The sequence below is a fragment of the Urocampus carinirostris genome, chromosome 16, assembly GCF_059441175.1.
Source record: "Urocampus carinirostris isolate Australia breed hairy pipefish chromosome 16, RoL_Ucar_1.0, whole genome shotgun sequence".
In the NCBI taxonomy this organism is placed as follows: domain Eukaryota; kingdom Metazoa; phylum Chordata; class Actinopteri; order Syngnathiformes; family Syngnathidae; genus Urocampus; species Urocampus carinirostris.
In genome coordinates this window covers 34,463,915-34,536,003 of record NC_142364.1, presented here as the reverse complement: position 1 = coordinate 34,536,003, position 72,089 = coordinate 34,463,915, and the positions used below count along the sequence as shown (strand labels likewise).

Genomic DNA, 72,089 nt, shown 5'->3' with positions numbered 1-72,089 from the left:
ATTGGGATTGTGGACGTGTTCAGGGTGACACAACACACTCTTTTGTCCAACAGCAGGGCCCGACCGCTTTTCACTCGTTTACCCCTGCCGCATCATACAGGTGCCCTGCCCACAACAACGTCCAAACATCCCACTATCCTTTCACACCACCTATCCACTCATTCTTATCACCAACAAGTGCTCTAGCTTCCACTACATTTAGACCTCTTTCCTCCAGTGCACTCATAACACCATCCATCCACGTCAATCGTGGCTTTCCTCTTTGGCTCCTTCCATTTACCTCTGCTCTGTAGATCCTCTTCAACATTTGCTCCTCATCCATCCTCTCCATGTGTCCAAACCAACCGAGTACTCTCTCATCAACACGCTTGCTCAGTTCCACGACTACTCCAGTTCGGTCTCTCACAATTTCATTTCTCAATCTATCCAATCTTGTCACTCCTAACATAGTCCTCAAACAGCGGTTTCCAACATGGCGGCGCGTGTTTACGTTGCGGCTGATTGTTACCCGGTTATCCTACTATTTACCACTGTCCTCCTGCTTTCCTTTTTGGATACATGCGTGGCCAATAAGACCTACAGTCGGGAGGAGCTCATCCGACTAGGTGGGTGTCTAAATTTCGACTTTTCGGGCACTTTTTATACCACCCACGACATCCCAAATGAGCTCCAAAGGGACTCGGGTTCGCCCTGCTTTCCCGCTCCACCGAAGAAAAAGAAGAAAAATCGGAGACGAAGACGGCGAAAAGATAGAAAACAGAAGCGAGGATGTCGTGCAGGGAAGCGTGTGAAGTTGATGGAGCAACGACATGAAGATCTGTCTAATCCAACCATCATTTCTTCGTCGATTCTACGAGTAAACCGACACCCGAAGCCCAACGCACACAACCGGCATCTCGTGACAATCTCTACAAAGGCTACAGCTAAGTCAAATGATTCAAAGCTAAAATTTGGTCTTTTGAATGTTAGATCGCTCGCTCCTAAAGCTTTACTTGTAGATAATATTATTCGTGATTATAAACTTAACTGTATTGGTCTCTGTGAAACGTGGTTACGCCTGGATGAGTATTTAGCTCTAAATTATGCTTCTCCCCCAGATTACGAGAGCAGCCATATAGCACGCACGTTGAAAAAGGGTGGCGGTGTCGCGCTAATCTCTGAAAAATCGCTCAAATTTAATCCACGTACCTCTAATAATTACAAAACGTTTGAGGCTCTTGTGATGCGGTCCCCTCTATTGTCAATTGACGTAATAACTATCTATCGCGCACCAGGACCATACACAACTTTCTTAGACGAATTCGCCGAACTTCTGTCTGAACTAGTAACCTACGCAGACAAAATTATTATTATGGGGGACTTTAACATTCATATGAACTCTCCACTCAGTTCACTCACTGTTGCATTTCAGTCTATAATTGATGCTTTTGGTTTTAATCAACTGGTTGATTTGCCAACCCATAAAGATGGAAACACGCTCGACTTGGTTCTGACTCGAGGAGTTTCAACCTCAAACATGGCGGTGCTATCGTGTACTACAGTTATCTCGGATCATTATTTAGTTACATTTGAGGTGCTAGCTAAATGTAGTACCAAAAAAACTGAAGGATTCACCGGACGCAATATAAGCACAGGCACAGTTTCTGAGCTCTCCGATATTCTTCCAGGAGCAATTGCGTCCTTTCCTTCCTACATAGGCTCCATCGAACCACTCCTAAATGAATTTAACGCTACCCTGGCCAATGCCCTGGATTTAGTTGCGCCCATCCGGCATAAATTACGACCTAAAAGACGCACACCTTGGTTTAATGATGAAACTAGATCCCTTAAACGAGAATGCAGGAAATCTGAAAGAAAATGGCGCGCTACCAAGCTTGAAGTTTTCCATCAAATCTGGTGTGATAGTTTGTTGAAGTATAAAGCGGCCCTGGCCTCTGCAAAATCAGCCTACCTTTCGAAAGTGATTGCGTCACAAAAGAACAATCCCAAGGCCCTTTTCGACACTGTAGCATCGCTAACAAGGCAACAGACTATCCCAGATAGCTCCACCCATTCTGCCCACGACATAATGGTCTTCTTTACTAAGAAGATCCAGAGCATACAGGAAGAAATTGCTAAAGACAATATTAATTAAACACATACTAAAGCACTCAAATCCCTAGATGCACGACATGGTGGCTGTCCAGGGACTTGGTCCCGTTTTAGTGAACTGTCACTCGAAAATCTTAAACAGATGGTGAATACTGCCAAACCGACGACTTGCCAGTTCGACCCACTTCCAGGTTCACTTATTAAAGGTCTCTTTGGCGTTCTTGCACCTTCAGTTCTAAATATTTTAAACATATCACTCGCCTCTGGTGTAGTTCCAGCTGCTTTTAAGTCCGCTGTCATTAAACCCACACTGAAACGACCCAACCTAGATCCAGAAAACTTATGTAATTATAGACCTGTGTCAAACCTACCGTTTCTTTCTAAAATACTTGAAAAAGTAGTGGCACAGCAGCTGAATGATTTCATGTCCGATAACAATCTCTTTGAATCGATGCAATCAGGATTCAGGGCTAACCACTCTACTGAGACAGCTCTGATAAAGGTAACCAATGATCTCCTACGGGCAATGGACTCGGGCGCATCATCACTTTTGCTGCTGCTGGACCTTAGTGCTGCATTTGACACAGTGGACCAAATTATCTTGCTAGAACGGTTGGAAAAATGGATTGGTCTCTCAGGAAGCGTCCTATTATGGTTCAGATCTTACCTCTCAGATAGGACACACTGCGTTAAATATGGCGAATTGACATCTGAGCCATTTAGTGTAACTTGTGGTGTTCCGCAGGGTTCAGTGCTTGGCCCCCTTCTCTTCAGCATTTATATGCTTCCACTAGGTGATATTATTCGCAAGTATAACATCAGTTTCCATTGTTACGCAGATGACACTCAACTCTATCTCCGATGGAGGAATCTACCACACTAAACTGTGGAACTTTGGAGGCCTGCCTCACTGAGATAAAAGAGTGGATGTCACTCAATTTCCTGCGTCTTAACCCTGAAAAGACTGAAATGTTAGTAATTGGTCCTTCTAAGTCCCGTGACTTATTCTCTAAAACCGCAGTGAACTTGGACAATTGCCACATCACACAGAGTGACTCACTTAAAAATTTAGGTGTCATTTTCGACCCTGATCTGTCCTTTCAAACACATGTGAAGAAAATTACTAGAACCGCTTTCTTCCATCTCCGTAACATTGCTAAAATTTGTCCTATACTTTCTCAGTCGGATGCGGAAATTATAATTCATGCATTTGTTACCTCCCGTCTCGATTACTGTAATGCACTACTCTCTGGTCTCCCGAAGTCTAGAATCAAGTCTCTTCAGCTGGTACAAAATGCTGCAGCGAGGCTTTTAACAAGGACAAAAAAGTATGATCACATCACCCCAATTTTGGCTAACCTGCATTGGCTCCCTGTTAGCCTAAGATGCGATTTTAAGGTTCTCCTACTACTATACAAAATCATACATGGACTTTCCCCCTCGTATCTTTCAGATCTGATCTGCCCTTATGTCCCGGCCCGAAGCCTTCGTTCCGAGAGCGCCGGTCTCCTGGTGATCCCAAGAGCCAAGAAGTGTTCCGCTGGTTCGAGAGCGTTCTCCATCCGGGCACCGGTGTTGTGGAATGCTCTTCCCCCTGAGATCCGATCTGCAACCTCGGTGGAAATGTTTAAATCTAGGCTTAAAACTCACTTCTACTCTATAGCATACGAGTAACCTAATCTTCTTATATGTAATAACTTGTGAAGCCCTTAGAGACTAATTGTGATTAAGGGCTATACAAATAAAAATGACTTGACTTGACTTGACTTGACTTCATCTCAAAAACATTCAATTTCCTTCTTAAATCTGCGTTCAGGCTAGAAATAGAGATCTGTACCTGGTGATAATCTGGTTGTTAGGCTGGCCTCGAGCCAGCTAACTGGAGAAAAAAATCAACATAGTAACTGAGTCCAGCTAAATTTAACCTGCTTTCATGCAAGCGACTTGAGGTTTAATTCAGCCAAGAAAACAAACATACCCCAGCTTATTCCCTTATCTTGTTTTTTTGCAATACCCCCCAGCTTTGCAACCCTGGCCTAACGTTTCATGTGTCATGATGACATCGTTTTAATCCGTCAGTATATTTCCAGTTTTGTCTTTTGGCCCAAAACTGAAGTAAATGGTAAATGGTCTGGATTTATAAAGCCTTTTTCAAGTCACTGAAGCTGCACTAATAGTTTAATGTGGCCTAAAAAAACATTTTATTCAAGTATTTACAATTAAATGTGACAATATTTTACTTATACACTCTCTAATACACATTATTCCGTGGTTTACATACATTTACTGTTAGAAATGTTGTATACCTGATGTGTAAATTAACAAGAACTGATGTGTTACTGCAGTGAGACCATACCGGTGGAGTACCTGGGAGGGAAACCGCTGTGTATGAATCAGTATTATGAAGTGTTGTCGTCGTGCCGTATCCCTGATGTGAAGAGGGATTCTGTGGTGAACCACGCCAAAAGTTCCAGTCCCCCTAAACACATCACTGTTGTCAATAATTTCCAGGTGAGGAGCCAAAATATGGTTGAGGGTTACCTGGCTTCAGTGGATTTAAGTGACATTTTTGGGCAAAATGTCAATGACATAAATAAGGAGTTCTAGGAAAATATGTTAAAATAGACAACGTGTAATATTTTGCAAGCTCTTAGTTTTTATTTAGCTACCAGTAGCAGCAAGATGGAAAACAAATATGTCAGGTTTACATGAATAGTTGATGTATTTTTAGCTTATTGTTCAAATAAAGTTTTTTTTTTTCACGAATAATGCTTTTTCACCACTAGTAGACATTAAATAATACACACTGTCCCTCTAAATATTATCCATCTTATTTTACAAATCATTTAAGATTTCAAATACCTATGTATTTTATTTTCTCTCTTTTATTTATTGAAAAAAAGATCTGTTCTTTCTTTATTGAGTTTATACAATATTTTTTTACTATATTTATCCTTGAACTCTATACAGCTCAAAAAGGCCAATTATACATTTAACACAAAATTATTTTAAAGCGTGATCAATTACAAAACTATAAAATAAGCAAAATCTTTTCTTTTTTTTCCGATTCCATCATTGTTATACTACCAGACCAAAAGTTATTGTTTTCAGTTTTTGTTTTCTCAAACTTGTTTTTATTTTCCCCAAAAAAGAAAAATGATAATATTAATTGGTGGGCACAGTTCATAGAATATAGTTATATCTCAAGGTCTGTGACTAGATGTCTAAAGGTTTGAGTGTCTCTTTTCCGTACTTCCCAAAACTAACGGCCTTCCTCATTTTGCCATGCTGTGATGAGTCAAATTTGTACTTTGAAAAATCTGCAGAAGATCTCCCCACTGAATATACAGTGATACCTCTACATATGAGACTTATTCGTTCCCAGATTGGTCGTATCTCGAGCAAATTTTTATGATACTAAATAAATAAAAAACAGTTAATCCGTCCCTGGCCTCCCAAAAGCATCCAAGTTAACCTAGCTATTACTCCTTCTCGTTTATTTGCCAAGCCTTTTTGAGGTTTCTGGTGTTCATAGCAGCAAGATGGTGAACAGTTCTCACTTGGTGAGCCTCCTGTTATGTTAAATACATTTCTCAACTTGCAAGTATTTAGAAAAATGCAGGTCTGTATGATAGTTTTTGCCCATTATGTAAATCAACATTGTATTTTAATATGTCACCTTCTTTTTTTTTAGCACTAAGAGGCACTAAATAATAAACACTGCTCCGTTAAATGCAACGAAATCCTTGTTTTATTTTCAGGGAAATCGTCCAATTTTATTACATCAGAATGATGAGTGCAATGTGCAAGATCTATTACCAAACATGTTTAAATTGTGTTTTAATGTGGTCCTGTTTTGTATTTTGATACGTAACAGTTTCTTTTCTGTCACTTGAAATGTAGTTCTTTGTGCTGGATGTGTACAACAGTGATGGGACACCGCTAACAGCTGAACAGCTCAGCGTCCAGCTGGAACGGATCTGCAGTTCCTCCCAAAAGACAAACGTAGATCCGGTGGGCATTCTCACCACCCAACATCGTGACACCTGGGGCAAAAGCTATCTTGAGCTTACCAAGGGTGATAGTCAAATGTTATCATGTTACGTCCTCCCCCTCTGAATATCATGACTAATTTGTTCATTCAGATAGGACCAACAAAGAATCAGTGTCGGCCATCCAAAGAAGCATTTTTACACTGTGCTTGGATGGGCCAATGCCTCAAGTGGAGGAGGAAGCTTATCGCAGCTGTGCAGCGGTGCAAATGCTACACGGAGGAGGGAGTCTGTGGAACAGCGGTAATCGCTGGTTTGACAAAACACTACAGGTGACAAGAAACTCTCAAATGAAGCCTTGAGTCCAGTAAAGGCTCTCCTTATTGAAGTGTATTAGATGTTAAGTAGGATTTTTTTTTTTTTTTCAGTTTATTGTTGGAGAAGATGGAACATGTGGTGCCAACTATGAGCATGCCCCAGCAGAGGGTCCACCCATTGTGGCGCTGATTGACCATGTTGTGGAATACACGTAAGCAGTTGTCTACAATTGTTAGGGATGTACTGGCACCAGAAATTTTCGGGGGAAAATGATAGGTGCATTCACGGTTTTGGTCGACAGGAAAATAAAAACAAAAGAACGTGTAGAAAAATAGAGTTCGCCTTCCCCCAGGTCAGTTTTGTGCACAACGCAGATTCTTTTCATTTTTCAAATGTATAGTTTTTAGCATGTGTTAAGAAGGAAGAAATGTTTGGAATTCTCATTGCGCTCATTGTAATTACCTCGGAATTCCAGAAGAGAACGTCAAGTGTCCACTCTATTGACCCTCCGCACACACGTGACCTAACCAAACGGCGGTATCATGACAGGCGGCAGTAAACTGTAGTAACAGTGGATGAGGCTAGTAAACAACAACAAAAAGCTATACTATTTAACACTATTGGCAATGACTCGTCAAACGAATAAAATCCAGCAGTAGAAATAAGGTGGGTCACGTTTTTAGAAAGTACAAAGAGCCGTATTTAGAGAAACTGAGGATACTATTAGCAGGGCGAGCTACCATCATACCGTTTTCCTTCTTACAAATTCATAAATCTAACCAAATCGTCCAGTTTGTCTGACTTCAGTTCACACAATCTTTTCCCTATATTGTAAGTGGAGCAACCCATACACAGGCTGATCTAACAGCTTGTAAAAGTCTGGATGCTTACCAGTTCTTAATGGTGTTGAGGCAAAAATTGTCCCCCCTCGCGCATACGTAACTAAAATGACTTTGTATCCAAATTTGGGGAATTTGTAATGAAACTGTAAACACGGGCCATTTGCACCTTATATAGAAATCACTTTTTAGCATTTACCTTGGTGAAATTACGCTTTTATCTTCTGAACATTTGTCTCCCGTTTCATCCATTGATAATTTGACAGCTCATTTTGGTGTAATAAGCTTTATTGTAGACCACCTAACCTGTAATGTGATATTCGTAAGATTACTGTTTTGAATTACTGGTTTACCGCAATAAAAGCAGTTTGTTTACGTAGTAAGAAATGGCAACGGTAAAACACTAACTCTTCGGTAGCTATTTTGAGTGTCTTTGACGTGACTCCTACATATTCAACATAAAATTGCTTGGAAATACATCTAATGTACCTTGTAAAAAATGGTCAATGCGAATCCTGAAATCATTTGAGGTCTGCCACCAGTCCCTCCGTTCAATTGCAGATAAATTATTAAAAAGGACACAATAAAACGCTGAATCGGGCTTAGAACCTTGCCTACTCGTACTGCCCACAGCAATAAATCACCATCGTAAAAAGTCGTGGTTATATTCTTCTGTCGTTATTAATATTTGTTTCTCGTCAAATGGTTAATCAAGTGTGGTCAGCTAGAGTGCTTTTTTCCCTCCGTCACGGCTCTCGCTCTTCTTGGGAAGAAAACTTGACTTCACGTTTGAAAGGGTAGCTCTCTCCAACAGGGGCAATGAGAGAAGGGTGAATGTCTGTCCATCAGGGGTTATTGGTACTGCAATAAATAAGGGGCACTGCTCCTTCTTTTTGACATCCTTTTGGTAGTTCGCTTGGGTACTTAGATAATCCCAGAACTCTCTGCTCTTCTTTTTGGTATCCTATCTGTAGTTAGAGAGGGTTGGGGGTTTGGGGTGTATGTGTGCGCCTGAGTAGTAAGAGCATAACTACACACTAATGAAGGTAGAAGAATGCGAATGCTGTCAAAACGGTACTGCAGCCAAGCTTCACCATCAAGACATATTTTTCCAAAGTGTGTCTGGAAGGAAGGTAGTGTGTTGGAGAGTGATTTACACACGTGCTGGCTGTTTTGATTTACCAGAGGATGAAAATGGTGAAAAAAAGAAAAAGACTGTTCCAAATACAGTACAAATGCCAACACAAACCCCCAAAAAGATTTAAAAATTAGAGTATATTCGAGCTCCTCTAGAAGAGACACGTTCATGCATGCGGCAGACAGGCAGCTTGACAGAGGCTGCAATAATTTCAGCCAGAAGATGGCATCAACAAGTAGAATATGTTTGAAGTTACGAACACCACTTTGAACAATAAACCCAACCAAACACACATTTATCTGAGAAAAGTTTGATTAATCAAAACATTTATTTAAATGCAAATTTATCACTCACAGGTCATGCACAAAACATGTGACTCAGAGCTTGTCTTAATTAACTAGTTAGTGAAAATTGTTTGATAATCAGTACAAAATTTAAAATCAATTCATTAATTCCTACCACTGATTACACAATTTAGAAATTTCTAAAACTCTTCTCTTTTGCCCAGCTGTACGCTTGATTAAACTTACCCCTGTGGTTTGCATCATTTGTCAACAGGAGGAGGCCCTCCGATTCTGTCCACTCTCCAATAACGCCTTTGCCAATGCCAAAAAAGCTGTGCTTTAACGTCACACCAGAGATCAAGAAGTACATTGAAGAAGCCAAAAAGAGCATGAATACGTGAGAACTGCTTTTTATCCCCTCACTCACTGTTCAATAACGATTAAATTGCTACGACATCCTCTTGGACCAACGACAATGTCAATATTCTCATCACAGGCTTGCCGATGACCTCGATATGAAGGTTTTTGTGTTCAGCCACTTTGGAAAAAATGTTGCAAAAACCCACAAGATGAGTCCTGATGCGTTTATACAGGTGTCATTACAACTGGCTTATTACAGGTTAGGTAGACGCAAGGCTTGACTTCAATTCTTATCACTTTTAATCTTTTAGTTCAGTTGAAGCATATAGTGATTTGTATATCCAGTAATATTATTATGTCTTTTTTTTCCCCTTGCAGAATGTATAGACATTGTTGTGCGACTTATGAAAGTGCCTCCCTGCGCATGTTCAAGCTTGGGCGCACTGATACGATCAGATCAGCATCGAACGCCTCTTCTGACTTTGTCAAGGCTTTTGATGATCCAAACAAACAGGTAGGATATGCTTCTTTTTTAAACTTTATTCTAGGACATTGTTTATTATTTAGCACATCCTTGTGGTAATACAATACGGATTAATTAAAAAAAAACAAAATACATGAAATATCTTACTAATGTGCATTTTCAAAGACTCGTATGTAGGTCAACTTTTTTATTTATTTTACTTAACATAAGGCTCACCTAATGGGAGCAGACATGATTGTGCGCCATCTCTTTACTGCTACAAGTACCCCAAGAAAATCAAAAACTTGTGAAAGCCTGAGCAAAAAAAAAAATTCAAAGGAAAATGGTGCACTTTGGTCACTTTGAGTCTCCGTAGTTTATAATCTTCCTTGTGATTTGTAGCGCTCGTTCTAGGTTGCAAAACACAATACAATGACACAGTGGCTAATTAACACAGCTATGAACGGAAATCGTTTACCTCATACAAAAATGCAACAATAGAATTGTTTTTTGTTTTGTTTTTTTAAGCACAGAAGGTAAGAAGACCATTTTTTTATCTCATCTCATCTCATTAGCCTTACCGCTTATCCTCATTAGGGTCGCGAGGGGGCTGGAGCCCATCCCAGCCATCTCCGGGCAGTGGGCAGGGGACACCCTGAACTGGTTGCCAGCCAATCGCAGGGCACACAGGGACAGACAACTCATTCGCTCATTCACACCTAGGGACAATTTGGACCGGCCAATTCACCTGAAATGTATGTTTTTGGAACGTGGGAGGAAACCGGAGTGCTCGGAGGAAACCCACGCAAGCACGGGGAGAACATACAAACTCCGCACAGGAAGTCTGGAGCTGGATTTGAACCCACGACAGGTTCCCATGACATGAACTGTGCCGCACAAGCGCTAACCACTGCGCCGCCGTGCTTACCCATTTTTTTATATTGGGATTATTAAGATTTTTGATTCCATAATTTAACTGATGGCATGTGATAACGTCCGTAAAGACGTACTGCAAGGCCATTATCGCATTAGATATTGTTTTGAAATCCACTGCGTGGATTATATTGGTCAGGTTTAAAGTTGTGTCACACAGATAACATAAAAACATTTATTATAAATGTACTACAAAATATAGCAACGTCTCTTGCAGCACAAATACCATATGTGTGGCCATGCATTGAGGCATTCTCGTTTGAATAATTTACTGTTTAAATGTACTTTTTTATGCAGAACACAGAAAAGGTGGCTCTCTTAGAGAAAGCTGTAAAAGCACACAGGTCATATACAAACATGGTGAGTGATCCTGTTGTATTCTTGGTTTCTGTATAAATGTATTTATTATTGGTGTTTATAGACTATTTCTGGACAATCATACTTTTAGGCAATTAGTGGTCAAGCCATTGACCGACATCTGCTCGGTCTGAAGCTGCAGGCTGCTGAAGAAAAGATCTCAATCCCTGAGATTTTCAAGGATCCATCCTATTCCAAAGCGTTACACTACCGTTTATCAACAAGCCAGGTATATTTGTCAAACTATGACATAACATTCAATTTCTAGTTTTGCAATGCATTAGTAAATTATTGTAGACGTTTGCATTTTAAAAACATAAATGCCATAATTTGAGTTTTGTAATTTCAATCTTTGCAATACTGATTGTTATTTTATCTAATCCTTAATGAAAATACAGATATGAGATAATCTCGGCACATAGACAAATAATTCCAAAAACATTCACCAGTTTAACCTGTGTGGCTAAATACACCATATGTTTTGGGAAAAAATAAACAAACCGAACACAAGGAAATCCCATAAAACAAACAAAAATAATGTTTTATTTATCGAATCTGCCTGATGAAGGGTTTGGAGTGCGGTAAATCTTTGTAAAAAAAAAAAAAAAAAAAAAAAGAGGTAAACGGTTAATGGTGACAATTTTGTGTCGGGATGGTTGCGTCCCGGGGACGCACGTTGATTTGCGTCCCCAGCGGGAATGATGCGTCTGGGACGCGGGTACGCGGGCAAACGAGAACACTGCACCTTATTTCGCACAAGTCTGCACTATTATCGATTTACTTCTGGAAAGAGAAGTCAAGTCATGTTTATTTTTATATCCAGTGTCTGAAACTCATGACAAAAAGTTACCAGACACCAAGGCAGACAACTCTGAAAAGTTGCCTGGCCAGCCATAAAGTTGCCTGCCCCATTTTTCACAACTTGAGACACAATAAGACAACTAATCGCAAAAAGAAACATTGTTGCAAAGTATTAAGGCTTGAGAATCAGATTATATAACAGAACAACACTTTAAAATTAAGTTTATTATAAATCTACTTATAAGATTCATTGTATGTATATGACATCGCTGTTTTCCATCTGCCATCAGTATGTGCTTGTATTGTTTGTTTGTTTGTACATGATTCAAATTGAATCGTTTCTTCCGGCGCCGTCACGAATGGCAGCCACTCCAGCAGCTCCCGTGTTATTTTCGATTGTTCTCAGCTCAGGGATGCTGCTGGAAATGTGAATTTCCCTTCGGGGATGAATAAAGTATCTATCTATCTATCTATCTATCTATCTATCTATCTATCTATCTATCTATCTATCTATCTATCTATCTATCTATCTATCTATCTATCTATCTATCTATCTAAAGGTAGAATGTAGTATTTAGCGACTCCTAGTGGTCAGGAAAAATTTGCTAAAACTAATTTTAAAAAACTCCAAAAAGACTGCTTAAAAAAAGAGAAATAGAATTGTGTGTTTTGATCACCATGTGTCTCTGGAGTTTGTCTTCTTCCTTGAGCTTTTTAGCACTCGTTTTTGCACACCAATATAACGTGATATTTAGTGGTCAAATAAACACACTTTCCCTAATTAATCTTTGATTAAAATACAGAGTGACAGTCTCATTTCCTGAAGCACGTAGAAAAATATATCCGTAAAGATTTGATAGTTTACATTTAAGGCTTTCACAATACCCAAGCTAATTAATATAAAGAGACCAAAAACATTTTTTACAAGTTAATCTCATAAAACAAACAGGAATAATATTCGAATATTCATACATTTTTGTCCGATATATTGTATATATTTTGCACTTATTTTGGTTACTTTTGTGACGTTTGGAAAAAAACTAACACATACAATACTGTGTGAGCCTGGGTCCCAGAGGGAGGGAGTGGCCTCAAGTATTCCAAAATATATTTTCTATCAATTTTGTCAATAAGGGGCTAGGTTAGCATTATTTATTCGTGGACAAATTGGTTGTGCGCGAGATTTATTGTGCGCACAAGAGTCATGTTTTTTCTGTCTGTGTTGGTCTTTTTTTTTTTTTAACTTTCTTTTACTTCTTTTTTTATGTCACGTGTGGAGATCCGTATCAGTTTGTAATAGGAAGGAGTCAAATACAACGCCTTCGGCGTCCCCGCTGCATGATCTCATCTCATCTCATCAGCTGCACTGCTTATCCTCAGTAGGGTCGCGGGGATGCTGGAGCCCATCCCAGCAATCAGTGGGCAGGGGACACCCTGGACTGGTTGCCAGCCAATCGCAGGGCACACGTGGACAGACAACTCACTCGCTCAGTCACACCTAGGGACAATTTGGACCGGCCAATTCACCTGAAATGTATGTTTTTGGAATGTGGGAGGAAACCGGAGTGCCCGGAGGAAACCCACGCAAGCATGGGGAGAACATACAAACTCCGCACAGTAAGGCCGGGAGCTGGATTCGAACCCACTCAGGAGGTTCCCACAATCTCAGAACTGTGCCGCACACGCGCTAACCACTGCGCCGCCGTGCTGCCCTCCGCTGCATAATACCTTGTCAAATTACTCCTAAAGAGAGTAGCTATGGGGGTAAGAAAATTATAGATACGTGTTTATTTGTACAGTATTCATGGTTCATGAATCCTTTAACCACTTACTGTGGTGTGTTTTGAGCAAGTACAGCCTGTCGGCGCCCATCCCTCCCCAGGACACAGATAGTACTGGTGTACTCAGGGGTCAGCAATAAATGATTGGTGAAAAATTAATGCCATTAATTGCGATTAATTAATGGAATGGTTGCTTAAACTCATAAATCCATTTATTGCAAAATTTAAATAATTATCAATTATTGCGACCCATTAATTGCGAAAATATTTGGGTTTTTTGTTAGTCGATTGCGTCAACAAACGTGCAAATTTTCACGCCGCGCGAGCATTTCGTATGCGGTCAAGGTCACATACACGCACAATCGGGACAGTGCATGCATACGCGTAAGCTACCGTGTTTCCCCCATTATAAGACCCACCCTGAATATAAGGCCCAGCTTTCTATGAGAAATGAAATTCAATCTTCCTGCAAATAAGAGGCTCATATTACCTATGAAAACCGTAGATATCAACGTTATTTAACAACGGCAATGCTTTTCTAAGAAATTTTTAGCAAAAATTTATTACTTTTGCACATATTTTTATTTCAAAACCTCAATTTTTGACGATGATTTTGAAGTAAGGCCGGCCTTATATTCGGGGAAACACGGTAGCTGTACGTACGTAGTGTGGTTGCAAAGCAGCTTTTTATTGGTCGGGACAAAATCGGGCTTGTTGATTGGCTCACGTTTTGCCTCAAGCACGTACGTCGTGGATGCACATACGCACACGTTGTACACCACTACTACTACGCTGTATTGATTGTAATCTTCGCACGGTTATGGGGCCGAAGAAAAAAATGGTTAGAGAGTACTTCGCAGATTGAGTACTACGCAGATTGATGTCGTCAACGGCAAATGGCGCTGCTCATGTGGCACCGAGCGCATCCAACGGCGCAACACCGGTTGGAGCAATTTGGAAAGCCACAATTAAAGTCAGCACTTGAAGAAAGAAAGTGATGCAAAGAAGCAGGAGTCATCCAATCCTGGATCGATAGAAAATTTCCTGTCGTCACCTTCAACCGTTTCCCGAAAAGGAATGCGAATCTTCAAGTGGCTGCGGTTGGTTTGTATCGACCTGGAGCCTTTCAATGTTGTTGATCACCAATAACTCAGAAGATATTTTTTGTACTAAAAGTAAAGATTAGAGGGACCAGTTTGTTCGACCATATTGACACGGCTAGTATCCCATTAAATTACCAATTAATGGCTAGAAATCCAATAAATACCCATTAATTGGCCTTGCCGCGAAAAAATTAACATTAATTTTTTCGCACTTAAATATTTTTTTTTTTTCCAAAAATCAATTTTTGATGACCCCTGGGTGTACTGGTTTCCAGGGTTAGCAAGAGAAGCCTCCTGATATGACTCGGTTACAGCCCCTTCAATATCTAGTCACCATTGTTTTTCAGTGTAAAGCATTATCCTGCTCTTCAGAGATGACCCGGACCTTGTCATTGATGGGCAGCGGCATGTGAAGATACTAATACTAGATTCTAAATCAATGGGGAAATTTTCTTTTGTACCACATTGTACACTAGGCATTGCATTACTTGTGGCTCTCATAATTTGGTGAAAAAAAACAATTTTTGTGGCGATGACGTAACTTCCGTTTGCTTTTGTGACATATAAAGTATCTTTGTTTTGTGTTGTTTGTCCATCCATCCATCCATTATCTGCACCGCTTATCCTCAATAGGGTCGCGGGGGTGCCATCTCCGGGCAGTGGGCAGGGGACACCCAGAACTGGTTGCCAGTCGCTGGGCACACAGAGACAGACAATTTGCTCGCTCATTCACATCTAGGGACAATTTTGACCGGCCAATTAACCTGACATGCATGTCTTTTTGGAATGTGGGAGGAAACCAGAGTGCAAGCACGGGGAGAACATGCAAACTCCGCACAGGAAGGTTGGTAGCTGGATTTGAACCCATGACCTCAGAACTGTGCCGCACACTCACTATCCACCGCCCTGCCGTGCTGCCCTGTGTTGTTTGTATTTTATCTATATTCAAATGATTTATGTATTTAAATTAATAAAAAAACAAGATAGATGAATAAATGAATAAAATGATTCCGTCAAAAATAAAGTAATACATTATTTTAGATAAGTTCCATAAATACATAAATAATTCAATAAAATGGCTCTGTTAAAAATTCATACATACATAAATATCAGAATAAATACCCTAAATTCTGGACTGATTATAAGCCGCACACACCACATTTTAAAAGGAAAACCGATTTTGTACTTACACAAGCCGTACCTGTATATAAGCCGCACGCTCCCACATTAAAAAGTGTAACACAAACACAAAATTGACCCAAACCCAACTTTAAGTCCTGCGATTGAAACTGAATGTCCTTCATTAAAGTACGCAGTCCAAAAATCACAGCCGGCGAAATGAACAGAAAATGATACCGGTACTTAAGGTTTGATGCAGACCTGCAGAATCTGGGTCCCGATGAAAGTAATCCAAGGAAAAAAGTTTATATTTCCAAAGGTAAGGGTGGGAAAAACATATATCCACTATTGTCCGCCGCGTCCACTAACACGTCACCTTTACTCCACTTCCCGTCAGCCCCTGTTTTTTTCGCCCCTTCTTTTTGATTCGCCCGTGCAAAACATATCAGAATAAGTCCCTAAAATAAATACATTACAAAAATATACAGTTGCAAATACATATTATACATGGTTACACATATTTTCAAAGAAAGATGGTACACCGAGAGAGTTTTCAAAGCTTTAATAATAATATTATAACTTTCATCCCAAACGGTGCCTGACAGGGCAGTTAATGGTAGCAACACGCTAGCCACACGATCGCAACACAGTAAACGGGTCTGTTAAAAAAACATACCGTACTTATAAAAATCACGGTAAACCGTCCTCATCTTCCTCCTTAGAACTGAAGCCATCAAAGTCGTCTTCCTCAGTGTCGGAAAGAAACTTTGTCATATAGACGTCGTCCCACGCTCCCATCCACTCCTGATTCTGTGCCCTCCTCTCCATCACGCAGCAGACCGGCTTTTCGGAACCCGTTGGTGATGGTGGATTTTTTGATGTGCCTTTCTTTTTGCATTTTGCATGATGAGGGTATGTTAACGCTAATTTAATTCGTACACAAGCCAAGAAGTTGCAGTCTTCTTCTGCGCATATATTCCACTGGTCTAAATCTTACCTTTTGTACTCAAGCGCTGCTGGCGGCCGTTAAAAAATTACATAAATTGTCCGCATCACTGAATAAGCCGCAGGGTTGAACATTTGGGAAAAAAGTAGCGGCTTATAGTCTGGAATTTACGGTAGATGTAAAATGAAGACTCATCGAGCGACTGTCAGGCACAAAACACAAAAGAATAAGTTACTTTAATTTGTTCAACAAATTGAAGGGTTTGTTCTTTGATATAAGTGTATAATAGAGTAGTAATTGTATGATAACCATGAAAAAAGTAAGGTTTGTACTTTTGCCTCTCAGGGGTTCTTTTAGGAATGTAAGCCTGGCGTTAAATGAGGGTTCACTGTATTGGCTTTAAAAACTATCCACAATATCTTTCCCTTCTCCGCAGGTGCCATCCAAGACGGACTGCGTCATGTGTTTTGGGCCTGTTGTACCTAATGGATATGGCGTCTGCTACAACCCAATGGAAGATCACATTAACTTTGCCATTTCATCTTTCAACGCTTGTAAAGAAACCAATGCTGCCGATTTGGCACAAAGTATGGCGAACGCACTGGTTGATATAAGGGCGCTGCTGGAACAAACTCCAAGAGCTAAACTGTGATGTTGCTAATGAGATAACTAAATTGACCTAACTTTACTGGTTTAATTTTTTTTTTTAAAGATATGCTAGTCAACATCATGAACTAAGTCCATATGTTTAAAGAGAACTAAATCAAGCAAAATTAGAGTTACATCATGTTTGCTCAAAGCAATTGTTCCTAATTAGTTTCAGTCATTCCGCACTTGGAAGAAGAAAACCCCCTAATGTAGTGGAGGTTCAATTGCACTTTATTATTGGACAGTTAATTATTGGACAGTTAAAAACAAATGGTAAATGCTAAATGGTCTGCATTTATATAGCGCTCTTTATGTCAATGGACTTCCCAAAGCGCTTTACAATGTGCTTCACACTTACCCATTCACACACACTAATAGCGGCCGTGCAGCCATGGAAGGTGCCAACCTGCTTATTGGGGTCATTAGGGATTCAAAAGGTCTTAGATTTCAAACTTGCCCCTCTTGGCGGAGACTTGTGCCACCACCATTTGAGAACACTGACTGAAAGGGAAATTGTTTATCATTTAGCTCCTCTTAGCAGTAGAAAATAAAGTTTGACTTGAATAATAAGTAAAAATACATAATCCTCATATAAACATGGATTTTTCAAATACCTGTGGGCCGAGAAATTTGTGTTAATTTTACATAACTTGAAGCTTACCTAGAGAGAGTTAACACGATTGTCTGCAATCTTTCTGCTAAGGGTATCCTCAAAAACCTTTCCAAATTCTCAGCAAAAAAAAAAAAATAGAAGAAAATTGGTGAGCTTTGAATCACTGTAGTTTGTATTCTTCATTGTGCTTCTTTTCGTCGGCATTAGACAATTCAGTGCCATCTGGTGGTCAAATATTACACAAGGTGTATAAATTTTGAATGTAATGGACGAGTTTTAAGTTTGCAAACAACTGTGACATCATGAAATAGTGCAGGAACCGAATGGGGTGGCAAATAACCTTTAAACACAGTTAAAATCTGTTTCTAATGACATGACACTTATAATCTGAAGTCTAAAATAATAGGTGAATTCTAAAGTTCTTTACCATAAATTGGAGTTAGCACTGCAGAGACGAGCATTTTTGTCATCATGGGTCTGGCATGTTTCTGTTGACTACAACAAGAAAAACACAGATGACTCACTCCCGCCTCAGCACTGCGGATAATATTTGCTGATTTTAATAAACTGTGCCTTTAATTATCTTAACACTTTGGGCTTAGTAGCATGTATATGCACTTCGAATGGTCAGTTATTCTTTTTTTGTACAAGATTTGAAATACAATGTGTTTAATATTATTGTGTTGAAGTGATTTATAATAATTGTATTATTGCAGTATTATTTGTTGGAACATTATATGCTGAATATTCTAAGCTCAAGTCTCTTAAATGAACATTCAAACCACAGATGTGACCAGCTTATTAAAAAAAACATCTGAAAGCAAGATTTGGACTGTACATGTTACAGAAATGAGCCAAAAACGTTAGGCAGCAAAGTATTTTTTATTTTTTTTTATTTTAACATGTTACATGTTATGAGGCTTGTGTCATATGACTATTTAATGATGATGTAACTTATGATTGGAGCATGGAAATTGTTGGGGACTACAAGGCCCTGTTATCTGTCAATTCAAAGAACAAATTCAAATATTTTGGAGTTTTGTCCTGGTGCAAAGAAAGAAACCTAAAAGAGGCTAATAAATGTAAAAACATTTTAAACTAACACTGCAACAGTTGTCAACGTCAATAAGCCATATGTAAACTTTTTTTAATTTAATTTTTAGTTTAATTCCTAACCAAATGTATGCAGTAAACAACAAAAATATAAATGATGTTTTGAAACGTTTCTAATTGAACTCAATATATTTGGATTATATGTAATTGACCAAAAGAGCCGTTTAAAATAGTTTCAATGTTTCGAAAACTTGAACTGAAACATGTGGTCGTCCTTCAGTGGTGGGGGGACAGATAGACCCTAGTTCAGGGGTCAGCAGCCTTTTCGGTGCGGAGTGCCACTTACAAATTTCCTTGGAAATCAGTGTGCCACACCAAGATTAATGACTGGCACAAATTTCTTTTAATATCCAACAGAGCTGTCATTTTACACCAGTCCAAATATACAACATGGATAGACATTTTAATCGTATTACTCAGTGTTTTTCAACCCTTTTTGAACCAAGGTACACTTTTATTTATAATTAAGTTCCGTGGCACACTGTCCGTCAAAAATGTTTGAAAATGAAGTTATGTCAAATATTTCACTGTACTACCTCATGAGCGGATAATTAGTATATAAAAAGAAGAAAATAATACTTAATATAAAAAAGAATGATGTGCTTTATGTTATTATTTTTTACAGAACAATCTTAAACCACTTTGTTAAATAAATTAAGTTATTAAATGTACTGTGCTACCTCAAGAGCAGATAATTAGTACATAAAAATGTATATAGAACTCTACTGCCACCTACGTATATGGATGACTATTACAGTTCCTTGTCTGAAGAGTGCAAAAATAGTGAATAATTTTTTGATAAAATTCCAGTGGCACACTGGTATAACTGATCTATTTATCTTCCACTGTTTCTTGTTCATCAATTAACTAAGATATGAATGTGAACAACATGTTGAAAGGCCTGTAGCCATTCTGACTTTTTACCACAAGAATTAACCAGAATCAACCATTCTTCATCAACTATAAACTACAATCGAAAAACAACTGCTATGGACAGCTATCATACCATTCATCAATGATATCTTGTTGCAGAAAATATCAAAACTTGAAATAACAGCAGCAATGCAAAAGGCACACACACGCTTCTTTAAAATATCCGCCATCAGTAAATGGTTTTTCGTGCTTTTTTTATTCAGTGAGCAATTTGTTAGATAGCTTCAGTGGTGGTGTTTTTAGCAGCGACAAAGGTGTTTAGGGTCTGTGTTTGTTTGGCGTATCTGGACACAGCGAGTTTTAATGTCTCCGCTTTGTATTCATGTTCATGTTTAGTCTCGTAATGACGTTTAACACTTGATGCGGGAGGTACAACGCTCTTGGGGCATAATGCACAAAACAGCACGGTCATTTTTCGTAAAAAGCCCCATCTTACCATGCTGGCTGGAGAGAGCGCAATCTTTTCGCTCGAGGAGCCGTCATGATTTGTTCGTTGGCTGGGTCTCTCACTCTTTCTCTCTCTCTCTCTCTCTCTCTCTCTCTCTCTCTCTCTCTCTCTCTCTCTCTCTCTCTCTCTCTTTCTCTCTCGCTCTCTCTCTCTCTCTCTGCGAGGCGCCGGGCAAACTTACACTAAAAAATTCACTTAAAGCCTAACGTAAATCCTTTACATAACATGGCGTGCAACTGAAGATGTCTAAATTTCAGGTAAATGTGCTTTAAAAAAACCCAAATCATTATTATTTGGCCGTGCACTCACCATTGTTGGCACGTGTGCCAGAGGTTGCCTACCCCTGCCCTAGATGGTGCTAGAGTTAATTTCCCACTACCTTCTCTCAAAAAGTGTACTTACAAAGTTTTTTTTAAACAATACACATATGTCACTGATTTATAAGTTTATAGTTGAGTAGATACAGAGAGAAGATATCAATGAATTTTGAACTTGCAAAGAAAACAGGAGAGTACAGTACCAAAAAAACCTCATGATGAAAAAGTTCCAATTTGTTCTAATTGTCCTCCCTCCCCCTAGCCCTTTCTTCTTATTAAATCTCCTAGGTTACAAAAAGTGGATCCACCCTAAAGGCTGGAAAATCAAAGAACAGCAATATTGTTGTCTATTAGTAAGAATGATGCAAACAGTGCGAAATAATCAAAATAAAGAATCAACATTGAGCAAAAATTGTCAAAATACCATGCAACCCTGGCATCCTATGAAATCTCCTTTGCAGGTATCCAATAGTAAAAAACAGAACCACATTCTTTATTGTAAGCAAGTAGAATGTGTGGTCCCTTCTCAAGGTTTCTTCATTTTCCTCATGGTGAGGTGTTTGAGTTTTTCCTTGCCCTCATGTAGGTTTTAGATCAGGGGATGTTGTTATAATAGTCTGTGGTTTGCAATAATCTGTGCAGCCCTTTGAGACTCTTTGTGATTAAGGACTATATAAATAGACATGACTTGACCTTAAATAATTCTACATAAAAGGATAAACCCTAATAATCTGTCTACCAGATTTGCCAACAACCTCTAGCAAAAAGTACAGAATTATTATTTTTCGACAAGTACTCACTCCCACATTTGAAGAAAAAACTCAAGATCACATACATGAAACAATCGTAAGGGCATTACAAAGTGCAACATATTTGCATTCAGAAACACTAAAATAAATAAAGTAAAAAACATTGCAATGGTCAGTAAATGTTACTTTTATAGAGCAAGTGCAGAGAAATAAATATGGAATCACTCAATTCTAAGAATAAAATATGGAATCATGAAAAACAGACAAAAAAATAACAATCAAAACATATCACTAGTAGTAGTTGCAATACGTTTGGCTTTTATGACAGCTTGCAGTCTGAGGCATGGACTTTGAGTGACAAACAGTATTCTTTATCAATCTGGTTCCAACTTTCTTTGCAGTTGCCAGATCATCTTTTCGGGTCGGAGCCTCGCTGTGGACTATTTCCACCACAAGTTTTCGATTGGGTTGAAATCTGGGCTATTTGCAGGCAATGACTGGATGTGTCTTCATTTCTTTTAGTGTTTCTGAATGCCAATATGTTGCACTTTGGAATGACCTTACGGTTGTTTCATGATGGTGATCTGAGTTTTTTTTCTACAGACTAAAATGTCTCAGTGAGGGCATGCCCAAGACTGGTGATTCCATACTTTTTGCTAGGGGTTGTAACTGTGCAATAGTGAAGGTTGTGTTGTATTCAAGTAAATAAATTGAAGAAGTGACAAGTAAACTGGTCATTTAAACTTTTTCGTGCCACATCAAAGTGTGTTGTGGTAAATACATTTGCATTTGTAGAATAGATTTGCATACATTTAGAAATTTAGAAAGACTTGCTTACAGTTGTGAGAAGAGGTCATGTTGACATCAGTTCGGGAAATTCTTGCATTTGTGCAAGCTGGGGAGCAAGCTGCTGGCAGGCAGCTCTTGTTATTTCCGTCTAGCGCTGACTAGCAAAAATGTACTCTTGTGAAGACAATAATATTTCCTGTCCAGATGTTTCCCAAACGCTGACTAGCTGATAAAACTGGGAAAAACAAATTATGTAACACCGAACCGCCTGTTTGGGGTGTACGCATTTGTGGCTATAAGACATTGCCATGTCCCGATGTCAATTGAGAAACTTCATTGATGCATCAATAAAGTTGTATCTCCCTCCAACGCAGCTGGCTCCTGTCCATTTTCCTTATCCACATATGAGAAGACTTTTCTCTCGATTATCGAACCTCCAATTTCTCCAACATTCAATGGCGCCCAACGTGGATTTGGCACTTAAATAAACAGAAAAGGGAAAAGACTTCTCAGTGGAACTGTCTCGAATGAGCGGTTGAGGTAAGGAAAGTTTTTTTCTCTCCTTGTTTCAATTTGCTTGTCGAGATTCGTGGGAGGACGGGAGCCTGTGACGTCGGAGCTAAATTATGAAAATTCGTGCACGTGGATTTCCGTCTATAGTCAGGCCCAAGTTCGGACGGATGAGATACATAGACTGAGTTGAGAATGTTGTCCGACGGGATTCTGAGCTCAGAGAATCCTGTTTGTTGTGGGACATGGCTGCTTGAAAATGAAAAAAGGATAATTTACCTGGATAAAAGGTGCAGCGGCGTCGGTATTTGTATATTTATTATTGTCTTGAGTTCTGTGTAGAAGCGGTGATAAGACGTCGTCATTTGCTGAAGTGACAGTTCGAGAGTGGACGATCTATATATGGTTAATACGGGGCATGTTTTATGTGTTTCCCTAGTCGATTGATGATTGGGAGTCGGACATGTAACCTTGCACTTAAGAAAGAGTGTGGTGCATGGAAGCTCGCCATTTTCTACAATCTGAAAGGTTATACCGACGTTAGAAAAATGAGCAGTAATCAGATGGTGTATTATTAAGATATATTCGCATAGAACAAGCGATATGAAGAATGTGTGTGTGACATGAGTCAGGCTTGCGCTGACAGGTGTATTCTTTTACATTTTACGGTCTTGTATGTGCGTTAGGATGTCTTGCTTTTTTGTGGGTTATTCTCGCCCCCACCGCTAACCCGCTTACCCCCACCGCTCTCCGTCTTTCCCTGTGTGAGTTGAGCTCAACCGTGTGTATTCCCGCTCCGATCACCCCGACCCCACCCCCGTCTTTCCCCCGTCTTTCTCTCCTTTACTTTATGTAACGTTATGTTTGAGTCGTTTACGTTACGGAGGGGGTCATGGAAAATAAATAAAAGTGGAGGGATTACTTAATTCGTCCAGTGCTCCGTTTGCGTGTGGCCTTTTAATTTGTGAGATCTTGTTCCGATAAACGTGATAAGTATAGTTTGGGTAAATTGAGGAAACAATTTGGCAAGCATTTTCAAAAGACAATGAGGAGCAGATTACTCGATCTTGAGGAAGACCATGAAAAATTTAAGAATTTAATTGCTAAGGTGATGTCTTCATGGTCATTTAACCTAGACTAAACATCCGAGTTTGTAAACATGACCGATTTAACAGGATTCAGAAGTCAGACGGACTGTTGAGAAGGGCTGAAGATGGACAGAAAAACAAACAAAGAACAAACAAAGACGTTCACTCATCCGTTGTCTGCGCCGCTTGTCTACAGCAGGGTCGTGGGGACACTGGAGCACATCCAGGCTGTCCTCAAACAGTGAGCAGGGGGCAATCTGAACTGATTGCAGCCAGTTTCGAGGAGAAAGAGGTAGACAACTGGGCACCAAGGTCAGTGTGGCACTGATAAAGCTCATGGACACATTCCAGCGGCAGATTGCGAGTGAACGTCACAATGGACTGAGCCAGACGGCCAAGGCCGTCGACGGGGCGGTGATAACGAACAACACGAGTCTGCATTGAATCATGCTAGAATCTTGTTGATTGACGTAGTGTTTACAAACCTGAGGAATATTGATACGTTTGGATTGTGAATTATTTTATTTTTAACACAGAAATACTGCTAAAATTGTATTTTGAATCTGCTTTCCAGGAAATCGGTGATGTGTCTCCAGATGCAGGAGCATCAGGAGGATTATTAAGGAGAATAGGTAACAGGGGAATACCTTTGACTTTATATCAGATACAATTGCACAATTTAAAAATATTATGCAAGGGGGAGGTGTGAAATAGCTGGAGAAATAAGGGTGTAGGTCTCCGTATTTACGGGCCACGGTAGACGGAGTGCTCAACCAACATATGAAATTTGTGCAGAGAATAATAATAATAGGAGTAATAGGAATAATAGGAGCAGTGCCATCAAAAGATCTAGGTGCGGAAACAGTAATTAGGTTTTTGATTAGAGAAGTTATTCCGCGATTTGGCATACCGTCAGAAATAAGCTCGGATAACGGTGCGGCATTTGTTCAAAAGGTCGTGAAGGGCATCTTACAAAAACTACACATTAAACAACGGTTCGGTGAGGTTTATCAACAAAGTCAAGGGATGGTGGAAAAGAGTAAATGGAATATTAAAATCAAAGATAAACAAGATCTTTGTGAGTACTAGGCTCAACTGAGGGGATGTGAGGGCAACGCTGGCCGCGGTCCAGGTCGAGGGTAGCTCAACATGGTACCATCTGAACCACGGTACCACGGCTCACGCTGCCACCGTCAACGAGACCAAGCAAGATCAACAGGGCAGTAACGTTAAATTAGGAAAACAAGATGTGGGTGACAAAGCTGTGTGTGATAATAAATTGTCTGATATGATTGTTACTAGGAGCAGAGCTCGAGAAATCGCAGCGGCGAATGGAAATTGTGGTTCCGAAAGTGCAACCGGAGATCCAAAAAGCGACGCTGCAGTTGCAGACCATGACGCATCCTAGAGACAGCGGCCCGGTTAAGTGTGACACTACTGTATAACATGCCAAAACGGTTGAGGATTTGGAAAGTACAAGTACATTTTACCTCATGAAGGGCTCACTGGCCCTGAGGTATGGAAGCTCGAAAGTACCAAAATCAAAAATATTACAGGAAAAAAGAAAAAATGTGAGATATGACGAAAATGTGTAAAATATAATTTTTAGAATATGGTTTCATAAGAAACATGCACTCGAAATCTTTTAAAGGGACAGTGTGTATAAATTGACCCCAAGATGTCTTTGCACTGTGGAGTGCAACCGAAATAAAAGTGCTTAACAGGATGAATAGGAGAGTCACAGTGCCCACATAAGCACTATTTTTCACTGCCTCTAGGTGATGCTCATGTTATGTTATGGAAAACTCCAGTAACTCCAGTTTACAGTCACGTAGTCACACCAGCAGTCCCTGTTTTGGATGCAAATTGCTAAAAATACTTTATAAGAAAGCTAATTAAACGATTTAGGTTCACTATCAAGACATTTCTAATAAAAACTCGCAGGAAAAAACCTTAACCGAGAACGAACGTTTTATCCAGAAGCTGTAGCAAAGAAACTCAAACGTTTTGATTGGGTAAGTGTTAGGAACTATAAACAGGACATGCGCATTTTGCTCCATTGCCCAGCGCCTGTGCTAAAAGTAAATACGTAAGTATCTTCAGTTGTAGGGATTTTTAACATTTTCATTTTGAGACAAAATGACAGACAAAATGAGCGTCAGCACTCATAAGTGACGGCGGGAGGGAATCGAATTTTAAGTCCTGCACCTCTATTGATATGGAACACTCAAACGTCACACAGTGAAAATTAAAATCGCTGAATGAAAGTACCGTAGAAATACTACGACAGTAATACGGTAATAGAGAAATGCCCCTAGAGGTATACTAAACAGTATCACAAAACTAACGATTCAATATAGTACTTTAAAACAAAGACATAGTACACTACATCAATTAAAAATAAATAACTACAGAACTAAATACTAAGTTAAGTGCAAGAAGGGCATTTATGAGCTGGCTCTCGTCAATAAATTGAGGAAAAAGCAGTTTTGTCCAATGAAAAAGACTGACTTAACCAATTACCAACAACAATGACGTAATCTCGTAGCGACGAGATCTCATTAGCTAAGATCAGCGTGCAGAAGAATAAAAACTCATACAGCAAAACCACAGTAACGATGATGTAATGCGTTGAATCTTTGTTAAAGAGGAATTAAATGATAATGACAATTTAAAGGAAAAGGTTGCGTCCCCAGCATGAATGATGCATCTGGGACACAGGAACATGGTGAAATGAAAACACTGAGTGTATAATACAAGATAATTATACAGAATAGTTTAAAAAGAAAGACTGTTTAAGTAACAAAACTAATCATCTCTCGTTGAATATGCGAATGGAAAAAGGGTAAGAACTTTTAAGACGTGTAGTTATGCTCCTAATAAAGCAAGGGCGAGTAAAACAAAGAAGACGACTGGAAACCGTCCATAATTTCAGTGTCCATCTTTTCGTTGGTTATAAATGGACAAATTCAAAAGAGGCGTAATACGTAAAAGGATTGTTTCCTTAGTTTTTCTCATATTCAATAATAGATTACTAGTGGTATGAATGATTTCGAATTATCAAAAATTGAAAGAAGTTTGAAAATGACGACATATTATCACAGGGAAGAAAATTGGAGACTAGAAATCATTAATAACGTAGCTGAAGCTATTTCAGTCACTGAATGAAATATTTCTTTTAAAAAGAAAAGAAAAAGAAAAACAAAGGGAACTACGGCAATTGTGTAAAAACGAAGATTGTTGCGCGGAATAAAAGATTAAGATAGTAATATAAAATAAATACGAGTCAACAAGATAATTCATAAGTGACAAGTAGGTATTGCTTTATATCGAATCAACAATAAGAGATTAAGATTACAGAGGGATGAAAAGACAATTAGAAATTTTTGACATTGAGTTCGAGTTGGCAGTTTTTTAGGACAATTGATTCCACACTAAATTTTTAGAATGAGTGTTACGTTCGACAAATGATTAATAAATGTGAAACAATAGCTGACTTATGGTTGGGTTAAGTTAAAATGAAACATTGTCTATGGAAAAGAGCATTTTTTTTTAGAAGACAATGAGAAAAAGATTGATCAATCCTGGAAAGGATTAAAGGAATTAAAAATAACGGATTAATGGATTTCGAGACATATGGTGATTTAAAAATATAACTGCATGGGAAATGAATGGATAGAAATTAATTAAACTAAGATAATGTCTACTAGTACTTAAATTTACAGGAAAATTTAGAAATTGAATAACCTGGCTAATTTACAAAAACATCTCAGTACGTAAGCACGATAAAACTTAACGAGACTCTAAGTGCCCCTGAATTCCACAAAATACTTAACCTAGTATATTGATTTGCTCTAATTCTGAAAATAATAATAAAAAAAAGAAACACTAAGACAAATTTTAATGATTTAAATAAGAATAATTTGCTGAAAATTGGGTATGAAAAGCTTGCGACAAAAATATGAAAAACAACACATTATGTAGTGTTTTTGGAGTTCCTCAGGGTCTTGGAAGGCACTACATATATGCGCATCATTTATGATAAGAAAGAATATACCTTTACGGACATAGTTACAAAACGGGTTGACATATTGTAACTGACAATTAAATTTGGCATGACACTCCATCTTCAAAGTTAGGTAAAGGAACGGAAAAGATAAGGTTATAGTTATAATTAAGACAATATTTACACAAAAATGTGCATGTAAAATGTTACATACAGTTGAGGTTTGTGTAATATGCATTTGGTCTGAAAATAGTCATTGTAGTGCAAAAAAGTTGTCAGCATTGTGCAAAACATATAACAGTATTTTTATAGATAAGCTATAAAAATAAAAGAAAATTATTAAAAAGATGAATATCTAATTGAAGGCAAATAAACATAGACATAACATGTTGTTTTGCTTTAGAATAAGAAGATACATACCACACAATACATAAAAATTGTATTATAGAAAAAGATGCTGAGCACAGGGGTAAACGATTTAATCAAATACATTTTTCCACAATTGGGTCAGAATTAAACCTCTAGGGTTTAATCTAGCCATTCATGTGCGGTTAACCAAAAGAAAACAAGAAATGAAATGGCAAAGTATTACAATAATGTAAATCCTACTACAGAAATTCTATGAAATTACTAGAAAACGGAATATAGAGCTTGAAAACCGGGACATAGTATATGGTACGGCTATAATTCTAAAAAGACCAACTACAGGAATTCTGCAAGAATACTGCTACAAAACTACAACAGCATTAATACTAGCGCTACTAAAGAAATCCTGCAAAAATATAGCCTCAGGTGTACTACAACCTACTTCGAAAATATTACAGAATCTTATTTAATCTTATTTTGTAAATATTATAAGATACTACTGCAGAAATGGTTGAGTTAAGTGCAGAGCGGACCAGAACTCAATCGCTTAACGACCCTGAGATTAAGAGTCTCATGCTCTACCGACTGAGCTAGCCGGGCTGTGTAAAATATAATTTCTGTCCAGAATGGGAGATGGTACTCCCAAAGGGGGGATATGTTGTGGTAAATACATTTGCATTTGTAGAATAGATTAGAAATTTAGAAAGACTTGCTTACAGTTGTGAGAAGAGGTCATGTTGACATCAGTTCGGGAAATTCTTGCATTTGTGCAAGCTGGGGAGCAAGCTGCTGGCAGGCAGCACTTGTTATTTCCGTCTAGCGCTGACTAGCAAAAATGTACTCTTGTGAAGACAATAATATTTCCTGTCCAGATGTTTCCCAAACGCTGACTAGCTGATAAAACTGGGAAAAACAAATTATGTAACACCGAACCGCCTGTTTGGGGTGTACGCATTTGTGGCTATAAGACATTGCCATGTCCCGATGTCAATTGAGAAACTTCATTGATGCATCAATAAAGTTGTATCTCCCTCCAACGCAGCTGGCTCCTGTCCATTTTCCTTATCCACATATGAGAAGACTTTTCTCTCGATTATCGAACCTCCAATTTCTCCAACAAGTGCAGCCTCCAGATCTGGCCAGTGAGATGCAAACAATGAAAAGAAGGAAAGAAGACTCAGAGCATTCGTTTGAAATTTTCTCAATGACAATTATCTCTTTTATTGTAACGGTCATGTGAGAAGGAACGTTTCGAAGGTTACTCTAGTCTTATGCCGATTTTTGGCTGTCATTGGAAATATTCTCTTGTAAGTGCTTTGATCTGAGGCAGGCGTGGTCAAACTACGGCCCACAGGTCAAATATGGCCTGTTGGGCTTTATAATTTGGCCTGCCAAAATAAAATGGTAGACATAATGACAATTTATGTGTAGAGTATTCAACATTTGGTCAGAATTATGTTTTGCAATGTCAGAAAATGATCAAATAATGTCAAACCATGTGAGTTGTGTTTTAAGTCAATCACATAGATATGTTATCTGACTGATACTGGTGGAATATGATGTTGAGGAGGGGCGTTATCTTGCATTTGCGCATCAAAGTTTGCCGTGACAACTATAACACAGGGGGTCCACCCCTCCCAGGAAACTGGAACCCTGAGCTGGTACACGTCTCACCTCGCAAAGGCAGTCTGAATTTGGCCAGCAACAAGGGAAGAGGGCATATCCTAACAAGAAGAACTGGACCAAAACCCTGGCCGGTCCTGACCAAGTCCAAGCCCAACCAGAAGCTAGAGAACCTTGCCAAGTCAGCAGCCAAGCGAGATCAAGATAGCGGCCAAACCGATGGGACAAAGCCAGTCAAGTCAAGTCATTTTTATTTGTATAGCCCTTAATCACAAAGAGTCTCAAAGGGCTTCACAGGTTATTACACAGACTATTTTTTCAGACTATTATTACACCAGCCCCTGATCTGGAACCAACATGAGGGCAAGGAAAAACTCAAAAAACTCAACATGAGGAAAATGAAACCTTGAGAAGGCACCGCACATGCTTTATCCCCCTTCCAGGATTACCAGACAACACTAGCCCACTACCAATTAAGCATATCAGGTGATGTGCATCTCTGTAATGAGAAGGGTTGTGGTCTAATGACATCAACACCCTATATCAGGTGTGCATAATTATTAGGCAACTTCCTTTCCTTTGGCAAAATGGGTCAGAAGAGGGACTTGACAGGCTCTGAAAAGTCAAAAATAGTGAGATATCTTGCAGAGGGATGCAGCACTCTTAAAATTGCCAAGCTTCTGAAGCGTGATCATCGAACAATCAAGCGTTACATTCAAAATAGTCAACAGGGTCGCAAGAAGCGTGTAGAAAAACCAAGGCGCAAAATAACTGCCCGTGAAATGAGAAAAGTCAAGCGTACAGCTGCCAAGATGCCACTTGCCACCAGTTTTGCCATATTTCAGAGCTGCAACATCACTGGAGTGCCCAAAAGCACAAGGTGTGCAATACTCAGAGACATGGCCAAGGTAAGAAAGGCTGAAAAACGACCACCACCGAACATGACACACAAGCTGAAACGTCAAGACTGGGCCAAGAAAAATCTCAAGACGGATTTTTCTAAGGTTTTATGGACTGATGAAATGAGAGTGAGTCTTGATGGGCCAGATGGATGGACCCGTGGCTGGATCGGTAAAGGGCAGAGAGCTCCAGTCCGCCTCAGACGCCAGCAAGGTGGAGGTGGGGTACTGGTATGGGCTGGTATCATCAAAGATGAGCTTGTGGGGCCTTTTCGGGTTGAGGATGGACTCAAGCTCAACTCCCAGTCCTACTGCCAGTTTCTGGAAGACACCTTCTTCAAGCAGTGGTACAGGAAGAAGTCCGCATCCTTCAAGAAAAACATGATTTTCATGCAGGACAACGCTCCATCACACGCATCCAAGTACTCCACAGCGTGGCTGGCAAGAAAGGGTCTAAAAGAAGAAAAACTAATGACATGGCCTCCTTGTTCACCTGATCTGAACCCCATAGAGAACCTGTGGTCCCTCATCAAATGTGAGATTTACAAGGAGGGAAAACAGTACACCTCTCTGAACAGTGTCTGGGAGGCTGTGGTTGCTGCTGCACGCAATGTTGATCGTGAACAGATCAAAGCACTGACAGAATCCATGGATGGCAGGCTTTTGAGTGTCCTTGCAAAGAAAGGTGGCTATATTGGTCACTGATTTGTTTTTGTTTTGTTTTTGAATGTCAGAAATGTATATTTGTGAATGTTGAGCTGTTATATTGGTTTCCCTGATGAAAATAAATAATTGAAATGGGTATACATTTGTTTTTTTTTAAGTTGCCTAATAATTATGCACAGTAATAGTCACCTGCACACACAGATATCCTCCTAAAATAGCTAAAACTAAAAAAGCCCCACTCCAACTTCCAAAATATTCAGCTTTGATATTAATGAGACTTTTGGGTTCATTAAGAACATGGTTGTTGTTCAATAATAAAATTAATCCTCAAAAATACAACTTGCCTAATAATTCTGCACTCCCTGTATGATTTTGTATAACACTAAGAGAACCTTGAAATCACATCTTAGGCTAACAGGGAGCCAATGCAGGTTAGCCAAAATCGGCGTGATGTGATCGGACTTTTTTGTCCTAGTTAAAAGCCTCGCTGCAGCATTTTGTACCAGCTGAAGACTCTTGATTCTGGACTTCGGGAGACCGGAGAGTAGTGCATTACAGTAATCGAGACGGGAGGTAACAAATGCGTGAATTATAATCTTCGCATCCGACTGAAACAGTATAGGACGAATTTTAGCAATGTTGCGAAGATGGAAGAAAGCGGTTCTAGTAATTTTCTTCACATGTGTTTGAAAGGACAGATCGGGGTCAAATTTCACACCTGAATTTTTAACTGAGTCACTCTGTGTGATGTGGCATTTGTCAATGTTCACAGCAGTTTTTGAGAATAAGTCACGGCATTTAGATGGACCTATAACTAACATTTCGGTCTTTTCAGAGTAAAGACGCAAGAAATTGAGTGACATCCACTCTTTTATCTCAGTGAGGCAGGCCTCCAAATTTCCACAATTTAGTGTGGCAGATTCCTCCAACGGAAGATATAGTTGAGTGTCATCTGCGTAGCAGTGGAAACTGATATTATACTTGCGAATAATATCACCTAATGGAAACAAGTAAATGCTGAAAAGAAGGGGGCCAATCACTAAACCCTGCGGAACACCACAGGTAACACTAAAGGGCTCAGATGTCATTTCGCCATATTTAACACAGTGTGTCCCATCTGAGAGGTAGGATCTGAACCATGAGAGGACAGTTCCTGAGGGACCAATCTATTTTTCCAACCATTCTAGTAAGATATTATGGTCCACTGTGTCAAAAGCAGCACTAAGGTCCAGCAGCAGCAAAAGTGATGAAACGCCAGAGTCCATTGCCAGTAGGAGATCATTGGTTACCTTAATCAGAGCTGTCCCAGTAGAGTGGTTAGCCCTGAATCAAGATTGCATTGATTTAAAAAGATTGTTCTCGGATATGAAATCATTCAGCTGCTGTGCCACTACTTTTTCAAGTACTTTAGAAAGAAACGGTAGGTTTGACACAGGTCTATAATTACATAAGCTTTCTGGATCAAGGTTGGGTCGTTTCAGTGTAGGTTTAATAACAGCAGACTTAAAAGCCGCTGGAACTACACCTGAGGAGAGTGATATGTTTATAATATTTAGAACTGAAGGTCCAAGGACCCCAAAAGACCTTTAATAAGCGAACTTGGAAGCGGGTCGAACAGGCAAGTCGTCAATTTGGCCGTATTCACCATTGTTTAAGATTATTGAGTGACAGTTCACTAAATCGGGACAAATTCCCTGGACAGCCAACATGTCGTGCATCTATAGATTTCAGCCCTTTAGTATGTGTTGTATTAATACTGTCTTCAGCAATTTCTTCCTGTATGCATTGAATCTTCTTTTAAAGAAGACCATTAAGTCATGGGCTGAATGGGTGGAACTATCTGGGATAATCTGTTGCCTTGTAAGCGATGCTACAGTGTCGAAAAGGACTTTGGGATTGTTCTTTTGTGACGCAATCACCTTCGAAAGGTTTGCTGATTTTGCAGAGGCGAGGGCCGCTTTATACTTTAATAAGCTGTCACACCAGGTTTGATGGAAAACCTCAAGCTTGGTAGCGCGCCATTTTCTTTCAGATTTCCTGCATTCTTGTTTAAGGGATCTAGTTTCATCAGTAAACCAAGGTGTGCGTCTTTTAGGTCGTGATTTAAGCCGTATGGGCGCTACTGAATCCAGGACACTAGCCAGGGTAGCATTAAACCCATTCATGAGTGAGTCAATAGAGCCTTTGTATGAAAGAAAGGACGCAACTGCTCCTGAAAGAAGATCGGAGAGCTCAGAAACTGTGCCAGTGCTTATATTACGTCCGCTAAATCCTTCAGCTTTTTTAGTGCTACATTTAGCTAGCACCTAGAATGTAACTAAATAATGATCCGAGATAACGGTAGTACACGGTAACACCATCATGTTTGAGGTTAAAACTTCTCGAGTCAGAACCAAATCTAGCGTGTTTCCAACTTTATGAGTTAGCAAATCAACCAGTTGATTAAAACCAAATGCATCAATTAGAGACCGAAACGCAACAGTAAGTGAATTGAGTGGAGAGTTCATATGAATGTTAAAGTCCCCCAGAATTATATTTTTGTCTGCATAGGTTATTAGTTCAGACAAAAGTTCAGCGAATTCGTCCAAGAAAGCTGTGTATGGCCGATAAATAGTTACTACATAAATTGACAATAGAGGGACCGAATAACAAGAGCCTCAAATGCCTTATAATTATTAGAGGTATGAGGAGTAAATTTGAGCGTTTTTTCAGAAATTAGCGCGACACCGCCACCCTTCTTCAAAGGGCGTGCTACATGGCAGCTCAAAGTTTGTAATCGCAAATAATATTATCAACAAGTAAAGCTTTAGGAGCAAGCCATCTAATATTTAAAAGACCAAATTTTAGCTTTGCGTAATAGTTTAACTTAGCTGAAGTCTTTGTAGAGATCGTCACAAGATGTCGCCGTTCGGGTGCGTTGAGTTTCAGGCGTCGGTTGACAGGCAAGACCGGTGAAGAAATAATGGTGGAATTAGACACATCTTCGTGTCCTTGCTCCTTCGGCTTCGCACACTTCCCCGCACGACAACCCCTCTTCTGCCTTCTGTCTTAACGGCGCCTTCATCGCTTCGTAGGTGGAGTGGCTGACCACGGAGAACCCAGATCCCTTTGTAGCTCGTTCGGGATATCATAGGTAGTATAAAAAGTGCCCGAAAAGTCTAAATTTAGACGCCCACCCAATTGAATAAGTTCCTCCCGACTATAAGTCTTATTGGCCACGCATGTGTCCAAAAAAGAAAGCAAAAGAGATAAGAGAACGGTAGTAAATAGAAGGTTAGCTGGACAGCAACTAGCCGCAGCATCTATACGCGCCGCCATGTTAGAGAAGCCTCGAAGCACCAGCAGTCAACCTCTGCTTCAACATCATAAACCCCGTGTCCTCGCCCCATCTGGGTCTCGAGCCTACCAGGATTCCTTACCGCTCTACAGCCGAGGACATAAAGACTGGGCCGTCATCTTCATCAAAGCTGAACTTTGCAGAACATCTCGTTGTTGCTAGGTATTGTTATTGGTGTGGCGTTAAAAGGGAAAATCTATCCAAATACAATAAAGTAATAATCAAGCCAACGTTGTTGTCTACCCAAATGGTGCCAGTTTTAAGTTCTGAACATCTAGTTGTCTTTGTTTTATTTTCTTATTAGTGTTTTGTGTTCTTTTCAAGCTTCTTCAGTCGATGATTACTAAAAGAAAAGTCAATGAATCCAAGAGTGTGTGTGTCTTGATTAAAGTATATTGGACTGATGAGGGGGGTGAGGGACACACAGAAATGGTGGATCCAACTGGATGTTTGATCTTACAGTACACACAGTCCAGTGTTTTTCCCAAATTGCTCAGTCCACGTATTGAATGGATTTGGGAAGTACAGTCCATAACCATGCCCGATTAAAGCCGCCGGCGCTGATAAAAGCTCCGTTGGGGTGTGCAAGCTGCTGTTTATTGACAGCAGCGGGCAGGAGATTTAGCGCTATGCTAACGGTGAACGTTAGCGGTGGAACGTAAACAGCAAGCACAATGACCACAGTTTGCTCTCCCGGTAGATAGAAGTGTCTGCACGATACTGCTAGAAACTCCATATCGAGTGAGCAGTGTGTGTCAATGATTCGGCTGCTAATGAATGCATACGAGAAGAATTACATCGGTTTTTCCTCATGTATTGCTGAGATTTTGGATTTGAGACACACAACTTTTTCTTCCATGTCCAGTGCTCTTCACCAAGTTTTTGAGCCCAATTCGGCCCACTACTCAAAAAGTTTGCCCACCCCTGCTCTCAGGTCGAATACGAACATTCTCGTTGTTTTCTCCCCTGCTCTGACTTCCCTCCAACTTCCTTGGAAAGGATTTTTTTTCTTTCCAACCGAGGCCCACTCTGCTGCAGATAGCGAGCGTCATTTCCAAGCATTGAGAGTTCATGTCTTTATCTGACCACTATGACTAATGCTTTCCAGAAAGTAGCTTCACATTTCCTGCATTCTTATCCCCGAGGATTTCACAATCATTCAAAAGCTGGCCAGCAAAATGGACTGAAGTGCAGGCAGCGTTTGACGCTCAACCCGGAGTTAATTCCTATATTTAAGATTGTATTGTCATTTTTTCTGGAGCTATATTTTCAGGTAAGACCTTCCGATTTTTCTAACTCACTCATATACAATTTGATCAGTCACAATAAATAAACTTCTTGAACTCCTTTTTAAAAACTAGCATCTTCAGCAAAAGACAAACACGTGAACTGACTCCATAAAGATGAACTAAAAAAAGAAATCCAACCACACAGTCGTGGCATCATGATCCCATTGTTGTTACTTGTGTCATTGTTTGGAAAAAGTGAGCAAGTTGAAATTCTTCGAGACAATGGTGAGTAAGCCGAGGTCTAATTTGTTGTAGCTTGCACTTGAGTGCTTGATAACAAACAAGGGGACATTACACAAAACCAAGATAAGGGACTTTGCTTGGATATGTTTATTATTTGGCTGAATCCAGCCTCAAGTTGGGTGCCTGAAAGCAGGTTAGATTTAGCCCAGCTTGATATCTATTGTGATTTATTTTCTACAGCTAGCCTGCTCCAGACCAGTCTAACAACCAGGCTAAGATTATCCCCAAATATACACTCGACACTTATACTGTCATTCATGTCAAAAAATGGAATAGCTTTATGTACAGTATATTGCCACTTTATTAAACTCTGTTGACTGTATAATTGCAACAGCCTTCTTGTTAATTATATTAATTCCCCTTCTTAAGTGATAAGAAATTGGACAAACATAACGCAGCACCTGTTTACTCACAACAAGACAGACTATGGAGAGTGCAATTGAAAAGCATTCTTAATTGGCATTGCAATAAAAAGTATGGCCTGACATAACTGTTGCAATTATACAGTTAACATATTTCAAAGAAAGACAATACAGACTGTATGTAAAATTTAAATGCAGCATAATTCAAACAATGCAACTTATCACAATTGATGAGTAGAAGTACCAGATGTACAGTATCTCTGGGGATAAATATTAAACTGGGTGTGTAGAGAATAAATCACTATATTAACTTAACTAAGCTTAATTTAACCTGCTTTTATGCATCTGATTCTGACTTGAGGATGAACTCAGCCAAAATAATGAACATTAATTTGGTTTCATAAAATACCCCTTGAGCAAGGGTGTCCAAACTTAGTTGAAAGCGGGCCAGAAATGGTAAGCTGAAAATATGTGACGGCCAACTAATCAGCCTGGCATTCTTTGAACAGTCTTTTTTAAATTCACCCTCTGTGAAAAGTTTGCAGTGCTTTGCAATCAGTGTTGCGACCTCGTAGCTTGCCTTTGTAGCATTTTCATTTGACTCGTAGGGTCTCGGGGAAAAAGAGTTGCTGTGCCGTTAAAACAGCTTCCAGTTTTTTCAACTTTTAACAGCGATCGTTCCCAGTTAGTTTTTTTTTTGTGGTCAACATGTTTTGTCTGGCAGTGCCTCTTGACGTTCCTGTAAGTCATTTTGAAAACAGCTAGAGTCTCTTGGCAAATTAGGCAAATGCAGTTGTTTCGGATTTAGGTGAAAAAATACTCCCATTGCCACTTGCCTTGTAAGTGGCGGCCCTCACAGTCAACTTTTTCCTTTCATTATTTACAGTTGGAAATGGGTGGGGAATAAAATTCTCACACAAAGCCAATGTGGCCAAAGGGCTACTGTCATCATCTGGTGAAATGGTGAATCTTTTTTTTTTGTACAAATTTATACTGTGGTCAAAATTACTGGCAGGACAAATATCCTTAATTATATGACATGCTAGGCCAGTAAAAATCCGATCACGCGCCCTAACTAGCCTTGGGCTGGACTTTGGACATGTCTGCCCTAGAGCATGCTTTTGTGTGTATTCTATTCTTTTGCTGTCGTCGTTACCTTGTTTGCCGAAAATAATGTTGCTTTGGCAGAAAATTTTAGTCATTTTAACAGGTGTTTTTTTTCTATTTTTAATGTATTTAGACCCATTCCCATAGTGAGCAAAACAAAAAAGAAAAAAGAGAAAATTGTTTTTCTTTTGCATAAATGTTTGCTCATTTTCAAAATATAGTAAAATAACAACTGTATTAAATAATACATATTTTTTCTTTTGTAGAAAATCTAGCTCCTTTTAATCAATCGTTTTCTTATTTTACTATATTTCTCCTTTTAAGTCATATAACTAGTATTTTCTTTTTACTTCAGTTTTAATGTGTTCTTATTTTTTATACAATAGTTATTTAGTAAGAACTAAATATATTATATACCAATAAAAAACTAAATGTGTATATAAATAAATAAAAAAGTAAATTGATAATAGCATTCAAGAATTTAAGATTATATATTTATTGTAAATTAAAATTTGGATACGCGTATCCCCAAATGTTCTTTGGTAGTCAGCAATTGCAGCTACGGTGGGCCATTTTTTTTACAACTACAGGTCATTGTTTGACATAACGCTCTTATTTTTCTTTTGTGCTTCTCCCAGCATTGTCGTATTAACTCCGTTGGCGAGTAGGATCTGGCCCGCATTCCACATGTTTGACACCCCAGCTGTAAATTGTCTATATTATATAGGCCGCCCTCAAAAACAGAAGCCTGATTTGTTTCTGCCTATTACAGATTACCAGAATTTACCACACTTAATGTTACTCAATTGCTTTGATTTAGAGCTTAATTGCATTTAGCAACTGTGCCATGTCATTAAGATCTCTACAAGCTGGCAAAGAGGAGGTTTCACTCTCAAGTTATACAGTCAGCACAATACTGCACTTTTTGCATAATGTGTACATCAGCACTTTGCAACCACACCCTACATTGTACAGCATGATGAAATCACCACAACATTTAACTCTCGGTAGCAAGTGTTGTGTTCCTGTTTTGCCCCGTACTATAGCATTCATAAAGTGAAACAAGTACAATGTTTTGGATTGGCACACTCAGTCCCAGGATCTGAATATTATTAAAAATCCCTGGTGTAAATTAAAGGGCTGTTCAAGTTTTGAAAACATCAAACCTGATTTAACTGGAGATTTTTTTTATGAAGGACTGCTAAATATTGCTCTAATTCTTTTGTCAGGTGGGCGTATTGAAAACAGGCTTTTCTATCCCTGAGCTGTTTGGATGAAATTAAAAACATGTAATATTTTGATAAACTGTCTTGAATAATCATTTATTTGTTTTCTGTTAGGTGTTTTTCGCTGTGACCCTCAAAATATGACGGTCAAGATTTCAGATGACATGATTCTGTTAACCTGGCACGATGAAACCACATGCATCTCACTATATGATATGCTAACCTATGAGATGGAGGTGCTCATAGCTAACAAGTTGGCGCACTCCGTAAGTTTTGCTTGATTAAGTTTTATTATAATGATATGTTCAGTCAGGGGCAGGCAAAGTATGACCGGTGGGCCACATGCAGACCATGAAGCTCTTTAATTTGGTCTGCTGAAAAAAAATGTTAAAAACCAACATATAAAATAATAAATAAATAATAAATAAAGTACTACTGATAAAAACAATTGTTTTTTTTTTTTTTCCAGCTATGTCCCCATTGTCATTTTGTGTGTCTGCTGCAAAAATACTACTGCATATATAGTACAAAAATACTATAAAATTATGACAAGACTAAATTTGAAATTAAGTGGTTTAAAATGACTATATTTTTGGATTTAATTTTGAAAGAAAAATAAACACACCAGAAAACTGTAAAATACTACTACAAAAATACTACAAACCTACTACTAGATAAATGCTTTGAAAATACTATCACAGTAATACCACAGTAGTACTATAAATATAATAATTACTACAAAACTAAATATTAACTTTAGTGCTTTAAAACAGTGAACTCTGTTTCTTTGAAAAGACATAAGAAATACTATCTCTAATAATCACAAGTCGTTCGAGGCTCTTGTTATGAGGTCCTCTCCATTGTCAATTTATGTGATAACTATCTATCGCGCACCAGGACCATACACAACTTTCTTAGACGAATTTGCTGAACTTTTGTCTGAACTAGTAACCTATGCAGACAAAATTAGAATCATGGGGGACTTTAACATTCATATGAACTCCCCACTCAGTTCACTCACTGTTGCGTTTCAGTCTATAATTGATGCATTTGATTTTAATCAATCTGAAAAATGAGGGAGCAAGTCCATGCATTATTTTGCGTCTTGTGGGCGTGAAAATACAGTACAAAACCTGTTTGGGGATACAGGGATGCTTTTTTCCTACCGATAACTGATAAAATTCTGCATGCTACATTTAGAAAAAAAAATAAAAAAACATGAAAATTCCAATTAATTTAGTGCTTAAAAACATGGACCTAATTTGCTTTAAAAAAGAAAAGATACATTCCACAGAAATACCACAGAAATACTTCAGAAATACCACTACAGTAATACTACAAAATACTACAAAAGCTACGACAGAAATACTACAAAAATACAACTTCAAGAACATTACAAAACACTACGACAGAACTACTACAGAACTACTATTACAAAGATGCAACAAAAGTGGTACGACAGGAACACTACATAAATACTACAAATATACTACAAAATTGTGTTTCTGTAGTGTAGTGGTTAGAACATTTACCTATCAGGCGAAGGTCCAAGGTTTCAGGCCGGGTTGAAACGTTTGTTGGAGAGGGATGGACGCCATCATGCTGTACTTGCCCACGACCAGAGGTGGGTAGAGTAGCCAAAAATTGTATTCAAGTAAAAGTACTGTTACTTCAGAGTAATATTACTCAAGTAAAAGTAGTCATCCAAACACTTACTTGAGTAAAAGTGAAAAAAAGTAATTGGTAAAAAAAATTACTCAAGTACTGAGTCACTTTAGCAATGTCTTATTCATTGATTTTTTTAAACAAGCAATTAGATTATCAAATGATCAAAGACTGTCCAATCAACAACAAAAAATAATTTAAAAGTGAATTAAAATAATCAATGTATTATTCAAGTGCTTTAATAAACAATAAGATTAAATATTATCTATTAAATTAAAAAAATAAGCACATGTTATCTTAACAGGCTCTGCAAGCAGAACAACAAGCTAGGCCATTAACTCGAACAAACGACACATTGCATATTGTAGCTGGTGTTTTGCACTATTTTAAGGGGAACATACTTTCGATGTGCGCCCAGGGGTGCTCTTCCTCTTCTGTGTTTTCATAGTCGGAATTTTTGATCTGTTTCATCCTTAAACAACTTTTCCCCGCTGAAGTTGAATTTGGTCATGTGACAAAGCTATTACGTTTGATTGGTTAAACAGGGTAGAGCGGAGACAGACGGACGCATATTTACATGGAGGGAATATATCAAGCAACAAAGTATCGACTTCAATCTTGCCCTAATGTAGTGGAGTAAATGTAACGCTTTTTCTTCACAAATTTACTCAAGTAAAAGTAAAAGTATTGGTATTTAAAATACTCCTAGAAGTACAAAAAATCCCCAAGTTTACTCAGGTAAATATAACCGAGTAAATGTACTTCGTTACTACCCACCTCTGCCCCTACGACCCTAGTGGTTAAGGGATCCAACCAAACCAACCAACCAACCAACCAGCCATTTGTGTTTTATGGTGTTACTGTAGTTTTTCTTAATATGTCTGTAGACGTATTTTGAAGTATTTCCATACTAGTATCATTTTAGTGTTTCTTTAGTATTTTTTAATGTTACGTAGTTGTATTGAGGGATAAAACAAACAAATTTAAAAAAATACAACAAAATTACTGAAAAACAAAATATCAAATGTAGTCCTTAAAACAGGAACTTATTTTGCTTTGAAAAAAATAAATAATTACTACAAAAATACCAAATAAATAAATAAAAATACTACAGAAATATTACAGAATTACTACCGAAATGCTACAAATATATTACAAAATTACTACAAACCTTAATATCAAATTCAGTGCTTTGAAACAGGGATCTTATACTGTATATTATTTTTCTTCACAGTGTTTTAGTTTACCATATTAATTAAAATACTGGTAATCTATTTAAAGACAAATATAAAAATATATATTCTATTTAAATATCTGTCTGTACAGTATATTTACTCATGAATGCAAATAATAAAAACATTGGATAGGACTTCATGACCAAGCCCTTTGCCCAATGTTTTAAACCAATGCAGCCCGCCACTCCACAAATGTTTGCCGACCCCTGCACTAAGTACTAGGTCAAACTCTTAACAGATACTTTTGAGGATTATTTTCTCTCCTCCATGTTTAGGACAAAATCACTGTTGCAGGAAATCAGCTCGGATCTGTGCACACTTGGACCTGGTCACCCCACATAGCATTGGAGTGTACATCGGTCCAACTGAAGCTAAGATCTCGATTTGTAAATGGGACAAGCCAGTGGAAACAGGAGCACATTAGTTCTGGTTGAATTCTCGTATTTATTTATTCACAGAATAACATCACTTTCTTGTAATTGGATGTTGTTTTTGTCTTACAAAACACCAGGCACCATGAACTCCCATTCACCACAGGTTTATCCACGGGACAAGGTGTATGAAGTTGGCAGTAGAGCTACTTTCTGCTGTGTTCTACCGGCAGGACAAGTTTTGGAAAAAATGTATCTAAGTGGGCAAGATCGCACTCATTGGGACATTGTCAAGATCAGCAATTATACGTATGCCCTAACAGTGGACTTGGATAAGGCATCATCCAGCAGTTGTACGGATGTCATTTGCGAAACAAAGACCACAGACGGCGGCGCTTGTGCTTATATTGGATGTAAGTACAGTACGTTATACAGTGTGTTCCAAAAATCTTGAGTACATTTTGACATTGAATATCTCGGAAACTTTGTAGGATATAAAAACACATTTGGTAAATTCGGAAAGTTTTGTAAACTCAATGTTTGAATGGAATGTTCAAAGATGTTTAATGTGAGTACCATTGATCTCAAGGCATGCACTAAGCCGATAGTAAAGTTCTTGCCAAACGCGTCCTAGCTTAGCATTGTCAATAGTTGCAACAGCTTTTGTTATTCGTGCCGTCAGCTCATCCGAGGGTCCAGGTCATGAGATCGTGGTCATTCTGCCCAGACTGTCCAAAGCATCTGTCTGGCAGTGTTATATTGAAAAACTGTCTAACCCTATAGTTCCAGTGTGGTAGCACCCCATCTTGTAGTTTGTGAGGCGTTATATGCAGTTGTCTTCGTAAGACACGCCAACCAGTTGTTGTAGAACCCTAAAGTTCCCTACTGGCTCTTCTGATCGATTTACCGATTTACCTGGTTCAATACTTATGGAAAAAAATTTTTATTTAGCTTTCAAACAGCACAACTTTTATCATAATTTATAGTTAAGGAGATATGGGGACTTCAAATGTCCTCTAGACTTTCGCAACATCCTGTATTTGTCATTCTGAAAATTTATGAATTTATGTGATGTTTGAAAAATTGAGCAGATCCGCCTGCTGATCAGAATCTCACCTGCGAAACTCGGGATTTTCAGTCAGTCGAGTGTCTGTGGACAGTGGGGCGAAACACACACTTGATTAACAGGAGTCCTACAAACTATCAACTGCTTGAAAGGTATTGAAAAACACACTAAAAAGTTCAGTTGAGTTTGTCACTTTTTTCAAACATGTAAATCAGGGGTCTCAAACTAAATTTATTTGGGGGCCACTGGAGCTAGGGGTCTAAATGATGTTGGGCCGCATCATCCAGCTTTTAATGGCAGAAACTCACCAAAAGTTAAACATAAGATGCATCCAATGTCCTTTTGAACTTGAATTTGACAGCAGTGACTGTCCCCTACCGCATCATAGTTTAAAGAAAATATTTCATGATAAGTATGAAAAAAAAGATGCATCGAATCAGCTACATTCTTGAACTGTATAGTCTATGATATGTACCTACTGCCATGGGTCAAACCAAGAAGTAGTTAGCCAATCATTGATCTTTCTCAAACATTAGCGTGTGAATTTTGATCCCAGCCTAACTTATTACTATCTGTATCAACCTCGCTGGGCCACACCAACATTACACTTTCATATTATGGCGGGACTTCGTTAAGTCGAACATTCCGACAACAAGGCACATGGACTTTCGTATTGAGAAGGCACACCGCTCACTGGTGGCCAAGCCTCAAGGTAATACGGCACCGCCGCGAGCAATTATCGTGCGCCTCGTTCACTACAGAGTAAAAGAATCCGTGATGAAGGAAGCATGGAAACAGAAGACAATGTATGAAGGCAAGACCGTTTACTTCAATCAAGACTACATGACGGAAATATAAAAGAAGAGGAAACAAGTAAGGGACCTCTTTAAAAAGCTAAAGGAGAAAAACGTGAAGGCACAATCCCCATATCCCGCCCAGCCGAAAATGTTTTTGGACTCAGGAATAATGACATTTTTTACACTGATGGATGCAGCACCATTGCTAAAAGAAATGGGGATCGAAGTGGAAGAAGACAATACAGAGACACTTCAAAGGATGTTGGGAAAGAATATTTGGACCACAGTGACGGAACGAGAGGAAGGCGAAGGAAGCGACACTTAAATATTTAGTTAGTTATAACTATGGACAACTGTGCAAAAGTTGTTCAAGCACTGAGTTCATATTTCCAAGAGGGTAGCCACAACTCTCCGATTGGACTCTTGGAAGACATGTGTTTCTGTTTTTTGGGTGTGGTTTTTTTTCTTTTTGATGGGGTCTTATATGTGTTTGTTAGTCAGTTTGTTTGTTTTTCAATGGAGGTGTTAGTAGTTAATGTGTTTCTTTTGTATGCTTTGAAAATCAGTTGGACTCAATATAAAACATGAGTAATCTAAATATTGTTTCATATAATGTACATGGGCTGAACCACCCCATTAAGAGTAAGAATACTGAATCAACTCAAAACATTGCAAAGCTCAGTAGCTTTATTACAAGAGACACATCTGACAGAGATTGAACATAAGAAGTTAAAAAGAGAATGGGTTAACCAGGTGTTTTACGCCTCTTATGGTAAGAGAAGGGGAGTAGCAATTTTACTTGGAAAAGGTGTAGCGTTTAAAGTCAAAAAAGAAGTGAAGGACAATCTGGGGTGATATATAATGATTATAGGGTCAATGGCCAGTATGGAACTATCAATAATGAACATTTATGCACCAATTGAAGAAAAGGGGACATTTTTTCAATTATTAGCTCAAGTAATAACCAACTGTGCGAAGGGAAAGTTACTTATCGGGGAGGATTTTAATACTGTACAAAATGGCAAAGTGGAAAGGTACCCATCAGTACATGGACCAAGTACAAAGAGGTCGAGAGTGTTAAATAACATAAATAACGAATTGGGACTGATAGATCCTTGGAGAGATAAGAACCCCCAAACTAAAGACTATACTTTCTAATCAAACCATCGTGGCAGCTTTTCAAGGATTGATTTCTTTTACATTTTAAGAAAACATATGCACACAATAGTGGAGTGTGGTAAAGAAAATATTACTATAAGTGACCAAACTCCAATTACTTTAAAATTATTTTTGGACAATGAGCCACATTTTAGGTATTGGAGGATAAATGTATCTCTCCTTTCAGATGAAACTTTAGAACAGGATACAAAGCAGTGTATAAAGGAATCTGTTCAAATCAATGACAAGGGGGAGGTTTCTCCATCAACATTATGGGAGGGAGGGAAAGCTGTAATAAGAGGGAAAATGATTGAAATATATTCTCGACTGAAACGAGCCCAATTAAATAATAAAAAAAAATTGGAGGATAAGATTATGGAACTTGAATCAGAACATAAAAAAACAAATCAATCCAGATTGCAGGTATTGAAAACAACCAAAGGCAAATTAGATTAACTTTTAACAAATAAGGCAGAAGGGGCTTTGTGTTTTATGAATCAGAGATATCAGGAAATGGGCAATAGAGCCAGTCTGTTACTAGCCTTCCAACTTAGAAAAGCCCAAACAGAATTATTTCACATATAAAACACCGTATTTCTAAACAATGTTTACCAAAACCCAAAGGTATTGCAGAAGCGTTTGCACATTATTATATAGATTTATACAATGACTCAGAAAATGATTTGGATAACTGCACATCACAAAGCTTTTTGGAAAAACTACATTTACCAACTCTATCAGGAGGGGATACATTAGAAATTATTCGCCCCATTACAAAACAGGGAATACAGGATACAATAAAAAAAAACTTAAAAATAAATAAATCACCAGGAAAGGATGGATTCCCAGGGGTGTTCTACAGAAGTTTTGAGGAAGAATTAACACCAGTACTATATAGTGTATTTAACTATGCGCTAACAAAAGGAGATCCCCCAAATCGTGGCCAGAAGCCATCATAACAGTCCTGCATAAAGAATGAAAAGATCCAATGTTGTGTGAAAGCTTAGACCAGTTAGTTTACTGTGTAACGTTTTATAAATTCTTACAAGCATAATGGCAAAAAGAATGCAGAAATTCATAGCGGGATTAAGTAAAACAGATGAAATGAAATGAAATGATCTGCATTTCTATAGCGCTTTTCAAGTCAATGACTTCCCAAAGCGCTTTACAGTGTGCTTAACATTTCCCAATAGCGGCCTTTTATTGCAGCCATTTAAGACGCTAACCTGCTTATTGGGGGTATTAGGGGTTCAGTGTCTTACCCAAGGACACTTCGACATGTAACACGGACAAGCCGGGATTCGAATTGGGATCTCTTGATCCCAAGACGAGCGCTCTACCTCCTGAACTACTGCCGCCCCAGATCAAACAGGGTTTGTTCCGGGAAGACAGGGTGCAAACAACATTAGGAGGATATCAAACATAATTCGAGCACAAAATCTGAAGCCCAACCCTCAATGTTAATGAGCTTGGATGCCCAAAAAGCTTTTGATAGGGTGAAATGTAGTTTTTTTTTTTTACATCAAACACTTATAGCTTTTGGCTTCCCTCAAAGATTTGTAGAATGGGTGGAAGTAATCTATAAAAATCCTAAATCTCGTTTTAAAGTCAATGGTCACTGTTCAGCTTTCTTTGATATCAAGATATTAAGTCCACCCTTTTATTTGCTGTAAGCATAGAACCACTCACGGAATCAATAAGACAAAATGAGCAAATAAGGGGAATATTAGATGAAGGAGGAGAAGAACATAAAATATCACTGTTTGCAGATGACTTTTTGGTAATGCTGAAAGAGCCCTCTTTATCAATACCACCACTGCTGGAGAACCTTAAAATATATGGAGAAGTAGCTGGGTATTTAAATAATGAGAGCAAATCAGTAGCAATGATGATATCAGGAAAATGTCCAACAGAAGTAATAGAAAGATTTGATTTCAAATGGACAAATAAAGGGTTTAATTATCTGGGGGTGACATTACACCACAATCCACACAGCTGTTAGATGAAAATTATGGAAAATTCATGAAAGAAATAAAGAAGGATTTGGAAAAATGGGAAACTTTGCCCTCAAGCCTTATCCGAAGGGTAGAAACAATTAGAATGAACATATTACCAAGAACATTGTTTCTGTTTCAATTTCTTCCTATTCTGATCCCGGCATCCACATTTAAAATGTTAGATAAATTGATGACAAAATTCCTTCTGCAAAATAAGAAACCTAGAATAAAATACAAAACCCTGTTAGCTTCTAAAGAAAAAGGGGGCCTAGAACTACCCAATATTAAATATTATTATTGGGCAGCTCAAATAAAAGCTCTTATTTTGTGTATTACTACAGACAAAGATACGATATAGGTGGACATGGAGCAGCGATCTTGTCCAAATATGCCTGTGGAATCATTACCATACATATCAGCAGTGATGTGGAAGAAGTTAAAAATGCAGAATGAATGGATTAAAGGAACTATTAAAACATGGTCAACAATACAAAAAAAAAAATATATATATATATCAAGGTCTGTGAATAGGGCTTCAAAAATAGCAAAAAAAAACAGATTTCAAACCTGGGGTTATGGATGTAGGATTTGAAAAATGGGCCCAAAAAGGAAATTATGTTGATTACCCAAGTGTTCGAAGGACTGGCATTGAAATCGTTCGAACAACTCCAACAAGAATTTGACCTACCTAGAAATGATTTTTACAAATATTTGCAACTAAGGCATTACCTCCAGAAACATGATGAATGGGGGAAAATATGTAAGGAGCCAACTAAAGTTGAGGAATTGTTAATATCATACTCAAAAGGACAATCAATAAAGGGGGTTATCTCAAAATTCGTGATTAGTGATAAAAGACGACGAATGGGAAAAAACTTTGAAAGAGGGACACAAAATAACTAGCAGCCCGACATGGAGGGAGTTTAAATGGAAAGTAAAAATGTGATTCTTCTATACACCCTCTATCACTTCAAAATATAAAAATACCTCAAATCTATGTTCTATGCGTAACTGTGGGAGGGTCAGAGATTTTAATGCATATTAACTGGAATTGCCCTGTAACATTAAATTTCTGGAGAAGTATTCAGACACAAACAAAAATAATTATTGGTTGGGAGTTGCGGTTGGACCCAGTGACCTACGTATTAGGAATTTTGCCAAAATAATTATTGACATAAATATGTACTAAGGGTTATGCTTCTGGTAGCAAAGAAAATGATCACAGCTTCCTGGCTGAAACCACAACTTCCTGACATAAAACAATGGAGAGACAAATTAAAGCAAATGTACATTATGGAAAAAAATCACTGCAAGACTTCAACTGAAACTACATAAATTCGAGAAAAGATGGAAGCTTATCACACAATTTTTACTTGGTGTCACTTTTTATTTTATTTATTTTATTAACATTTTTTGTTGTTGTTTCTTTTGTTATTTATAGGTATGTCAATTGTATATATTTTTTGTTTGTGTTGACGTATGCTGGAGGAATCAAAACTCTGTGTGTGAGAAATTAAAAGTTATTATCTTTTTACTGGCTGATAGTAATATAAGAAGAGAAGACATCAATAGACTTGAACTTTCAAGGAGAACAGGGGAAAGAGGAAATTCTGATCTGAAATTCCAACCGTTTCTAAAGGCTTTTAGCCATTTCTTTTTATTAGTCAAGTCAAGTGAAGTCATGTTTATTTGTATAGCCCTGAATCACAAAGAGTCTAAAAGGTTATAAAAGTAGATCTGCCCTAAATGGTTTGGCAATCACAGAACAAAATTATAGTCAAAACCACAATTAAGGGTACGCAATAAAAGTGCAAATAACAAACTGGCATATTATGCAGTGACAATTACGTAAACAGTGCATAATAGTCAAAACAACGAACAACAGTGAAGAATAACAGTAAAAAAACAGACTGGCATCCAAAGCAATTTGCTTTGCAGATAAGAAAAACACAATATACTCATCAGTGACAATTGTGTAAACAGTGTATACTAGTCAAAACAACAACCAACAATGGGCAATAAGAGTGAAAATAACGAACTGGCATCCTATGCAATCTACCTTGCAGGTGTTTGTATTAAAAAACAGTGCAAACGTATCAACGACAATGATGCAAGCAGTGCATAATACTCAAATTAAGAAAAACAAAGAAACACCAGCATCCGATCAAATCTACTTTGTAGGTATTTATATTAAAAAAAAAAGCCTATCAACGACAATTATGTTAACAGTGCACTCAAAATACTCAATACTTAAAATTATGAACAAAAATGAGGTATAATGGTCAAAATAATGAACAGGCATCCTGTACAATATTCAAAACAAATATGCAATATTCAATATTCAAAACAAAATAAACTTATTACAAGTAAAGGAATGAGTAGAACTATTGCTTTTGTTGATTACATGTGACAGCTCTACCAACAGAACTGGAGTGAAACACAAGGCTATTTAATTAAATTGTATGACTTTTTATATTGAACAATAAGGATTTTTTAAAGCGTAAAAATGATGTACTTTTACGGTGTCAGATTGATATGTAGATTGTCCTGTTTACCATCCAGTGATTGTATGGAGGGTTCGAGTGCTAAATGCTCTCACAAAGTGCAAGTGGATGTCGGACAACGGAATTGGACTTTAATAGCACAAAACCAACTTGGTGCAGTCAAGCTCACTGATAGGGCAGATCTCACCAAAAGAGGTAAAATGCATTAGCTTAAACCCTTTGAATTGATTTTTCTCACATATCTTGAAAAAATATTTTTTGTAATGTATTGTTCTTTGGGGTGTTTTGTATGTTGGTATCATTTGTGTTGGTTTTTAGGATTGCTTTTTTAATATCATGAAAATGTTTTAAAGGAACATTGTGTATTACTTGATGTATTCCGGAGATAAATAAATTCATTAAAAAAACAATGAAGATTTGAATGAGAAGCAAAAATACATGATGCATCCTTATAAACTTAATTTTTGTTTAACTACCCCTAGGCTACTAATATTGCGGGGATGAATTAAGTATCTATCTATCTATCTATCTATCTATCTATCTATCTATCTATCTATCTATCTATCTATCTATCTATCTATCTATCTATCTATCTATCTATCTATCTATCTATCTATCTATCTATCTATCTATCTATCTATCTATCTATCTATCTATCTATCTATCTATCTATCTATCTATCTATCTATCTATCTATCTATCTATCTATCTATCTATCTATCTATCTATCTTTCTATCTATCTATCTATCTAATGTATGGAGTGGCACAACATTTTTCCCATTTTTTTCATGCAATTTTATCGTTTTTCTTCATTGTTTTTTTCCTCTTCTTTTTTCTTTTGTTGTTCTCTTGTTTTCCTAGCTTTTACATCTTTTGTGCACTTTTTCTTTTGTTCTCCATTTTTCTTTTACCTTTTTCTTTGTTTCATTTTCCTTGCTTATTATTTTTTTTTTCTTGCTTTTTTCTTTTTTTGTTCTATATTTTCCCCCTTTTTTCTTATCTTCATTATTTTTTTAGAATTGTATTCCTTTATTATGTTTTTCTTTTTTCCTCTTTTTTCCCTTTTTCTTTTTTTATATTGTTTCTTTTTATGTTTTGTCTTTTTTGCTGTATTTTCCCCCTTTTGAAGTCATTTAGTGCATGACATTAACAAATAATCAGTAATGTATGGATTAAAGCAACAAAGACAATCTGAAGAGCCGCTTGGGAGCTGAAAAAGCCCGCTGTTTTCAGTCAGCCGAGCTGAAAGAGCCACTCCGATGAAAAGAGACGGAATTCCCAAAACTACGCAGAGGGATATGCTGAGAGGGGCTGCTTCCTCTGTGGGGACTGACACACAAACTGTGTGCTGTAGTGGTCTGTTAACATACACAATATTAAATGAAAGGGATACCATATATAGGCTGTCCAGACTGCCCACATCGCTACATCCACTTTTTTAGGTGGGCAGAGCGTGTCCATAGGGCTGCAGTGCCCCCAACACCGCCCCACCACCCCCTGGCAACACCCAGTGTTCCTGGTTCAAGAAATATAAATGTATTTTACACAACATGTGGCTAACCTAAAGGGGATGACATGATTGTCTGCCATTTTGCTGCAAATGGTATTGCCAAACATAAAAGACTTGTGAAAGGCTGGGCAAAAAAATGGGAATAAATATGGTGCCCTTTGGTCACTTTGAGTTCTTTAGTTTGTATTCTACATCATGCTTTGTAGCACTCATTTTCGGTAGCACCACATGACACAACAAAAGCAACATCAGTGGTTAAGTATCACACAGTGTCCCTTTAAAAAAGTAAAACAAAAAAAAAATATTCAGGTAAAAAGAAAAGCAGTAAGGATAAGGTGGGAGAACTCATATAAAAATGAACAGCTTGAAGCACTTTCCCCTGTATTCTAACAGATAAACATTTACAAGATCAGTTAGCTATTCCCTTGTTTACCCTCCATGTGGAAAATAAAAAAATCTTGCTCCCTCGCACGACTATAAATGGTATCATTTGTCTACAAAATTATCGAGTATATACCTCTGCATAAAACTGTATCCTTATTTATGTATAAGATAATTTTAAAAAGAAATAATTATGGACCAATTTACAACACAGGATAGCTATCCTTATAAAGCTTTATTACGGGTATCGAAAAATATTTGAAATGCATCTGAAATTTAAAAATAAAATACACAATTCCTTAAACTACAAACCATTTTGACTGACCATGTCAAACCCTAATATATTCAAAGATAAAATGACTTAAAATCAATAAATAATAATGCATTCAAACTGATCACCAACATCAAAATATTTAAAAAAACATTTAGTTTGCGAAACAAACATATAGAAAATTATTCGTGCCAATATTTTATTTTATTTTAATCAAAGATGAGGTCTTGCAACACACGACTTTTTAAAACATGGTGTTAAGCACTAGACGGCGACTCTCAGCTCTATTCAATTGATTCGATTCAATATATAATTGTAACGGCATCTGAGTGGTTAGTGCAGCCGCGGCACAGTTCTGAGGTCGTGGGTTCAAAACTAGCTACCAGCCCTTCTGAGCGGAGCTTACATATTCTCCCCGTGCTTACATCGGATTCCTCCGGGGACTCCGGTTTCCTACCACATAACATAAACCATAAACATGCATGTCAGGTTAATTGGCGGGTCCAAATTGTCCCTTGGTGTAAATGAGTGAGTGAGTTGTCTGTCTCTGTGTGCTCTGGGACGGGCTGGCAATGAGTTCATGGTGTCCCGGGCCCACTGCTCGTAGATAGCTGGGTTAGGCTCCAGCCCCCCGCAACCCTACGGAGGATAAGCGGTGCAGTTAATGGATGGATGTACACATATATATATATATATATATATATATATATATATATATATATATATATATATATATATATATATATATATATATATATATATATATATATATATATATATATATATATATATATATATATATATATATATATATATATATATATATATATATGTACACACATTTCTATATATACATTTATATAAACCATATTTACCCGGGGTGCCATGTCAAATCTTGATGCATACAATGTTTCTAAAATGACAATAAAGAGGAATTCAATTGAATTAAATGATCCACCAACAACAACGATCGCTGGTTTACTGAAGAAGGTGTCACAAAGTGGCAATATTCGGGCAGTACCTAGGAAAGTGGCCCATTTTCTTCTCTGCTTATCCACAATAGGGTTGCTGTGGTGCTGGAGCCCATCCCAGCTGTCTTCTGTCAGTGGACAAGGGACACACTCAACTGGTTGCCAGCCTCTGTACTATGGGCTTGGCGCACTAACCATTCATTCGCCGTGCCGCCGGACCAAATCAAAACAAAAAAGTCTCACGTGAAACAGGGGAAGGGCAAAACCATATAATGTCATAGTGATCACATAATGCCGGCGGGGACAAAACAATGATTGCTCAATATTGTTAGGGACACGTTACCTCTTTCCATGCCAAACGTTTGTTCGACATGTTTTTGGGGAGAAAACTCTTATCATTGTAATTTATAGTGTAATGTAGTGGGTTTTACATAATTCACCCACGGAACCATTGTTTAGTTAGCGAGTTCCTAGGGGGACTCTTCGGCCGGCTCGAGCCACTCTCGTGTTTGTTTTGTTATTGCAAGTTTAAATGTCATTAAAGCAGCTTTCGTTGGCACCTTTGTTTGACAATCCGCCTACGACCCCCGTCTCTGCTCGCTACATTGGTGACCCCGACATTAGTCTCGTGGAAGTTTCCGAGGCCGTGCATAATACTGAGCATACCGACATGGCATACGCGCCAGTTCTCAAGCTCCCCGAGTTCTGGGAGTCATCGGCGTTAACATGGTTCGCACAAGCAGAGGCTCAATTCGCCCTGCGCAGAATCACTGATGATGACTCTCGCTATTACCACGTGGTGTCTTCTCTGGGGAGCTCAACTGCAGCCAGAGCGGTGAGCTTCATCACATCCCCTCCTGAACTGGATAAATATAAGGGACTGAAGGCATATCTACTCAGAATCTTTGAACTGTTGCGTTCTGAGCGTGCTCGACGCCTCCTTGCTATTCAGGGCTTAGGAGACAGTAAGCCATCGGATCACATGGAAATGATGTTAAACTTGCTTGGCACCGAAGAGCCAAATTTTCTTTTCACTGAACTTTTTCTGCGTCACATGCCGCCGCATGTCCAGACGGCGCTTGCGAATACAACCATTACAGATCCGCGTGCACTGGCAGAGGAAGCCGACCGGTTTTTGCTGGCCACACATAGATACACACATGAGGTGCTGGCCCCTACACGCACCTACACACCATCAAGTGCGACGCCCCCAGCCAGCAAGGCACGCGCGGCCACTGACGGTCAGAATGTGTCAGGTCTGTGCACGTTTTGGGCCCAGGGCCAAGAAATGCCGTCCCCCTTGCACCTTCAACGCGACGGGAAACTTCAAGGCCTGCACTCTGTAGCGGCCGTGAGTGCAGGCGCAAGACACCGGCTACTGTTCATCCGGGACGCCATCTCCGGCCAAAAGTTCTTGTGTGACACCGGCGCCCAGAGGAGCGTCCTCCCTGCCACTGTGGGCGATGTAGGGGGGGGGAACACATGGACCTCCATTAACTTCTGCCAATGACACCCCCATCCGCACATACGGGACACGGACAGTGGACGTGTGTTTTGGGGGTCAGCAGTTTACATGGGACTTTGTCACTGCGGATATTGCTTTTCCTCTTCTTGGTGCAGATTTTCTGTGTGCCAATGGATTACTCGTCGATGTGAAAAATGGTCGCCTCGTTGACGCATTGAATTTCTCCTCTCTCGCGTGTGTCTGCGACAAAGGGATTTTTGAGGGTCTGTCCAGCTCTCTCTCGGACGGTGATATTTACAACCGGCTCCTCGCCGAGTTCCCCAGTCTGGCGAAGCCCACCTTCTCAGCCTCCACGACCAGACATGGGGTTGAGCACCACATTGAAACCAAGGGGCCCCCGGTTCATGCCAGGGCCCGACGACTCAATCCAGACAGATTGGCAGCTGCTAAATCCAAATTTGCTAACATGGAACGTCTCAGACAGCCCCTGGGCCTCTCCACTACACATGGTCCCGAAACCAGGCGGTGGCTGGCGTCCATGCGGGGACTATCGCCGCCTTAACGAGGCTACCACGCCCGACCGTTACCCAGTCCCGCACATTCAAGACTTCTCCGCACATCTGGCGGGCAAACTTCTCTTTTCCAAGGTGGACCTAGTGCGGGGATACCACCAACTGCCAGTGCATCCCTCAGATATACCGAAGACGACCGTGATAACTCCATTTGGGTTGTTCAAATTTCTCAGGATGCCGTTCGGACTGAAAAATGTCGCTCAGTCCTTCCAAAGGCTGATGGATTCAGTGCTCAGGGACATGCCTTTTGTGTTCGTCTACCTGGACGACGTCCTTGTTGCCAGCTCCTCAGAAGAGGAACACTTGGAGCACCTCAGAGACCTCTTCACCAAGCTCAGTCAGCATGGCCTGATTATAAATCCCGCGAAATGTGTTTTTGGCGTACCCTCCATCCACTTCCTTGGGCATCTCATCACCAAGGATGGGGCTTTCCACCCTACCGTCTAAGGTAGAGGCCGTCTCCACCTTTCCTCAGCCGCCAACAGCACGGGGCCTCAGGGAGTTTCTCGGCATGGTGACATTCTACCATAGGTTTATTCGCCGAGCCGCTGATGTCATGCGCCCACTCTACAAGGCCCTCAAGGGTAGGTCACCCAATCAAGCTGTTGAGTGGACTGCTGACAGGACCAAGGCATTCGAGGACACAAAAACCGCGCTGTGCCAGGCAGCCATGCTGGCTCACCCAGCCCCCGGAGGCCCAGTCGCACTGACTACAGACGCATCAGACCTTGCAGTGGGTGCCGTGTCCGAGCAGTGGGTTGACAATGCTTGGCAGCCACTCGCCTTTTTTAGTCGCTAGCTAGTCCCCAGAGAACGTAAATACAGTGCATTCGACAGAGAACTACTTGCCATCTGGTTGGGGATTCGCCACTTCCGTTTCATCTTGGAGGGCCGTGAGTTCATCGTCTTTGTTGATCATAAGCCTCTTACGTTCTCCATGTCCAAGACGTCCGAACCGTGGTCTGCCCGCCAGCAGCGCCAGCTGTCATTCATATCGGAATACACGACTGACATCAGGCACATTGCTGGGAAGTCCAACGTGGTTGCGGATTGCCTGTCCAGAGCAACCATCAGCGCTGTGCAATTGGGGCTTGATTATTCCAGTATGAGTGTGGACCAGGCTTCTGATAACGGCGTCCAAGCGCTCAAGAGCTCAGACACTGGTTTGCGGCTGGAGGAGGTTGCGGTCGGAGACTCAGGGACCAAGCTTTGTTGTGACCTCTCCTTGGGTTGGCCTAGGCCGCTTGTCCCTGCTGGCTGGCGTCGGGCTGTTTTTGAGGCAATACATGGCCTGTCTCATCCTGGCAGGAAAGCATCCATTAAGCTAGTGGCCCAGAAGTTTGTGTGGAAAGGGATGAGAAAGGACGTCCGGGACTGGGTCGACTCATGCGTGGCATGTCAACGCGCCAAAGTGCACCGTCACATCAAGGCCCCATTCGCCATCCCCGAACGGAAGTTTGACCACGTTAACATTGACCTGGTAGGCCCACTGCCCCCTTCACACGGTTTCACTTACCTCCTGACGATGGTGGACGACCCGTTGGCCTGAAGCAGTTCCGCTGACTTCCACCTCAGCTGTCGATGTGGCCCGGGCGTTCATCGGCACATGGGTCGCCCGTTTTGGACCCCCTGCAGATCTCTCATCTGACAGGGGCGCACAGTTCACCTCCGAGATGTGGAACACGGTTGCAGAGAGCCTGGGAGTCAAACTTCACCGCACCACTGCCTACCACCCCCAGGCTAACGGGTTGTGCGAGCGGTTCCACCGCTCGATGAAAGCGGCCCTGCGCGCCAGCCTGACCGATGGGGACTGAGTCGATAAGCTACCCTGGGTCATGCTGGGACTGAGGACCGCTCCCAAAGAGGACCTTCAGTGCTCTTCAGCTGAGTTGGTTTACGGTCAAGTGCTGCGGGTGCCAGGTGATTTCATCCCAGACCCAACGACACCCTGGGCTGCATCCAGGGAGAAGTCCATGTTGCAGGGCACTGCGGGAGCGTTTGTGGTCATCCCCACATCGCGACACGGCAGGCCAGTTTTACGGGTTCCCTCCAACCTGCGCTCGGCTGGTTTTGTTTTCATTCGCCACGATGCCCACCGCGGACCATTGCGCCCTCCTTATGATGGACCGTTTAAGGTCCTGCAGCATGGTGACAAGACCATGGTCGTGGACATTGGTGGTAGGCCAGAGACTGTCTCCGTGGACAGGGTTAAGCCTGCCCACATGGATATATCCAAGCCATTGGAACTGGCCCAAGCCCCACGGCGCGGCCGTCCTCCTGCGGCACGACCCTCCGGCCCCGTGGGTACCCACTCTGACCGTCCGCCCCCAGCAACTGTGGGCTCTCCAACTGAGTCCACAAGCTCTCACCCCCCCGCTGTTCCAGCTCCTTGTACCCGCAGTGGCCGGGTCAGCGTCCCAACCAGGCACAGAGACTTTGACTATGGGTGAATTCTGGGGGGGGCTTGTGTAGTGGGTTTTACATAATTCACCCATGGAACCATTGTTTAGTTAGCGAGTTCCTAGGGGGACTCTTAATTCGGCCGGCTCAAGCCACTCTCGTGTTTGTTTTGTTATTGCAAGTTTAAATGTCATTAAAGCAGCTTTCGTTGGCACCTTTGTTTGACACTCCGCCTACGACTCCCGTCTCTGCTCGCTACAGTAATATCTTTATGGGACGCCTCAATCTATGTGGCTTCCTGCTGTCAACTGCTAACATTTTTAAACACAGTTAGAACACCAGTGTTTTCTCATCCCCCACCACAGTCAGTGAAGCCAAGTGTTACATGTGATTTGTCACATTTCCTTATCATGGCTTTAAGGAAACTTTATTTTGTCTTTTTATCTCTGTCTCTCTCAAACTGTCTTCACATGTCTTCCAATCCCTGGTTATTATTTTTCCAGTGCCACTTGAGGGTCTGCTACACTTTGTGTCAACACTTAATAATACTTTTTCTCTTTACTATGTGCAGAGTGCGTATGTTCAGTGTATACAAACCCCTTTACCACAAGGCACACTCACTCTGCCAATGAGAGTACCACTGCCCCCTAATTTAGTGGCGGTGCGATTGTACTTTATTCAAAGACAGTTACAAAAAAACGTTTAGTGGGGTCAAATGAACCCCTTCTGACGGATACAGAAGTAGGGCATGTGTTGTAACCATAAATTCACGGAGTACTTGTCGTATTTTTATGCTTTTTTTCTTGTACACTATTTTATAGAAGACTTTTAAGTTTGCCTATTACCTGATTCATTTTATAGGTTACTAAAATATTCAGAAATACATTTTACTTTCAATGCAATTCATTTCCATAGTATAAGCATGTTGTACAATAGATAAATCTCCTTTTTTTCTTATTTTAGTCCACATGTTTGCCCCAAGAGATGTTCAAGTGTCTTCAGTGAATGCAAGATCTGTCAGCATACAATGGGAGTGGGCGATACAGATGTACAAAAAGCTTAATATCAAATGCCAATTAGATATGAGTGATGGAGAGACACACATACAAGTAAGTTGACAGAGCAAGCGTCAGAAAGGCTCAAAATATTAAAAACAGAAAAACAAATTTCCTTCTGCGATTCTAGACTGAACAAATTGGAGTTGGCCTTCATTTTGCAGTCTTGAAAGACTTGATCCCCAACTGGACATACAAGGTAAGGATACGATGCGGAACAACCGAACATTTCTGGAAGTGGAGCAATTGGAGCTTAAATGCAGAGTTCCAGACGAAGGGTGATGGTTAGTATGAGCATCATACAAAATAAACACTGCTTATGAATAATAATGAAAAATATATATTTCAATTTCCAACAGTCCCAGATGCTCTTGATGTATGGATGCATGTAAAAGACAACCAAAACATAATATCCTGGAAGGTAAGTGTATGCATTATTTAGAAGTTATCTTTAATTATTCAAGTCATTATAAATATATTATAAATACATTGAGAATAATGTGAATTGCCTAAAAAGCAAATATAACAACAGTAGTTAATGGAACCACTTCAAAAAACAATGCACGTTTATTTATTTTCGGTTCTGCATTGTGGTACAAATCTAATGTTCACTTTGCAGGTGCCTCTGCCCAAACAAAGCCATGGTAACATAATAGATTATGAGATTATCTGGACATCTACCTCTGGGAGACCCCAAAAAGCCAGAGTGATGCACCCAAACCACAGTTTTGCTCTGAGCCTTGATGCCATGAAAGAATATGAAGTCAGTGTTTCAGCCATCAATGAATATGGAAACTCCCGTCCTTCGTATATTAGAATCTCAATCCTCAATACAGGTATTACAAGGGTCAGTTCGTAATGCGTTCTGTCTGTCCGTCCTTCCACCCGCTCGCCCGTGCCTTCTTCTGCATAAAAAGTTTTTTTTGGTGAAAGTTAAAGTATGTATATTTTATTGAAATATCGTTGCATTAAATGACACTAGGGGGTGGTATGTGGACTGTGCCATCTAAAGCCTCAACGACATGACCAGCCGCTCTCCTACCCATGGTTTCTTAAACACCAGAGCATTTGTGCTGTGTGTAGGGGGAAGTATGACCTGAACCATTAAACAGCTCAAAAAACTCTGGGCGGACTAATGATCTGTTACTTTGCTCATCTTGACTGGCATAAAGCAGAACTGCCTTGTTAGGACAGCCTGCTGGATATACAATACGAGACGGATTTTAGAGCATGATCTGCCTGCACCGTTTTGACCACAAATCAGAGTGCATTTGGAGGTTATGAAAATCAGCACAGAAAAAAACAAGTGTATTGACCAACAATCCCCAAGGTATCACTACAAACCTCAGCATACAATATGGCGGCGCCCCTGTTCGGCTGCGGCTACATCGGCTCGCAACAGTTTTTTTACACGTCGGCCATAAGACCCAGTCTTCGACTCAGTTTTGACGGCGCACAAAGTCGGCTCAAACTGCAGATTAAGATACGATCGCAGTTTTTTTTCCTGGACATCAAGCGCTCGGTGCTACGACCACTCGGGAGTGTTTATTAGCCACGGACTGCTATGTCAACAAGACCCAGCGGCCTACAAAGCAGCGAAGCAGAGTGGCAGGACAGCGGCGTGACCGCCGGACGAGGAAGCGAGGTTGTCGGGCCGGGCTAACAGCTAGGCTAAAGGCTAAACCCTGCAAAACGCCTATAACCATCCATTTTCCTCTCCAACGTTCGCTCTCTGGACAATAAACTGGACCATTTAACAACTGGAAGTGGCATCGAACCGCGAGATGACGAACTGCTGCGCTAAAATTCTGACGGAGACATGGTTAATCTTATCTATCCCGGCTGACGTTCAAAGAAACTGTGCGGGTCAGATGTATCGACATTTCGTTCTGTATACACGTGTACACGAATGACAATAAAGTAAATCTGAATCTGAATCTGATCAACCACAGAGTAGGGAACCTGTGACCAAATTGAAATATCTTGGGGATGTCATATCAGAAGAGGGGTCAGAACCCAAAATCATGGCCAGTATAGGCCAAACCACAGACACACTTTCTAGACTCAAACCTATCTGGAGGGACAACAACATAGCATTAAAATCCAACATCAGACTCATACAAGCACTGGTTACTTCCATCTTCCTCTATACTTGCGAGACATGGACCCTTACAGCAAAACTGGATAGGAACATCTAGGCCATGGATATGCAATCCTACAGGAAACTTTTAGGCATCAGCTACTTAGCCCATGTGACAAACGAAATGGTACGCAAAACCATTTGACCCAACAATGAACTGTTGTCAACTGTGCACAGACGGAAACTTCAGTAATATGGTCATTAAGAAATGGACAGGTGCCAAATTTGCCACGACCCAAGAACAGCCCAGGGACCGTCAACAGTGGAGAAAACTGTCCAGAGTTGCGTCCTCATAGTGCCTCGACAATCCATGGGGTTAAGGGATCCGTGAAACATGAAATATTGACAGCCAGATTTATCTGCAATTGCCAATTATTTTTTATTTTGTTCTATCTTTTTAGATTTTTTTTATTATGTAAATTATTATTAAAATCAGCAAAACTTTATGTAAGATATTTACCTTATTTGATATGGTTTTTGAAAACGTTTTTAGAATGTAGTTTTAAACAGCTTTGATAAGTTGATAGTTTAGTAGAGAAAAATAAGGAGAGGAAACATCAATAAATTTTGAACTTGCAAGGAGAACTGGACTGTACAAAAAAACTTTCACAATGCCAAATCCCATATCTGTTCTAAAAGCGCTCCCCTGGGCATGTTCTTTTTTAATGAAATCTCCCAGGTTAAAAAAGCAGATCAGACGATAAGGCATGCAAATGAAAGAACCGCAACATTATCTCAAGAGATAGTGACACTGTCACGAAGCGGGTCGGGAAGCAGGAAGTTGCAACTCATTTGTGTTGACGATCTGTCACTTTAATTGAGAAAGAAAAGTTGTCTAACACACAAACGGACCAAAAACAAAACAAAGGAGGCTCAAATGCAGGCAAAACTACAGACTAGGCATTTAACGGGATTAAACAGAACTTGCAGGAATCTCTCAGAATGTTACACCGAAGTGCAACAAAGTCCAACAAGCACAACAAGAATAAACAGGTATCAAACAGGCATGAACAGGTTTTCAACAAGGGTAAACACTGATCTGGAAAAGGGCAGTTCCAAAAGGAACGTTTAAGTACCCATAGGAGTGATCAGGAAAATGCAGGTCAGCCGGTGTCAAGGGGCGGGGCCAGCTGGGCGCCATGACAACAGTGCAGGACATGACAGAACCCCCCTTCAAGGGACAGCTCCTGAGGTCCCAAAAAGAAACAAATACTACACCCCCCAGAATGGGTCGACGCTCCCGAAGAGGGTCACCCCACTCCCTCCCCCGAAAATGCAGGAACGGGGAGAGGCAGGAGCGGCAGGCGGACGAATTGGAGCGACGAGCAGACGAGTCGGACTCAGACGGGTCGGGCGTTGCAGGAGAGTCGAACGGGTGAGTTGAAGAGTCGGAAAGGCAGGCAGACGAGTTGGAGTGGCGAGCAGAAGAATCAGACGTGCGGACGGGTGAATCAGGCAGGCAGACAGGTCGACAATCGGGACAGGCGGACGGACGGACCTCGAGACCGGTGGTAAGGCAGGCGGATGGACGGACGTCGAGACAGGCGGAAGGACGGACCTCGAGACCGGTGGGAAGGCAGGCGGACGGACGTTGAGACAGGCGGAAGGATGGAACTCGAGACTGGTGGGAAGGCAGGCGTCGAGACAGGCGGAAGGACGGACCTCGAGACCGGTGGCAAGGCAGGCGGACGGACGGACATCGAGACAGGCTGGCGTTGATGTCGACGGGGACCTCGGACAGCTCGGCGCCAAGTCTTTCAGGAAACCCCACTCGAGGCACAGCAATTGCCACGACTGGCGGGGCCGTGGTTCGAGTGGACAGCAAAGGCAGCAAAGCAGCCGGAGAAGGAGTCCCTGGAGGCAGGGCTGTTGCCGACAGCCGACGCGACAGGAACTCAGTCAGCCATAAGGCATGCAAATGAAAGAACCCCAACATTATCTCAAGAGATAGTGACACTGTCACGAAGCGGGTCGGGAAGCAGGAAGTTGGAACTCATTTGCGTTGACGATCTGTCACTTTAATTGAGAAAGAAAAGTTGTCCAACACACAAACGGACCAAAAACAAAACAAAGCAGGCTCAAATGCAGGCAAAACTACAGACTAGGCATTTAACGGGATTAAACAGAACTTGCAGGAATCTCTCAGAATGTTACACCGAAGTGCAACAAAGTCCAACAAGCACAACAAGGATAAAGAGGTATCAAACAGGCATGAACAGGTTTTCAACAAGGGTAAACAATGATCCGGCAAAGGGCAGTTCCAAAAGGCACGTTTAAGTACCCTTAAGAGTAATCAGGAAAATGCAGGTCAGCCGGTGTCAAGGGGCGGGGCCAGCTGGGCGCCGTGACAACCATGACAACCGTGCAGGACATGACAGACACTGATCTAAATAGTGCATAACAGTCTAAATAACAAACAACAGTCAGGTGTAATAGTCAAAATATAGTACTGTCATCCTATGCAATTTCTTTTGCAGTTGTCCAATAATGAAAACGGAATAAACAGAGGGGTTTTATAAATAAATAAAAAGTTTTTAAATATACTGTACTGTCTTATAAGCAACTAATTGGTAAAACTTTCTTCATCAAAGAAACATTTTAAAAAGTAATCTGATGCCACCTACTGAAATAGATGAATGTTACAGTTGCTCAGCTGATCATTGAAAGAAACATCTTGCATTCACTGAAGACACTTGAACATCTCTTGGGGCAAACATTGGCTTTTTTTTTTTTTTTTCAAAAAGGATTAGGCAATTTTCTGCGGCTCTATTGATAACGTCTGTGCATGCCACTACATCCGTTCATCCATGTTCATTTACCTAAATCAAGTCTTATTTATTAACAATTGAGGTCACATTAACTTTGGATGCATATTTTCTTGCAGAAAGAAACGTCAAGTTGTCTAGAATAAAAGGCAGTGATGGTGGTTTCAACATGTCATGGTCAGCTAATGCGATCGCTAGCTGTGGTTATATTGTGGATTGGTGTCCAACCATTGGGCCATGCGAAATCGACTGGTTGAGAGTCCCTCGTAATAAAACTAACGTCAGTATTTTCTCAAGTAAGTCACTTTTTCTGACGGCACAATATGTAGAATTAAAGGGACACAGTGAGCTGCTATTGTTGATAATTAATATTCTTCCTCTGTGTTCCGTCTTCACCAGAAAATTTAAAAGAAGGAGTCAGATACTTGCTGTCAATACATGGCTGCACACAAGGAGCTCCAGTCTTACTTGAAACCTTCGAAGGATATGTCAAAGAAAAACGTAAAATATACTCTTCGGATGTCACTTGCCTTCCTTATATGGAGATCACAAAATATGAGTCATCAAATTTTGTTACGTTTGTTCAGATTTTCCTTGATTTCTTTGCTTTGCCAGCTATACAAGATGGTCTCTTTAAACCGTTGACACAGAACCAGAAGGATATGGATGTTGAAGTGTCCTGGAATCTTGTAGCTCTACAAAAGCAGTCTGCCTTCATCCTTGGCTATCTTTTATATTATGAGGACAATAACAGGGATGTTATGATAAGCAGTACAGGTAACGTTAAACTGATTTTTTTTTCACATAAGTGGCTTATCAGTACAATAATAATAAGATTATGATACTATAAAAACCTTCTTGATTGATACGTTTAGAAGACACTCAAAAATAAGGAGGGAAGACAGAATACAGGTTACTTATACAAGCCTTAAACACACTTACAGTGCATCCGGAAAGTATTCACAGCGCTTCACTTTTTCCAAATTTTGTTATGTTACAGCCTCATTCCAAATTGTATTAATTTAATCTCTTATCTCAAAATTCTACGCGAAATACTCCATTATGACAATGTGAAAAAGTTTTTTTTTTTACTTTTTTTGAATTACTAAAAATAAAAAACTAAGAAATCACATTTACATAAGTATTCACAGCCTTTCCCATGAAGCTCAAAATTGAGCTCAGGTGCATCTTTTTTCCACTGCCCAAAAATAGCTGGGATAGGCTCCAGCACCCCCACGACCCTAATGAGGATAAGCGGTGCAGATAATGAATGAATGAATAGAACCAAAAAGGAAAATGGAAATACAAACCAAAGCGAGAAAAATAAATACAAAACAAGGAAAAAAGAAACAAAGAAAAACTAAAACTAAAAAGGAAAAATAGAGAAAGAAAAAAAAAATGAATACAATTCGAACAAAACGAATCAGAAACAAGAAAGAACAGGGAAATAATTTTGTACCCCCATCTCTTATATCAAAATTCTACACAAAATACTCCATGACAAAGTGAAAAAGGTTTTTTTTTTAACTTTTTTTGAATTTATTAAAAATAGAAAACTAAGAAATCACATTTACATAAGTATTCACAGCCTTTGCCATGAAGCTGAAAATTGAGCTCAGGTGCATCTTTTTTCCACTGATCATTCTTGAGATCTTTCTACAGCTTAATTGGAGTTCACCTGCAGTAAATTCAGTTGATTGGACACGATTTGGAAAGGCACACACCTGTCTATATAAGATCCCACAGTTGAGTGTGCATGTCATAGCACCAACACCAAGCATGAAGTCAAAAGAACTGTCTGTAGACCTGCGAGACAGGATTGTCTTGAGACACAAATCTGGGGAAGGATACAGAAATATTTCTGCTGCTTTGAAGGTCCCAATGAGCACAGTGGCCTCCATTATTCGTAAATGGAAGACATTTGGAACCACCAGGACTCTTCCTAGAGCTGGCTGGCCTTCTAAACTGAGCGATCGGGGTAGAAGGGCCTTAGGGAGGTGACCAAGAACCCGATGGTCATTCTGTCAGAGCTCCAGCGTTCCTCTGTAGAGAGAGGAGAGCCTTCCAGAAGGACAACCATCTCTGCAGCAATCCACCAATCAGGCCTGCATGGTAGAGTGGCCAGACAAAAGCCACTCCTTAGTAAAAGGAACATGGAAGCCCGTCGGGAATTTGCCAAAAAGCACCTGAATGACTCTCAGACCATGAGAAATTCTCTGGTCTGATGAGACAAAGATTGAACTATTTGGTGTGAATGCCAGGCGCCATGTTTGGAGGAAATCAGGCACCGCTCATCACCAGGCCAATACCATCCCTACAGTGAAGCATGGTGGTGGCAGCATCATGCAGTGGGGATGTTTTTCAGCAGCCGGAACTGGCAGACTAGTCGGGATAGAAGGAAAAATGAATGCAGCAATATATAGAGATATCCTGGATGAAAACCTGCTCCAGAGCGCTCTTGACCTCAGGCTGCGGCGAAGGTTGATTTTTCAGCAGGACAATGACCCAAAGCACACAGCCAAGATCTCAAAAGATTGGCTTCAGAACCACTCCGTGAATGTCCTGGAGTGGCCCAGCCAGAGTCCAGACTTGAATCCGATCGAACATCTCTGGAGAGATCTGAAAATGGCTGTGCACACATGTCTCCCATCCAACCTGATTGAGCTTGAGACTTATTGCAAAGAAGAATGGGCAAAACTGCCTAAAGATAGGTGTGCTAAACTTGTGGGATCATATTCAAAAAGACTTGAGGCTGTATTTGCTGCCAAAGGTGGATCAACAAAGTATTAAGCAAAGGCTGTGAATACCTATGTAAATGTGATTTCTTAGTGTTCCATTCTTAATAAATTCAAAAAAAGTAAAAAAAAAACGTTTTCATAATGTCATAATGGAGTATTTTGTGTGGAATTTTTAGATAAGAGATTAAATTAATACAATTTGGAATTAGGCTGTAACATAACAAAATGTGGAAAAAGTGGAGCACTGTGAATACTTTCCGGATGCACTGTATATAAACCTTAAACATACATTCCATAAAAATTACAAACAAATTCAACTTACGAACGATCGTTCGCAACCCATCTTGTTTGTAAGTTGGGCTGCTTCTGTACTGTTAATAAAAATGATCAATTAAAAGCCATACTAGAAAAGTGAGTCTTGAGCCTTCCTAGAAGACTGGCAGACTGTTCCATAGGTGAAGACAGAGGTGGCTGAATGCTGCTTCGCCATAGGTTTTGGTCTGCACTCTAAGAACAATTGACATACCACTGCCAGAGGACCTAAAGGACTGGGACGTCTGATATGATAAAAGTAGATCAGAACGACAAGATGGCCCAAGACCGTTTAGATGTTTGAAAAACTGGAAAAAGCGCCTCAGAAGCGTTCCTGAAATGCACAGGAAGCCAATTAAGTGATTTTAAAACGCTTAATTTTGTAGTAGCTGAAGGTTAGTAATATTCTTTTGGGAAAATTGGAGAGCAGGGCATTAGAATAATCTGAACCAGAGGATATAAACGTGTGCATCAGCACCTACGTTTTTACCTGAGAAAGAAATCACGGCAACATATTCTGCCAATTTGAATGCCAATATTAAACTCACTTCTGTTTCAGACAATCCCCTGGCGACCAGTTTAATAGCAAAGAACCTTCAAATCAACCACTACATATTTACAGTCAAGGCAAAGACTGCTGTAGGACAATGTGGTGCTACATCCATCAGCGTCAATGTGAATCCATTGAGTACGTTTCTTCTTAATAGCTTGAAAATATGATTAAAAAAACGTTAGAAATAATTGTGCAAAACAACACAACCTGTTGCTTATCTGGGCTGTCTCTCCTCCACCAGTGGATGATAACTTGATCGAAGCTGTCGGTGTCACCCTTGTTACCATATTTGTTCTCCTCTGCTTCATTTTTATCCTTTGCTACCGAAATTGGGAGTGGTGAGTCACACAACACTTTTTTTCACATCACATGTCACTTTGTTGTTTGGTTCTTAAAATATTGTTTGCACAATTGTTCGTTTTGTAGCATCAAAATGAAGGTCTATCCTCCCATCCCCATGCCAGTATTGAAGGACAAATGGATTACATCATTGGTAAACATAATTATACAAATTTCATTTTTTTCTATGCATGCAGGCAATATACGCCATGTTTTTGAGCTTACCTAATTATTAACCCTGACTCACGCTAAGTCCCTGGTACCTCCAGTAGAGTCTAGTCTGGTGACCAGATGCACAGGATTGTGTATTTGAATATCATAAGTGACATTCTTTGGCAAGCTAGAACTCAGGCACAAAGGTGCAAGTTGAAATGGCCGTCGAGGCAGCTCTTTACTTACTCAAAACTTCTTCTGTGTGAGGGGAAAAAAATCTAAGTGAAAGGTAGAAAAACTTAGGGTGTTTTTAAAAGAAGGGAAGATAAACCAATGGTGTTACCTGACTTGAGTCTCAGGGTGGGCATATCAAATGCATGGGGGTACAAAATTATTTCCCTGTTCATTCTCGTTTCTGATTCGTTTTGTTCGAATTGTATTCATTTTTCTTGAGTTTTTTTCTTTCTCCATTTTTCCTTTTTAGTTTAAGTTTTTCTTTGTTTCTTTTTTCCTCGTTTTGTATTTATTTTTCTCGCTTTTGTTTGTATTTCCATTTTCCTTTTTTGTTCTATTCATTCATTCATTCATTATCTCCACCGCTTATCCTCATTAGGGTCGTGGGGGTGCTGGAGCCTATCCCAGCTATTTTCGGGCAGTGGGCAGGGAACACCCTGAACTGGTTGCCAGACAGTCGCAAGGCACCTTTTTATTTATCTATTTTTTTGGAATGTATGTTTAAGGCTTGTATAAGTAACCTGTATTGTTTTGAAACAGAAAAATAAACGTTTAATAAAATAATATGATTTATAACGTTACAAAGCAGGCTGAATGATGAAGCATAGTACTGAAAAACAAAGCTACACATTAGGCGTTCTGTGGTCTGTGAACCCCTTCGAGACTCTATTCAGGGCTATTCAAATAAACATGACTTGATCGGAGTATAAAGATAAATAAATTTAAGTTTAACTTACTTTTGGATTAATTAGGCAACTTCCTTCTCTGTGGTAAAAAGTGGACGAAAAAAAAAACAATTTTCTCAACCGCATCAAGCTTTCTTATCCCACTTTCATTTCAAAAGGAATGGCTCGCCTCTTCTTTACACCAATCGTTTTGAATGGATGCATGAGACATTAAACAAAAAAAATGTCAGAGTTCTTAGCGTGCTAAAGATACGGTGCAGTGTGTGTACACTCGCGAACTAGAAACTAGAAGCTGGATTTCTTCTTCGGGGTGGATGCTGGGTGACCTCTCACAGCGCCACACAGCAGAAGGAAGCACAACAGCACTTTCCTCTACTCGGAAAAAGGTGCACACAATACAAACTCTAACTTACAGTAATGTCCGGATATTTTTCGACATCCTGAAAAAAAAGTTTGTATCTACCGTTTTGCGTAAGTCGAATGGTCGTAAGTAGGGGTCCGTCTGTACTTAACTCTAAACCTATTTTGTCACAACACAGTGTTTCCTTTTCTCTCATACCAAAACTGGTATATTTGTTTTCTGTTTTCCAGACTAAACAAACTTGTCGTCCTGTATTTGTGGAAATGAGCCGCCATTCCGAGGCAGAATTAATGGCCATCCCAGAGCTGTGCTGCAAATCAGAAGCAGCCACGACAGATTGTCCTGGCCGAGACAATGATTTTTCACAAGCTACAAATGAAATATATAATAAGCCCGTTGATGATCTCACTACCGTTCCATGTCAGTTACCACTTTTACTACCACTACCGCCACCACTACCGTTCTCCTCATCTCACATGAAGGATGGCCGTCACAATCCTTTATTCAACCTGACCTCACCAGAATCTTTAGAAACAGATTGCAATGGTTATCAACCTCAGAAGCAAGAGCACAAGCTCGAAGATGCTCCTTTGCCTTGTGTCCTAACTTACATTATGTTACCACAGTTACTCTCTGAATAGTTACTGCACGATCACATCACTGCTAGGAATGACAACATGCTTGAGTTATGGATAAAACATATATTAAAACACTGAATAGCAATGAAGTCATTTACACACCACTTGAAGCACTTTAGAATTTTGTAATGTTCCTTTACTTGCAACTGTTACATTAAAAGTGAATGCCTTGTTTTTATATTTCTTACAAATGTAACCGCGGAGTACCCGTCCCACCAAGGATCCACATTCAAGCTGGACTGGATGATGGATGATGCTTTTATTTCATTTGCTGCAATGAGCGACACAACATACACATACCATGTGATTAGCACTTCCGCTAGTTCCCAACATCTATGAGGGAAAATGGCATTTCAATTAATCATATGGCAAAGGTAACGTAAACGACGACAGAAACAAAACGAAAACACATCCAAACAGCTTGACAACAACAATTACATTACTGTGTATGTTTCAATATTTGTCAGTTGAGTTTTAATGTTAATAAACTTTTTGCAGAGCACCAAAAGATCGTAGCTTACCGTTAGCAGCGCGCTGGAGACTGCCAACAATATCCGCATTCCGATCATTAAATCAGAGACGAAACTTAACCTTACCCCATACCAGCTGGTGGCACTGTTGGACTGGTCATTGCAGGACACTTATTCACAGAGTAAACAGACATATTTCAGCAGGAATTTCAACAAAACAAAAGTTATTATTACACCCGTTACATACACCCCCCTGAAATTCTGCTAAATATGGGAGTGCTAAACTATATACAAAAACAAAATCACATGCAAAAGTGCAAATACTGATGGAAACAATAAAAGACAAAAATCGTGTAGTAAAAGGAACAAACTGAAGTGCATGTCAGTTCTAGGACTCTCCCAAAATGGAGTGTGAAAAGAAAGGAGGCAAACTCCTTATTAAGCAAAGACTCAACAATGCCTGTTACAACTCTGAAATGCAAAACATTGTTCCTGTAGTTTCAAGTACTCACATAGGCACAATTTCGGTTACCTGCTCAAGCTTTGTTACTCAAACTGAAAGTGCATCTCTAAAGAACTTAAACAAGGAACTGACAGATATTGCAGACACAGATTTGTCACCTACCACCTGGTCATTCATCTGACAAATAAGACGACCAGGAGGCCTGATGGACTTGTGGACCCTAAGACCATAACGGCTAAGTTAAGCACAAATAACCTGAGCTGGAGGGCCTGGGACAGTGACGGTCAGTATCAGGAGCGGCTGTCTCATACGTGTCAGAACCAGGTGAGACAATGTCTGGGGGGTTCAGTGTTCAATGTGATCTTGTCTGGGAGGACAGTATTGGCAGGGGCCATATCCAAGAGGATCATGTTTTCAGAGCACTGTGGTGGGCTCCCTGCGTTGTCAATTACAGTATGATCAACCTCTTGTTCTGGGATGTGCCGACTTCCTTGACTGGATGTATCGACTGTGAGGGAGGCAGACTGGGCATCAGATCTGCAATCGAGTGAGTTGTCGTCCACCTCTGAATGAACTTCCTCTTTACCTGACTGCATGAGCCAGTTTACAGTATGCACATCACTGTCTTCCACCACGTCAGGGCATACATCACTCCATGCAAAGCAGCGTCACACCCTGAGTGTTCAGATGCACTGGCCAGATCTCCCTCACAGAACAAGCTGTAAAGTACTCTTAGTTATTGTGTATTTCTCAGACTCTTAGTTACAAATTAACTTGCTCAAACCTGATCAAATCAATCTGATGAAATTAACTTGCTCAACCTGTTTTTCTAATACACATAGCCTCATCAAATGGTAATCATTCACACACACACATAGCCCACCAAATGGTTTCACATCCAGTACGTTTCCATTGTGTGATATGCGTATGCGTGACTCTACAATAAATAGGTGCTGTTGCACCGGATGTAGTTAGAAGGAACCGGACAGCCAAACGTACCAGGTTGCACCCTCTGACGAACCTTCTCCTGCTGCAGTAGCAAAAACTTTAATACTTGCCTTTGCCTGCATTCCTTGGTCTGTCCTCATTTAGACCCGACACAAGCTAACAGAGAGCAGCAGTACATGACCAGATGTACCGGCCGCTATTGGGAAATGTGAAGCACAATGTAAAGTGCTTTGGGAAGTCCTTGACTTGAAAAGCGCTATATAAATGCAGATCATTTCATTTCATTTCATTTCAGGTAAGTTGCTCATTGATCATTAGTTGAGGAATAGTAGCCTCAAATGTTCAAGTGTTACTGTATCCCAATACCATCTCTGATCATTATCTTGTTAAGTGTGAGGTGCTGTTTAATGTTTACTGTGATGAGGAAAATTTAGGCTTCAGTAGTCGCAATATCCGCCCTGCAGCGGCATTAGCTTTAAAATAACTATTCCCTACGGCAACTGCGGCTTTTCCTTCGTACATTGGACCTGTTGACTCACTTACAAACGACTTTTATACCGCTTTGGTTAATGTCCTTGAGTTTGTGGCGCCCCTACGGGACAGATTTCGACCAAAGATATTATGATATTATCCGCAAGTATAATATTAGTTTCCATTGCTATACAGATGACACCCAACTGTATCTGCCACTCGAGACAGCTGGACAGTTAAGTTGTAGAAATCTGGAGGCCTGCCTTACTGAGATTCAAAGAGGGATGTCATTTATTTTTTTGCGCATTAACCCAGAAAAAAACTGAAAAGGTCGTTGTGTTAGAAAGCATTGACAGGAAATGACTATGGTTATCAGTCAGACAATTGTCGGGAGTGGAAACTAGTCTCCAAGTGCTCTTCAGTTGAGTCAGAATATGCTTGATGGCATTGCTGCCGAAGAGCATCTGTTCTGTCTGGCCTTGAACAACCATTACTGGAATTATAATTTTGTATCATAAACTGTGACGTGAATATCATACATG

The 72,089-nt window shown here is 39.8% G+C and overlaps 2 protein-coding genes across 4 annotated transcripts in view; both read left to right on the top strand.

The window, feature by feature from the left end:
- Positions 1-18,888, top strand: part of crata (carnitine O-acetyltransferase a) — a 33,868-nt gene extending 14,980 nt beyond the window's left edge. For both annotated transcript variants that reach the window (XM_088319684.1, XM_088319685.1), the window contains 10 exons: positions 4,437-4,602; positions 5,995-6,169; positions 6,237-6,415; positions 6,512-6,612; positions 8,937-9,059; positions 9,159-9,281; positions 9,401-9,536; positions 10,716-10,778; positions 10,867-11,004; positions 16,962-18,888. In XM_088319684.1, coding sequence (XP_088175810.1) covers positions 4,437-4,602; positions 5,995-6,169; positions 6,237-6,415; positions 6,512-6,612; positions 8,937-9,059; positions 9,159-9,281; positions 9,401-9,536; positions 10,716-10,778; positions 10,867-11,004; positions 16,962-17,177 — 1,420 coding nt within the window. In that variant the 3' untranslated portion in view covers positions 17,178-18,888. The remainder of the gene's footprint in view (positions 1-4,436; positions 4,603-5,994; positions 6,170-6,236; positions 6,416-6,511; positions 6,613-8,936; positions 9,060-9,158; positions 9,282-9,400; positions 9,537-10,715; positions 10,779-10,866; positions 11,005-16,961) is intronic.
- Positions 18,889-35,710: 16,822 nt separating this feature from the next.
- Positions 35,711-69,373, top strand: LOC148351163 (leukemia inhibitory factor receptor-like). Of its 2 annotated transcripts, XM_088356033.1 has the most exons (18): positions 35,711-35,903; positions 35,992-36,144; positions 38,972-39,123; positions 42,033-42,186; positions 42,269-42,541; positions 43,220-43,346; positions 49,709-49,845; positions 58,185-58,330; positions 58,407-58,560; positions 58,636-58,697; positions 58,896-59,112; positions 63,301-63,477; positions 63,581-63,682; positions 63,797-63,958; positions 66,791-66,919; positions 67,026-67,122; positions 67,211-67,277; positions 68,788-69,373. In XM_088356033.1, the coding sequence occupies exons 2-18, from the start codon at positions 36,075-36,077 to the stop codon at positions 69,196-69,198; spliced, it is 2,637 nt and encodes an 878-aa protein (XP_088212159.1). In that variant the 5' UTR covers positions 35,711-35,903; positions 35,992-36,074; the 3' UTR covers positions 69,199-69,373. The 2 variants fall into 2 exon arrangements, with proteins under 2 accessions (XP_088212159.1, XP_088212160.1); XM_088356034.1 differs by lacking the exons at positions 43,220-43,346; positions 49,709-49,845.
- Positions 69,374-72,089: the final 2,716 nt, after the last annotated feature.

Excerpts from the sequence above, each read along its gene's own strand:
- LOC148351163 (XM_088356033.1), top strand. The coding sequence starts at position 36,075 with ATGATCCCATTGTTGTTACTTGTGTCATTGTTTGGAAAAAGTGAGCAA. Across the intron at positions 58,561-58,635 it reads GTTCCAGACGAAGGGTGATG|TCCCAGATGCTCTTGATGTA; the intron begins GTTAGTATGAGC and ends AATTTCCAACAG. Across the intron at positions 66,920-67,025 it reads CGTCAATGTGAATCCATTGA|TGGATGATAACTTGATCGAA; the intron begins GTACGTTTCTTC and ends CTCCTCCACCAG.